This window comes from Mangifera indica, chromosome 18, assembly GCF_011075055.1.
Source record: "Mangifera indica cultivar Alphonso chromosome 18, CATAS_Mindica_2.1, whole genome shotgun sequence".
Classification (NCBI taxonomy): domain Eukaryota; kingdom Viridiplantae; phylum Streptophyta; class Magnoliopsida; order Sapindales; family Anacardiaceae; genus Mangifera; species Mangifera indica.
The window spans coordinates 10545272-10596156 of NC_058154.1; the positions used below are offsets into that span (position 1 = coordinate 10545272).

The window sequence follows — 50885 nt, forward strand, 5'->3', positions numbered from 1 at the left end:
TGAGTCTGAAATGAGTCAACTTTATATGAGCTCGAACTACTTGTCAAATTTTTTAATTAAAGATTTTGATATAAATAACATCGTTTTGATTAATTTGTATTAAAATGACGTCGTTTTAATAATAAAAAATGAGCCGAACTGAATTCAAACTGAGTTTAAACTTGGCTTTTATGAGTTCGACCTCAAACTCGAGTTCAAGTATATGTAAATCAAACCAAACCCGAGCTTAAACTCAACGAGTTCAGTTCAGTTCGAATCCAAACTTACCTAAAACCTTATCTTTTTTTATTCAAATTACTTTTTAGAGCATCTGTGTTTCATTGTTGTTAATATGATAGGTTAGATTCTTATGCTTTTTTATGTATATTTTTTTTTTATTCCTAATTTTATATATAACTATATTTATTTTAGAAATATTTTTTTTTTAATTTCTAAATTTAGTAAAGAGAAACCCGGACCCCACTAAGACAAACGACAACCAAAAACGAAATTCATTGTCGTTTCATCTACTCTTAAGATTCTCTGGTTTTAGCAGCCCGAACCCTAAAACCCTAAACCTCTCAATCATTCCCAATGGATCATGAATCCGAAAACATCCTCTACGAAACCCTAAGCCCTCTTCGTCTCTCTACGCCATCCGACGCCCCCTCACGCCCTCAGTCTCCGCCTTTGGATCAATTGGAACCCTACACTGTGTTTCGTAACGAGATTTCGTTATCTGATCTTCGTGGTTCTTACGAGGAGTCTTCTGCACCCGATTTTTTCTCGCTGGATGTGAATTGTAGTGGAGTTGATGAATTGGAGGAAGCCAAGTGGAAGAGGCAACACGAGCCGAAGACACCAGCTAAGGAAGTGGAGCCGACGTTGGAGAGTGGCTGGTTCAAAGGCAATAGTAGGTTTAAGAGTCCGATGCTTCAGTTACATAAAGGTGAAAACGTAGTTGACAAATAAAATCATGATTTTGTGTTTGATTATTATTGGGTATTGCTTGGATTGTGGATTATTGTTTAAGGTTTTGAACTTTTTATTGTAGAGGTCGATTTCTGGAATGTGGAAGTGGGAACAAGTGAACTTGCTGTTGAATTCTTTTTAGAATGTCGGGATTTTTGTTTTGATTTTGAAATTAAATTAATAAATGTGTTTATCTTTTCTGGACAAAGAGTTCAGAGCTTATGGGAACAGACTTGTTGAATAATATTTGTTTTATTTGTAGTTCATCCTTATGTGTTTTTTAAAACTATTAGCTAATCATTGGTATTACAGAGATTGTGGATTTCTGTGATTTTCTATCTCCAACTCCAGAAGAACAGGCTCTTCGCAACGCTGCAGTAGAATCTGTTTTTGATGTTATTAAATATATATGGCCCAACTGCAAGGTATCATCTGATGCTTCCACTTTCTATCTACGCACACTCTGGTTTTGTAAAAGCTTAACATGCAGCATGGTCATCTCACTGTTTTTGTTTGATAGCCTGAGGTTTTTGGGTCATTCAGGACAGGGCTTTATCTTCCAACAAGTGATATCGATGTAAGTATGATAGTTTTGTTTGTCCTATATATGTTCTTTTTATTATGCATTTCATTATTTTGTATTACCTACTTTGTTATTTTTCTTAGAAGAACATATGTTGTCATATATTAAAATGGGGGAGTTTGATTAGTTTTCAACTAAATTCAGGCCTTTGAATGAATGCTTTATATGTAGGTTGTGATTCTGGGATCTGGTATCAAGAACCCACCAACTGGTTTGCAGGCTCTTTCTAGGGCATTATCTCAACAGGGTATTGCCAAAAAGATACAGGTGTGCTTTTGTTGACTCTTCTTTGTCTGTTTTTATGAAAGATTTTGAAATCTAACTTCTTGTTTTGGGTGTTTTAAGGTGATTGCAAAGGCTCGTGTGCCCATCATTAAATTTGTAGAGAAAAAAAGTGGTGTTTCATTTGATATAAGGTGCTTCTACTAACCTCTGAATAAGTTGGATCCATAGAATGCTTTACATCTCATTATATTTGTGGTTCTTGGAATATTGACCACGTTTTTTCCCTCTGGATGACAGTTTTGATGCACAAAATGGACCGAAAGCTGCTGAGTTCATTAAGGTTTGTTTCTTACTTGTTTATCTGGTTGTAACAGGGATGGTAATTCTTTTCATATCTGTCAGATAAAATAAATTATTTTGGTACTTTTAACAATTTTCTGCATGCCTACACTTTTCTAGTTTCATATCTTGGTTGAAATTGAGAATATTGATATTTATAGTTGTACTAGGTTCTATTTTGTGAATACAAATGGTTTTGCCTTCTCGTTTTTTTAGACTTCATGTCTTTGCCTTAGATTGTAGTTGTAATATGCACCTTCTAGATTGGTTAAATGTGGTTGGTTGAGTGTGCAATTTGTTACTATATTATGAATATTTACTTTTGAATTTGCAGATCTAAAATGCCTCTGATTAATATATATTTTCTCTTGGTGCCAAATGAACTCTGTGTGCTTATGAATTTGTTGGCTTAACGTTATTTTCTGTACATTATGTTGTGTCTTTGTTTCTTTAATGATTACAACATTCTTATCAAATTTCATTAAATTATATGTTTCTCTTTTCAGGATGCATTATCTAAGTGGCCTCAATTACGTCCATTATGTTTGATCTTGAAAGTATTTTTACAGCAGAGACAGTTGAATGAGGTTTAGTTTGTTATTTTTTTCCTTTCTTTCAGTCCAGCTTTTGTCACAGTTTGCTTAATTTGATTTTTTTGAATTATATAGGTATATTCTGGTGGGATTGGCTCATATGCACTCCTTACCATGTTAATGGCTCTATTGAAGGTAATATTCTTATTGGATTGTCTAGTGTGCACCCCTAAATGGTCTTGTAATCTCACTTTTATTGTACTTCTGCAATGTTCTTGTTATGTTAGCAATTAAGCATACAAATACTGAATCTAAGAATTTCAACTAGGCTAAATGAGCCAGTCAAGATTTGGCTATAAATTTTGAAGCTGACTGCAATTAGGAATTGTGAGACAATTATGCCATTTGTTGGTGGTATATCAGGATGGGGTTGGATTAGGGCTTTCATTAGTTATTGCACATTTTTAAATAGAGAGGCGTACCTAGAATGAACCCCTATTATTGGATTTTGAAATGGATTAGGATTTTTTTTTTGAGGAAGTTATGTTGATACGGACTAAAATAAAGTTTTAACTGTAATTATCCACCTACTGCATACACTTTACATAAGAGAAGCATCTTAATTTTATGTCAGTGATAGACTGACATCTTTTAAAATTTTGAGTAATTACTGTACAGTATAGACAGCATTTTGTATTTTAATTGATAGTTGCTTTTATAATTTTGTTTCTGCAGAGTTTTACCAAGTGTCAAACTTCTCCAGAACATAATTTGGGAGTCCTTTTGGTAGGTCTTCTCAGCCTTGTTGATCCAGACCAGTTAACACTTTTCTTGAGTCAACAATGGCAAAATTGCAAGTATTAATGTTGGGCTTTAGTTACTTGCCCTTATTAGCTGAAATGATACGAAATAATTATATTACATAATGAACATGGACTAAAAAATTTTGTTTGTTAGATGTTCACATGATTGTTATAGTACTGATCTAAGAGATTGAGCCTTTTGCTTCAGAGCTAAAATTATCTGACTTTCTTATTAATGTTTTGATTTAAAAAATAGGTGCACTTCTTTGATATGTATGGACGCAAATTAAACACCCAAGATGTTGGTGTATCTTGCAAAGGGTCTGGCACCTTCTTTAAAAAGAGTAGAAAAGGGTACTAAAAATTGAAAAATACCATTACAAAGAAGATATGTTACCTTCTCATTTGGAAATTTAATGTCATTTTTTGTCAACTTATACTTGGTAGTTTCTCTTGGTTCCTCTTTTTTCAGGTTTATGAATCAAAGAAGACCATTTCTCATCTCCATTGAGGACCCACAGGTCGCCTTTCAGATATTAACTTCTTGTATGTGTTTATAGGATTTCTGGCAAATGAAAAAGAAATGAGGATTTGGTAAAATTAGTGTTGTTGCTTTTCTTGATTTGACCTTTATATTTTCTTTTAAAGGTTTAGCTAAAACTTTTAGAACCTAAAATTCTAATAACAGGCATCACCAAAAGTTTGGTCTGCCTCCAGCCTCATTTTACAAGTTGCCTCAAAGAATATTTAGCCTTTGAAATGTAGTATTGAATGGAGTGTTGGAGGTGACTGTAGTTTGCTGCTTTCATGTGTTGGTTATTGATTACATCTGTTATTTTTTACAATGAAATAGGAACCAGATAACGACATTGGGAAGAGCTCTTTTAATTACTTCCAGGTTTGTTCAACAATTCAGTTGTTTACTTTATTTACTTCTGTTTCTAGTTCTTCAGTGAGCATGAAATCAATCGTTTGTTTAACATGGGAGCTACTGAGTATTTGTTACACAACATAGGGTTCACTTTCTAGTCTGTTCAACTATTGCCAGTTCCTCTGCAGTAGAATGTAATTGATGATGATCACTTTCTCTCAGTCACATCTTTAAAAGAATTTCTGTTGCAGATTTTCCTCCTTCTAACTGAGACATTTTTTCTCCTTTTCCTTTTTTGTAAGGTTATTGGATCCTTAGAATTGCATATCAACCTTCCCTTGAACTTCATCTTTTTTTTTTTAATCATGCTAATTGCCAAGCAGTTACTAAGGGCTGGAATTGAAGATGACTGGTGTTTCTTCACTTCACTTACTTCTGTTCATCTAAGTTCCTTATTGTTTAAACTGCAAACTCTAAACGAAGTCATGGTACTCTCTCATGTTATCATCAGATATGTTCTGTCCTTTCCATCTTCCTGCTTTCCATGAATATTCTTTCTCACATTATAAAAAAATACTTATATTCAGTAAAAAAAATACTTATATTCATTTGTCTCCTACTTCCTGGCCTTATAAGATTTTTAAATTGAGAAAGGAGAAAACGCTTTATGAGGTTTAATGTCTGGGCTGATCTTACCCATTTACTTTCTGTAGGGAAAAGTAAAATGAGAAACTAGTTTTTCACCTTTCGGTCTATCAAAAATTTTACTTAGAGGTACACATTTCTCCTCTTTTGCAGATTAAATCAGCTTTTATAATGGCACTTGCAACCTTGACAAATCCAAAGACCATCTTTAGCTTAGGGCCTAACAGAAGCATTCTTGGCACAATTATTAGAGCTGATCCAATTTTGCTGGAGCGTAAAGGAGGATCTAATGGTGAGATGACTTTTAACAACTTGCTTCCTGGAGATGGGGAGCCATTGCAGAAACAATATGTGGATCAGCAACAAGAGATTTTGTGCAATTGGCAGTCAGTTTATGAAGAAGAATCCTTTCCCCGTGGAGATTATAGTGCACAATCTTCCAGAAAGAAGCGAAGAGCTTCTTCCAAAGAGAAGTCTAGGAAGAAGAAGGTTAAAGACTCAGGAGAGATGGAGGGCAATGAAAGGAAAGAGAAGAAGAAGGTTAAAGAATCAGGGGAGATGGAGAGGCATGAAGAAAGTGGCCCAAAGAAAGAGAAGAGTTCAAAAAAGAAACGATGGAGACATAACCATGAGAATGCCAATGGTTTTAGCTGATAATATGTCAGTTATTTCCTAATTGGTTTCATCTATGTTTCCATACGCTGCATGAATCGCAGTTTGCAGACATGATTGCTGATTCCTTGCCATTACATCAGAACTTTCTATGGAAATGAATTATTAGAAGGCCATGCAAGCTCTCAAGTAGGATGTGGGAACTGCCATCCATGCTGCTACTGGCCACTGGTTTTTTCGGCAAGTTGAAAACATGATTTTATGGAGTGCAGAAATTGATTGAGCCATATAAATTTTAGAAATTCATATGAATCTTTGATGTTTCTTGTTCTGGCTATTAAGCGGCTCTTCTACCGGAGGTCACAGGGAGAGGCACCTGAGCAAATTGTTCAATATTGGATGTATTGTTGAACCATTTTTTATCTTATTGATGTATTGGCTTCTCATAAATAATTATCAGTTTTGTCATTGACTCTGGTAGCTCTTTCTTGGATTAAGTTTCTGTTTTGATTATATCTATATATTATGTTTATAATTTTCACTGCCACACACAGCAGGCAATAAAAGGAGAGAAGATGATGTCAAGGCCCTGGTAGGTCCATTAACTTTAATACAATTTCATATATATATATATATATATATATATATATATATATATATATATATATATTTACTAAAAGTCGTTTATATAACCAGATCCGTCTTTAAGTAAAAAAATTAATGAGCACAAGAAACATAATCAAGTCAAATGAAGAAGAGCAGTTAAGCTTATACAAGAAACAAGCATGAATGTAATAAGATTTATGGTATATGTACAATCATTTGAAACAAATAAAACAAATTTATCTATATAAGTTGCGGTGGTGATATCGATGATAATCGAATTGTATATTGGAAATCTAATTTTTTAGAGCAATGTTATGTATATATACTTTTGACGTACAATTTAGATACACAAATAATATGTTATTATGTGATTATATGTTATTTTATCATTAATTCAATATATTTAATAACATAATACCACATTATTTGTATACCTAAATATGTATTAAAAATATTAAAAATATATACACGTTATTTTATTGAATTATTCTATCATGAATAGTATGATAATCTTTTAAAAAAATAAAATATTAATAAAATTATAAAAATTATAATTGACACATTATTTTATAAAATATCATAAACACACCTCAAATTTTAAAATTTTTCATATACAATCCTACTACATTATTATTTTATCTAAAAATATATATTAATCAGTATCGATAGTATATATCGTATCATAAAATATATATTATATCATATGATACGTTTACTGTATCATATTAATTCAATACACCTTATGATATGTATTATTTTTCATTTGTACCATATCATATCGTATGATATATATTATATATCGTAAAATATTGATAACTATGTGGAAGCTCATTCAAGGCCACATTTTAGTAACCTCAGTGAAGGCAATTTCTCAAGGTAAATTCATCCTCACCCAAAAAAACTCCTCAAAACCATTTATGATTGTGGTCCAACCGAAACATGGTGCAGAGAAAGAGCATTCCTCATCTCTCCCAAACTATCAGATTGAATTACAAAACATGAGAAATTGGCCCCATTAACTATTTATGAATGAAGAAAAAGAATGCTCATAAATGCGTATGCAAAATGCACATTTTTACACATGAAAATGTGCCTGCAAACCCTTTTGAAGGTATTATACAGAAGCTTTTACAACTCTCTATTCCATCTTCTTCCCCTGCCTTCAACACAAACCAAACTAGTCCATGAATGGACACTATGGGAAGATGAGCAAACAAGAGAAAACATCATTTATAAAAATCATCAAAGCATGAAAACACAATGCAAAAATGTAATTGAATCATATGCATAATACCACTTACTGCAGACTAAATCAAAACTCAACATTTCCTTCAATATGTAACAGTAATATGGTACGTAATCACAGTACAATTCAACAAAGTGGTTTCCTTTCCTTAAGATCTGATTTTTCTGTCAAAAACTAAGACAAGTTTCTCTCACGCATATATGATTCTATCTTCTCAACATCTTCAGGAGCATCAACACCATGGGCTTCATGGTCAACCTTTATCACCTGCAAATATAAATATGGTTAAACTTCTGCCGTTTTCTTATTCTGACAAATAAATGCTCAAAACACTCATATTTAAAAAAGAGGATAGACTCCAGCCTTTCAATTTCTAATGAACCAGGTTATAGCTTTATTGTTAAATCAAAGAGAATAATTTCAAATACAACAAGATGGCATCAGTGCATATTGCACTCTTAATATTGACCCTAATATATTTGGGCTGAATAACCATATTCAGACTACATTATAACTGATTGCTTATTAAAGATCTGAACCTCTGATGATTGGTCTAAAATAAATATTTACAAACAACTTATAGCTATTCTTGCAATGCAAAATTTTAAGCCGCATGGAATGAAATAATTTTCATTTAAGTTTAAAATATTAATATTACTCCACTTTATGCAATGCAGATGCCAAAAGATTGTAGTATGATTGAAAATAAAATAGTTAACTAGGAATGCTATTAAGGAGACAGCAAAATGATCAAATTTCCACAACAGATCTAAACACTTCTAAGAGTAGATTTAAAAAAGTGATGCAATGCTGAAATTATCTTATGAAGATTAAATATAAAAGAAGTAACTCGAGGCAATCAAAGTTTACTATACCTTCATTTTATACCCATTCTCAAGGACTTTCAGCTGTTCTAGATCCTCTTCTAGTTGAAGTGGGGTAGGTCGAAGCCCAGGATATATCTTCAGAAATTTTGAATCATAGCTCTGGCCCAACAACAAAACACTATAAATTCATTGGAAGATACCATAATAATGACAATAATTGTCATGGTCTACAACAGTAAAGCTATTTTGTCTTTCAGGAAAAGTAAAAGGATGCAATTAATATGACACCTGAATTCCAAGATGAAGCATATATGGAAACTGTGGATTGACCTTTCCTGACCTGTATCAAGTAGTAGGCAAGTTCATCAACCAGCCCAAAAAGTAATTAAAAGTAATAACAGTAACAGAGTACACAGAGAAATATATATTCTCACTTGTTATATGGAATTAGTCCCCTTGAAAAATAAATAGCATAACCACGATTATCCACCACACATTTCACTCTATTTGGATCAAATGCATCTTCAGGTTTTAAAGACGTTACAGCAGTGCTAAAAACTGCATCTGGAGCTAACTGCAGCATGAACTCAAGGCATAACATTTTATGCGATGAATATGATAACATAGTCAGAAGTTAAATAACACTCATAAGCAAGCTCACTCATCATAAATCATGATGTAAAAGTAAGGTCAAAGGACACCTCATGATTTTTAAAGAAACTTTTCTCTGAATTATTTGAAATTAAGATAGGCCATACTAACATTTTATTCTTAATTCAAAGATAAGCATGTTAGGAAAAATAAAACCTGCAGTGCTTTAACAACGCCATCTATTATCTCTGGTTCAATAAGAGGCTCATCCCCTTGAATATTGACAACAATGTCATACTTCTTTTCCAGTTTTTCTAGTGCTTCATTGCATCGTTCAGTACCTACAGTTCAAAAGAATATTTAGCAAATCAAATCATGACATGAAAGTTGTAGTGAATTTATTACCATTTCGGCAAGATTCTGAAGTCATAATCACATCAGCGCCAAATCCTCGGCAGCATTCTGCAATCTTTTCGTCATCCGTAGCCACAACTAGATCATAAGAAACACAAAATGAGACATTATAAGCACAAATTGTAGGCATAGAAGCAAGCACAGACATAAAATAAAAAGTAAAAAATAAAAGTTTGGAATGATTTGATAGAAGTCATGCAAGTTGCCAACATCAACATATGCTCTATCTCTTGAATATCAGCTATGTTCTCCACCATATCCAAATGAACTTTAAACAACATTGTTAACCTTAGCATATTTTGCCTTAAAAATAATCGTAAAAAGGAAAAAAGGGGGGAAGTTTAGTAGCAAAGGCACTATCCAATATGAATGGTAAGTAGATGTGGTACAAACAGAAAGTCAAACTAACAAAAGTTAGCAATTAAAATTAAATCCAGAATCAAATTAGCAATCGAATTCTAAAGCACCTTCTTCACAAGTATACACACTAAATAGCTCAAAGAAAAACTAGCATATCTCAAAGACAAAGTTCATATTACAACTAACCACATATGTTAACATAGTGCATCATTGAATCGACAAAAAAAACATGTAAACTAATATATACATACCCAAGTGATCCAATGTTGTTGCCAATTTGGACCTTTCCCATGTTCTCTGCAGAACACCATCCAAAACAGTGAGTCAAACAACTACAGTTCACTACATCCTGAGACACTATTATCAACAATAATTTCACTCAAACAATAAAAACCACCCCAAGCTGTTTTTAGTACTAAAGTGATGAACTGAAAAAAAAAATGCAAACTTTATTAAGTGATTATCTTTTAACAATTATAACTTTATATAGATGAAATTGAATTCAATTTACATAAACTTTTTCATATTAAATTTAAAAAACTGAAAACAAAAAGCTTTGAATAGAGATCAAAGAGAGAAAGCCAAAAGCTGACCTGGATCATGGGCTTGCCGAGGATATTAACAAGGGGTTTGCCCTGGAACCGAGAGGAAGCGAAACGGGCGGGTATGATACCCACGACCCTACTCCGAAACTTCTTGGATTGACCCAAATATGCGCGTGCACCAATGGCTACAGCAATGGCTGCTCCGGCAACAATACCATGCACGATCCATGATTTAATTGAGGAAGAAGAAGATTCAGATGGAGTACAAATTGACATTGCGCTCAGATTTAGCTCTCACACTCTCTTTGGGCCACTTTCACTTCAGTCAGAGTTATGATTGCTTTTACTTCTTGTTACCTTCCTCTCTAATATTTTCTCCCCAGCAGCAGATGCAGCAAAGAGAAAGACGGGAAGTTCCCTATAGATCATCTGTGCCGCTGGGCCAGTGGGCTTCCAGCCTGGTCCACCAGAAATCAAAGCCCATTCTAATTGGACTCACAGCCCAAACATCATATAAAGAGACAAAAAAAACTGTGTACACAAAATAAATACACAGATGATGATCATTATGTGATTGAATAATTTTTAATTAAGAATTAAATAACACTTAATCACATGATAACACATAATTTATATACCTATTTTGTGCACGTAAAGTGTGTACATGTTACATTATCAATATTATATACTATTAATTTTGATAATGTAACAAACGAATCCTCATAAAAAAATATTGTAGGTGCTCTTTTTTTTGTGTTTTTTAAAATATTAAAAATTAGTCATTTTTAGAAGATATAATTATATTGAAGGTATATATTTTTGGAGAGTAGTGTTTATATGTATAATTTTATACATAAATAATATAATGATATGTTATTATTTATACATAAAATTATGAGTTATGTTATGTGTATATACTTTTGACACATAATTTAGATATATTGATGATGTATCAGATTAAATGTTTTAAAATTATCTAATTATATGATACATCATTTGTGAACACAAATTGAATACTGAAAGTGTGTACACATAGTTTTATTGTAAAAGAGTAATACTATGTGTATCCATTTTTTATATACAAATATGTACACATATAGTTGTATTATCATGTGATTGAATATTATCTTAGACCAAAAGACTATTTTCTATCCAAAGTATTATTTTATCTTAAGTTCTCATCCTTTAATTATGAAAATCCTAAATACCCACCTATTAGGGGTTAGGTCGGTTAGTTTTAAGGGTAAAATTATCATTTTATCTGTAGTATTAAAAATAAATTAAAATTTAATTTTCTTCCCCCCCTTAACCCTAAAAACTAAAAGTTTACCTCCTATGACAAGTTTAAAAAAATGACATTTCCCCCCTTCCCCCCCCCCCCCCCCAAGGTCTAGTTTTTAATTCTCGGTGTCATCATTGGCGGCGAAGATTCCTTGATGTATCACCATGCTCTGACAGTCTTTCTCCCCTCTTTTGGAACGTCGGTCAACGCAATGAAGATTTCGTTTAAAAAGACAAAACTCTTTGTCTTCTCATACGTCTTTTCTAAGAAAATAATCATCTTCTCGATGAAGCTCTTTGTCTCCTTAACTTCATTTAACGTCGATCAGACATCTAGTTGAGAGAAGAGAGATCGCCGGAGGGATAGAAAACTTTGATAGAGAGAGACCGTTGACAATGATGCTGAAGTTTGAAAGCTAAACCCTAAGAGGGGAAATATCATTTTTTAAAACTTGGCCTATAAAGGAAATAATTAGTTTTTAGGGTTTAGGGGAGAAAATCAAATTTTAAAGAGTTAGAGTTTTATTAATTTTAATCGTTTATGAGTGAGTAAATAAAATTTTCAAAGTTATAAGGTGAAAACTTGAAATAAGAAGATGCTTCGGGTGGGAAATAGTCCTTTAATCATTATTTTGTTATTAATTTAAAATTATTTAATTATATTATGATATATTTATATACTAAAAATATATATACATAATTTTATTATAAAGACAATTACATTCTAAGACATAAACAATTTATGACATCAATAATAATATTCTTACAAATAAGGGAATTACTCTCAATAATTAAATATACCGATAAATGTTTATGCAGACGTGGCAGATTTTTACTGGCAACTTGTCCAAACTGTAGAATATCCACCGGAGAAAATCTCATCATCATCCACAACAAACGCATTCCTTAACTAAAATCCAAATACACTCCAAACAAAGTCATATAAACAACATAAAAAAAGGAAAAAGAAATTCTCCTCAAATCTCCTGTTTAACAGACCTTCGATCATCTTCACCGATGGCCGCAGTGCTCGAGTGCGTAAGCGTTCCGCGTGCTTCGGTTTCTCTGGCTTTTTCGCCGGTGAAACTTTCTCCTTCTTCTATTTCTTCGATCTCTGCTCGCCGGAGATTGCCGGAATTCAAAGGCCTCAAGGTCTTTCCGACTCGCTCGTTTGGATCGGTGAGTTATAGTCAGAGTTCGAGCTTGAAATTTGGTCGCGGTGGACGTATCGTTTGCGAGGCTCAAGAAACAGCCGTTGATGGTGAGGATCGTACTTATATTTATCAGATATTTTTTAATTATCAGTTGAGTTATTTATCTTTTCCTGAATATGTTTCTGTTTTCTTAAAATTGAAAAATGGAATAATTTGTCTTTCTGTATGCTTGTTTAGATCTTAATATCTGAAAAAAAAAAAAATCAATTTGAAACCTAACTCGCCTAATAATTGTTTGAGTGAGATGGATGATGAAAGATTAGAGAATTTTGAAAAACACTTGAATTCTTCTTACCTAAAAAGAGCTTCTAAGATCCAAAAAACATTTATCAAATTAGTATTAGCTTACAATCATTGTCATTCGTTTCTTGATTTTATTTATTTATTATTCAGCTAAAGCAACTTTACAACACTGTGCTTTTTCTTGAAATTTACAGTACCTGCGGTGTCTGATTCAACATGGCAATCACTTGTTCTGGAATCTGAACTCCCTGTTTTGGTTGAATTCTGGGCTCCGTGGTGTGGACCCTGCCGGATGATCCACCCAATAATCGATGAGCTTTCAAAACAGTATGCCGGGAAGCTTAAATGCTACAAAGTGAATACTGATGAGAGCCCTTCAATTGCTACTCGATATGGGATACGGAGCATCCCAACTGTTATTATATTCAAGAATGGGGATAAGAAAGATACAGTTATTGGTGCTGTTCCTAAATCCACTTTGACCACCAGCATAGAAAAATTCTTATAGACATGGTAAGTAAAGGACCACTTTGCGGGAGATGCGTGTTTTGTGGCATTTGTTTTTTTCTTGTTGTGGTGTCCAGTGCCCCTAGATGAGATACTTTGCTTTTACAATAAACTCCTATCTGCCGTTGTATAGTCATTAGATGCAACTGTATGTTATGATTACTAGTAAAGTTAGTTGCCCATGCTTTTCTTGTATTATATGCTTTTCTTTTTTAGAAGTTTCTTCACATCTATATGGATGATAGCTATATCTATTTGGCTTATTTATGCTTGCTTCCTGTTGAAGATCTTGTTTAGTGATTTTGAGTTTGGACCTCTGGGTATAGGGTTAATTTTGACTTACTAATTATCATCTCTGCTTATACAGTGAGCAACATTTAGGCAAACTGAAATGAAATTAGTTTGAGGAACTGACTTCTTTTTGCCAAAAGTAGAACTATGCGCTAAGGATTTCTGCTACTTCTGTATTGTGAGAGAGAAATGTGGATGGCTTTGGTTAATTGGAAGATTTTTAATCGATTCTCGATGATATTGTCCTCAGGTATATTTTATGTGGAAATTTGGTTCTAGGGAGGCCTATGGCTATGATTCTAGCTTGGAGTGGCATATGATAATTGAGTTGGAGAAATCTGCCGCAATCTGAGAAAAAAGAAAGAAAAGATAAGAAACATGGTTGAGATTTAGCTTAAGATCTTGCATGGTTTGCCCTAAAGAAACCTTGATGAACTCTAACATTCTTCTGCAGTTTTTGGTGGTGTAAATACGTGCTTCTTTCACCAGTTGAGCATGGGTATTTCACAAGTAGACATATGCCAAAATATTTCTTAAAATTTACGTCCCAAGTGATATGTGATCCTATTTGATTTATCCTAAGCTCTTTTAGTTGTTGGGCGCATGTAGGGTTGGATTCGAGTCAAGCTGAGCTAGATGTTGGCTCGGTTTACATATAGCTGAGCTCGAGTTCGAGCACGAGCTCGTGAAAACCAAGTTTGAATTCGGCTCGAATTTGGTTCGGCTCGTTTTTCGTTATTAAAATGACGTCGTTTTAATACATATTAGTTAAAACGATATTATTTTGTATCAAAATTTTTAATTGAAAAATTTGGCGAGTAGCTCGAGCTTGAGCTTGAGTTCGACCGAGCTAGTATAGGGTTGACTCGTTTCGGGCTCGTTCGAGTCGAGTTTGAGCTCGAGCTCGAACGGGTTCGGTTCGAATCCAGCCCTAGGCGCATGTATGGTTATTGTTTCTATTATAGCACAATCAACAACTTGCCGTTTTAACTTATAGTAAATTATATGTGTATATACTTTTGAGTACATAAATTAGGTGATGAGGTGATTTTGAATTATGAATAAAATAACATTCAATCAAATAATAACATATTATTTTTTTAATTGTGTATTTAAAAATGTGTGCACGAAGCAATTGTTCTTTTACTTAAACATATGTGACTTGTCATGTATAATGTTGGCATCTAAAGACAAAAATTATAAATGAAGAAAAGAAGAGAAGAGAGGACTCCACTTGTTCTTTTTCAAGTTTGGGGTTTACTGTTAGTACATCCATTACTATTTTCAAGCGAAGGGAATGAAATAAAATAGAATATCAAATGGGTAGCATTCTTTGAAAAAACCTATGGGCAATGAAATGTGTAGTAGACGCCCAAGGTATATAAACTTTAATTTATATTTTGGCCAAAAGACTTATTCCCACCTAAGGTTTAGTCTATTCTCAAATTTTCACTTGCAAAGTTTTAAAAACTTAAATATTCATATATGAATTGTTAAAGTTAATAAAATCCGTTAATTTTAAGTGTAAAATTATTATTTAACTAATAATATTAAAAAATATAAAAATTTACATAATTTTTTTCTTTGGTTTGAATAACTGGTAATTTTTCTTTAGGATTATATTTTACAAAATTGTATTTTTCTCATAGGGTTTCAATTTTTTGGCAAAACCTCTCCCTCTCCAGCATTCGACACCCTCTAACCTTCTCTCTCCCTTCTTTCAGACTCATCTTCATTGGAGAAGACAAGTTTTTGTCTGGACGAAGACGAAAAAATTATCTTGGTTGATTCTAGATGAATTATGTCAGAGGAGAGCGACTTTCAAGTTGTCAAAGAGGGAAGGATATTGTTGAAAGGGATAGAAAGTGTTAAAGAAGTTGATTGTTTGTCGAAAAATTATCCTTGAAAATTTGAAACCCTAAAGAGTAAAATATAATTTTTTTAAAGTTTAATCATATAAGAAATTAGTGGTTTTTCTGGATTGAAAGAGAAAAATGAAATTTTTTTTAATATAATTAATTAATTGATAATTTTATTTTTAAAATTAATATATTTTATTAATTTAATAATTTATAAATAAATATTTGAATTTTTAAAATTTTGTAAACCAAAGTTTGGAGAATAAACTAAACGTCCTAGACAAGGGTAACTCTTTTGGGGTTATATTTTTGTACTAGGATGTTGCACTTTTGCTCCATCAACTGTCAACTATTAACAGGTCCTTTTTATACTTTCCACCTCAGCTGAAAAAGTGACCAGCCATGGGAAAGCAAAGTGTCGATAAGTTATCAATGCAAAATAATTGAATCTTAGGTTGAAAAATTGGCGATAGGATAAGGTGGAATCCGTGCCATATCATCCTTATCCTCTTATGGAGACTGACGGAGGACAACTGCGCTGCCTCCACTAAACACACAAGGATTTGATTGTAATTTTCTTTAGTTTTTGGACTATAATTTTCATTCATTTAACTTCTACAAGGGATGACATTGTTGAAACTATGAATTCGTTTATCGACATGTTTGAGTAGATATTGTGGTCTGGTAGTGTTGAATTGATGGCCCTTGTTTGATGAAAGGGATTGGTTTATGACATGGGTTAACTCTGATAGGAGGAATTGGTTTGAGATGGACACAAGCCTTAAGCTTCCAACCCCCACAAATCGTAACCTGCTTCCACACAGCCTACTTGCCTTGACCAACCAAGAACTTCCCTCAAAACCATTGCTACCAAAGTTCCCCTTCTCTTCTCTCTCAGATCTACAACCACCTCGACCTCACCTACTCAAGCTAGCAAGAAGCTCTCCTCCCAAACTGGTTGTTTCCAAGCAAGAATTGGGGAAGTAATCATGCAACCACCATTGAGGAGATTCACACGAGACGGTGAACCTTCATTTGGTGCTTGATACTCAAGGCTGCCAGCCAGTAGCAAATTTGGCCATCATGTCTCATGCGGTTGGCTAGGTCTAGCCTTCACGATAAGAAGGGAAAGGAAATGACAACCAAAGTTTTTGGAATGGAATTTGACGGGAGATCAAGACATTCAACTCGTAAAAAGAATACAAGAATAAATTATGGAAAAAAAAGAGATTCAAAGAAGATTTAAAATAAGAGAGAGGTTAAGTAAAAAAAACGAATGAATACATTAAAAAAACAAGTCAAAAACAAAAGCAAAAGCAAAAAACAAAAGAGAGAATATGTGGATAATGTAGCAATCAACGATGATGTGACAATATATTTGACATGATATGACAAAATAATGTGACATACTTATGTGATGTCAGATGACATGTTTATACGATAAACCATGTAAAATCAAGTTTACTAGTTATAAAGAATAATTTAATGCAAGTTTTTTTGTTATTTTTTAGTAATTTATTTAAAATCAATTTCCTATTATTACTTATTACGGGTTTAATTGGTAATTTTTTATAGAGCCTTATTTTAATTTAAAAAATAAGAGTTATTTAGGACTTTTTTGCTTAAAAAAACTCAATTTTATTGATATTATTTCTTAAAATAATAGTTTTCTAAATTTTAAAATTAATTAAGATTCCTATTTAAGTTAAACTAGTTATCTTTTGTGCTTAAGTTTTTTTAAATCTAATTAAGAAATAAGAAAATAAGTCTGTCTAAAGGTTTAAGTTTTATAATTCGATAATCAATTTATCATATTACCAATAAAATTTAGTTGAATTTTCTTTAAATAACTATGCGCTCTTAAATAAGGTTCTCGTTTATCCTTTCGTCCGTTAACAATATCAATTATTAATCATTTTTATGATAGATATCACAATCCCAGTACACTTGTCCTACGTAAAAAACAGTCATCATCGATAGAGGGAATGATTTGGTCTAACCGATGTTCGGATCATTTAATTAATGATTAAACTATTTAAAACTAATATTTGAATAATTTTGTATAATTTATAATTAACTATATAATTTGATAATAAAATCATTGAATTTGATGGTATACATTCTTAAAATTGATATTTGAATTTTTGGTTTCAAATTTTAAAAATGAGTTATTTTTAAATTTTAGATTTTTTATACTTATCAGAAAAATTCGGGGTTTTATCTAATCCAATCTTTCCAACTATTTGGTTTAATCTTATCCTATCAAGTCTAATTTTAAGGGTGACTTTTCAAATGAATTAAAACCATTTTTACTAACGGGTCACAAGACGACTAGTTGAAATAGTGATTCAATCCATTTTTTAAGCCAAGGATGAGAGCACAAAATAAAAATGAGAAGGGTAATATAGTAATTTAGAAGAGTAACCAAATTTTTTTTTCGAAATCTATCGATCAAATATTTAAATTAGATAAAGTATAAAGTAATTTTGGCTGTGGAATTTAGTTATAAATCATAATAAAACAGTTTAATTTGTTTTTTGAAATTATTTTTAAAATTTTAAGATACCACCCAATAATTTCAAAATTAACAACTACACCCAAAAATACAAAATAAATCAATAAGAAAAGTAACTATTAAGACTATATTATATTTTTAGAATATAGAGACACTTATGAGATTAATTTTTTTAAAAATAATATTGATACCTTTATTATAATATTCAAATAAAATAATATGAATATTTTTTAACCATTAAAATTAACGATTGAATCTTATAATAGTCGAATTATATATTAAAAACCTAATTTTTTATATTAAGTATGGTATTATACTTATAATGGGGATTTTAAAAATAAAAACTAAAAAAATTATATTTCACATGTTATTATTTTTAAAAATATCATAAATACTATTAAAATTTTAAAAATTTATATAATTATTATTTTTTTTTTAAATATGTCATTCTATATCAATAATATATATCTATCATATTATATATTTTTTATATCATATTAATTTGATATATTTTATTATATATATTATTTATTATTTTTATTATTTTTTATCTATATGAAATGACATATTTTGTGCCCATGGTTTTAGTTGATATCATTTTATGGATAAAACTTAATTGCTAAGATAATCCACATTAATTATCATATAATAATCTTTTCCCAAATGCGTTCCCACTTATCTGACTTTTCAATACTATTTTATAAATATCTCATTTTTTTAAAAATATCTTCGCCAGCCATGCCGCAGTTATATATGAAAGGTGGCGACTCTTCAGTCTTCTCTGTGGAAGCCCACAGTTATCTTATCTTCGCTTTTCATTACATGACAACTCGTGTTTACACATTGTTTCGCTTCTCAATCTCCTCAATTGCCTCTGTGCAGCTTCTTTCATGACCCCTTTATGCTACCATTGGTTCGCTTTCTAACTTGAAGATTAAGTTTCTATTTTTGTATTGTTCCGTTGTGGGTTCGGCCTGTTTCTGTCTTTGCTCTATCGGTATGTGATTGCTTTTGTGTTTCTGTTTCTGGGTTTTGTTTTGTTTTTTTCTTGGGTTGTGAAGTTGTTGGCTTTAGTTGTTTCTTGTTGTTGAAGGGTGAGTGAGTTCTGTGCTTTTGTTTTTGGAAATTGTGATTTTGAAGGAGGGTTTTGGGAGCTGTGGGTGAAATTCCTTCTCGTACAAGCTTCTGTGGAGTTTGTTTTTGAAGGGAGCTGGTTGAATGATATGATCTATTTATAATAGAAAGATTGTTTAGGTGATTTTGATGCCCTCTGTTTTGTTCCGAGAAAGCATAAGATGGATTTGAAACTTAGATCTCAATGTTGATGGCTTTCTAAGTTTTTTGCAATTCTTTTGATCAATTGTATTGACGAATGTGGCGCTGTTTTAGCCTTTTTTTTTTGCCAACACATACAAGTTTGTGCAATTTTGGAGAGTTCGTTTTGATTGTGAATTCTTCAATCTCTCTACTCAATTGAGATTGGGATTTATGTTCTATGTGAATGAAACAACCTATATATCGCTTTTTTTGCTTTTGTTTTCCTTGTGTTTGAGGAAAAGTATTAAGAAAAGAATTCTGTTCGCAATTTGTGATAGTTAATGTTCATGTCTGTTGTGAAAATTGGTACTTGAAGAGGCCATGAAAAAGTGGTCCTCTGATGTTACAGGTGATAAATAAAGCTAAATGCAGATGGCTTTAAAGGTCCATCTTGAATCATACTGCTGGCATTTAGTCATCATCTTTTTAAATTTATAATTTTTGGGGGGGATGTTAGATCCTAATCTTTGTCCTTATCATATGTGATATTGCAGTTGATTTATTTTTGCCTGAGGCTAATGTGTAGTCTTTCATACTTTAATGCGATCACTTATTATAATTATTGATTTAATGTAAAAGTTTGAACCTTATCCTCTTTGTGCCCATTCTCTTTTGCTTGTCAAGATGTTTGGGGAATCAAATGACTAGTACTTCCTTTTAGGAGGATGACTACCGGGGCAGACCAAGGTGGGGTCAAAGGGGATCAATTGACCCTCATATCTTTGAAAATTTTTTATTTTGATATATGTAAAATATCGCTAGCCTCCTTTGATTTTGAAACTTTTTCAGTTTTGTATATGTAAAATATAAATATAATCTTAAAATTTTACATTGCCCCTTTAAGTCTCATTATTCTTTATTCACTTTTGAATGTTTTATTTTTATTCAACATTGACTACATGATGGCCGACCTTAAAATTAAAAGGAAGGCATTTCCTAAAGGTCATTATGCATGTGTTGTCTTTATTTGTAGACAGTGAATAATTTGTTCTTGTTGTTTGTTGATCTGCTGAATATAGAACACAAAGCAGGTGCCTTGTCTTTTGGGTATTCTTTATGTGTATTTTCATGTATAATGCTGTGAAAACAATCTTTTGCCTACAGAATACATTGAGCTGGAGACTCTCTATGAAATGGATCAAGATCATTTACTCGAGCAGAAATTGAGTCCCATATCAGCATCTGCAGTAATCCCTGAAAGGGAAAGCAGCTGTTTTGAATGCAATATTTGTTTACACTCGGTAAACGATCCTGTGGTTACCCTCTGTGGTCATCTATACTGTTGGGTTTGCATTTATAAGTGGCTCCATGTCCAAACTTCCTCTCATGATGCCAACAAACAGCAGCAGAAGTGCCCCGTCTGTAATGCTGACATTTCGCTTACTTCATTGGTCCCTCTCTATGGCGGTGGAACGTCCTCTTCAGAATGTGAATCCAAGAAGCATAATTTCGGTCTGGCTGTGCCCCATAGACCATCTCCTTCTATGTTGAACACGTCAAGTTCTAGCCCTACAACATCTATTGCACATCGAACTCCACAACTGCATCAAGATCTCTTTCATCCACAAAGACGGTCATTGCTTAACCCACAGTACTGCCCTCACCATACCTGTGGTTATGCATCCATTGCAACTTCGAGTCTTGTTGGTATGGCAACAATTAGTTTCGTCAACCCGCTGATCAGAATGTTTGGAGGGATGATATTAGAAAGGATTTTTGGAATTTCAGTCTCAAGTTTGTCCTTGAATCGTGTTTCTCATCCTCTAATGAGTAGCAACCATACATTGCGAAGGCAGCAAGTGGAGATTGACAAGTCCCTTAACAGAGTATCGATCTTTCTCATTTGTTGCCTGATTCTGTGTCTTCTTTTGTTCTGATTGGGTGATTTTTTAGCATTAATCCTGTTCATACTACCAATGTTGATAGAAGTTCCTAAGTTGAGTAGAAACTTTTGTGGGACTGCTCTGCTATATCATAAAGTGTAGGTAATGTCTTACTCTTCATTGTAAATAAGTAGAATCCTAGTAGAATTCCAAATTAAATAAGATATCTACCTTATTACATTACTTCTAAATTAAGAAGTTTAAATAGGGGTTGAACCGATTCTTCTTTTCTTTGCTTATCTTGATGTTTACTCTCTGATATATGACTTTCCTATTGAAGGATGTGATTCTGCACTTTGGCAAGAACTAAGTGATAAACTACTTAAAAGTGCAAATTTTGAAGCAATAAAATTACGTACATTCAGTTTTGAGTATGAAAAACAAATATCATAATGTAAACACTGATTTAAATTTAAAGTGTACATTTGTTGTAGCAGTTGAAGAAACAAGTATCTCTTTATGATCTTTGGGGGAATCATACCTCAAAATCTATAGGGATTGAAAGTTCAAAGTCATAACTCCCTGCTTGCCCCAAGTTAACAGTATAATATCAATGGTTCTAATACCAAATAATATTATCGATGGTTTTGATAACAAACGATATGAACTTTGAGAGAATCACATTTTAAAAACTAGTTATTATATTTTTCAATATAAGACCCCAATAATCTTCATTAAGGGATTTGATAATGATTGATTCCATGCTATATTACATGACAATGGCTTTAGCGAAACACCTGGTTAGACTTAAGGGTTAGCAAAATCAGTGGAGCATTTGAATTTTAAAGGAGAAGGTTTGAGTTTCAGCTTCTATCACATTTGTGAGACTTTGATTTATATAGTACAATAATTATAAATCTAATTATTGTGTCATAAGTTTACAGTCTTCCCTTAACCCAAAAAAAAAAACAAAAAAAGACTCACCAGGCTTAAGGAGTCAAATCCTATGGATATTATCCCATTTCTTCAACCATGCCTTGATGCTTGAGAGAGGCTATTGAAAATAGGAAATCCAACCTATCATCTCCACAAATCTCTCCCTTACAACTAGATGATTGAAGCCACTAATAAATTACAACTCGATTACCTTTGTTACATAGTCAAACAAGATCGAAGATTTATTTACTTTTTTATTCATAGACAATTTGTAAAATATATATAGTTTGCATAGTTTAATTCCTAAAAATCATAAACAAATAAGGCTAAACTGGAAAAAAATTAAAAAAACCTACTTTGGGAAGAAAAATTAAAATGAAATCGTAATCCAAGTCAGATTAGTTTACTAATTTTAACAATTGTAGCCCAAAAATGTTAAAAGCTTAAATAAATAAAAATATTGATCCACACTACAAGTTTAAATCGCAAACAATTTCCAATGCCGGTTGAAAACTCAAATGAACTTATGGTCTAGCCAAGAAAAACTAGACTCTGTTTTGAGCTAAGAAGTATTATACTTAAGTTTAGATAAGTTATCCTATAAATTATATGTATGAACAAATTGTTCAAACGTATTTATACAAATTGAGGTGACAATTTATGATGGGGATGATGTAATTGTTTATTTTTTCTCTTACTTCAGAATTACTTAATCAGATATTACCACCTTAGTTTGTATAGATAAATTTGTATGATTTACTTGTATATTCAGTATTACTCTTCATTCTATTTATAGTATATATCAATCAATAACCCACTTCACTTGCACTTAAGGGGAAGTGTTTAGAATATATAAATTTCGTATTGGAAAAAAATTAAAATGAAAAGATATATAATATAATAGCAATACTATATGTATACATTTTTAATATATAATTTGATTGATATGTTATTATGTAATTTAATATTATTTTATCTTTAATTTAAAATTACTCGATTAAATAATGACACATTGTCTGTATACCTATATAGTCACAATTTTTTTTTGGTTAGGTAAAATAGCTGCATCTATTGATATCCCTCTATTTTGACAATTTGCCTTTCCTTTCTTCATTAGCCATTTGTTGACCAAAATTTTCCAAGCTTCCCATTTAGACTTTTGATCCTCAACATGTGCCCAAGTAGTCATTTGTGTACTTTCACACTATAAAATCAACAAAAATGTCTATAACCCTAATAAAAAAATGGACCCTCTTCACACATACATGTATTTAAGAAGCTTCCTGTTTCTAAAATAATTAAAAGCTTGCACTTAAAAAAAAAGGCCAAAAGATGACATCATTTTCATTGGAGTGACCGAGAGAGAACGCATCAGTTTATCGTTTCGGTTAGTTAAAAAACTTTAGAGAAGAAATATCACTTTTTAAATTTTAAGTGGGAAAAATTATTATATTTTTTAACTAAAGAAGAGAAATATGATAAATTTTTAGTTTTTTAAAAATATTTTTAATTAAATAACGTTTTTATCCTTAATTGTATAAATGAATTTTAACAAAAAGAATTAGGTTTTTAAAAATTAACAGATAAAAGTTTGGAATTTCACCAAACCTTGGGCAGGAACAAATCTTTTGGCCTTGAGAAAATGCTTCACATTCTCTTGCTCCCTCCTTAGCATACACAAAATAATTTTATATATTTTTCAACAGCAATTGATGCTTTCTTTGTCTCTGTAATCTTTTCATTAATTAATTGTATGATCTATCTTTAAATGCTGAAAAATGGAAGAGCTTAAAAATATTTTAGAGATACGCAAGTTAATACAGGATTATCAAGAAGAGATTTTAATATTGTACATATAATTATCAGTATTTTATTATATATAATACGCATCATATGAAATAATACAAATAAAATATAGTATATATTATAAAGTATATCAAATTAATATAATATAGTAGATATATCGTACGATATGATACATACTATTATAGGGGTGTATATGAGAAATATCAATGTTTTTAAAATCAGACCAGTAATCGAACTGGTGAGATTACTGAGTCACGGTTCGACCGGTTGAACTGACTGGGTTAACCTACAAAATATAAACAGTTGGAAAGAGAGCAAGCCGGACACTAAGTCTTTTCATTATGCGACACAACTTAAAAATTACCATCCCAACAACAATTAGCACATAGAACAAAATCATAGAAAGTGATTAAACTACAAGAAATGTAATATACAACTTTTCACGACCAATTAAACAACATTCAATCTAACTCACAATTAACCATCTAAACACTGTTTAGAAGATAACATAACCATTTAATTTTAAAACGCAAACACATGTGTAGTAAAATGATATATCACCAATTATTATTGTGATATAAGTTAGACTACTTAATTAAATTCCACTATTCCCAAAACCTAAACATCGCAATCCAACAACCATTAACACTAACAAAAGAAATTAGAAAGGTATTGGATTCACATTACACAATTTTTTACTACTAACCATAGAAACAATATAAAATCTCATTCAATTATCTATAATTCACTCTATATGAATTTAACAACTTAATAACCTACATAAAACACAACACAACCATTTTATAAATACATCAGACCTTATAATCTAATCATTAATCTACTACAACACACAAAAATTGCAATAACACTAAAAATAGTTTGCTAGTCAATAACACTGATGATAACAAAGTATATTTGTTTCTTTGAATCGTAAATTCCAATTCATGGAAACAAAGACAAAAAACTCAAAAAAACCAAAACAACAAAACAATTTTTAATATCTTAATCAAACAATTCGCACTCTACGACGGAAGCTCTAATCAATCTTCATCATTATCATGGGCATCAAATATCACCATTGCATCATCTTCATCACCTATAAAAATATAATAAAGTTATAATCTAATATAAAATTTAAATATACATGAACTTAAAAAACCTATTGATTTTAAACCAACCTTTAGGATCATGAGAACATGACTCTTCAATATCTTTTTGATATTCTTCATCAAGCATATTTTCTAATTCATCATAATCAAGTTCTTCTTCTTCTTCTTCTTCATCCACAACCCAAAACTCAGTTTTATTAATTGATTCATAATCTACATAATCATATGACTTCTTGGAATATTCAATCCTATACATTGATATAAAAATATTATTCCCATTAGTAAACCTAATATAAAATACATACATATATATGAACATGTAAAATCACATGAGAAAAGAAATTTAATTTTTTTTATACCTATCTTTCAATCGTAGATTGTAATGAATATAGACAAGATCATTAAGCCTTTGATGCTCTAGCTTATTTCTTTTCTTCGTGTGTATGCATTCAAATACATTCCAGTTTCGTTCACATCCAGATGAAGAAGTTGTTTGGCTAAGAAACCTTATTGCTAACTTTTGTAGATTTGGAGTATCATAACCAAATAATCTCCACCATTCATCTTTCATTAAAAAACAAGTTAAATGATCAAATTATTAAAATACAGTAAATAAAATTAAAGATAATATTAAACATTAAAGCATGGATAAATTTTGATTCTTATCGGATCGAATATTCTTGCTACTAGTATAAGCTAATGAACAAGAAAAACTTTTTAAACAATTTCGATATAAACCAGTTTCAGCTAACAACTTTGACTTGTCACATATAATCTGTTTTTCAATCACATCCATCAACCCACTCATAATCTCTGGTTTTTTGCAAAAATTGTCTCAATCATATTGAAAAGGTAGGTTTAACCAATATGTTGCAACATGAAGACTTTGACGCAACATTTTATCCCATCTAGCATCTATAATGTTGGTATAGGGCTTGTACAAATGCTTCTTATTTTTGAACAACTTTTTAATACCCAAGTGTGCCCTATATAGCCTTTCATAAACATAACCTAAAGCAGGTTTTTCATTAGAATCACAAATATGCAAAAGATGTATTAGTGGAGTCATAATCCTTACTGTGATCAAGCAATTATTCCAAAAATTTCCATTAAGAACAATTTGTTTAACCTCTTTACCCTTTTGCATCTTTAAGAATTTTTTGTAATTTGCATCAATAACAAGAGCTTGCAAATCATCTTTATGATCATGTAAACTTTTCAAAGCAATAAAATTGGTGGCAAAGCGAGTGGCTCCAAGACGAATAATTTCTCTCCAATTCGGCCTTTTTCTTAACTAATTTAAAGTCCATTTATAATTATAAAAAAAATTGTTACCTTATAAGCAAGATTAACGAAACTCTGCACCTCAGACATTTCTCCTATGTCCTTCATTATTAAATTAATGTAATGAGTAACGCATGGTGACCAACTAATGTAAGGAAATCTCTCACAAAGTAAATATCCTACAACTTTGTAGTTCTCTCCATTATTAGTCACCATATGAACTACATTTTGAAGACCCACCCATTCAGCCAATTCTACAAACAAATTACACAAACTTTTTGCATTTGTAGAGAAACTTGAAGTATCAACTGATTTGACAAATGTAATTCCTCTAGGACAATACACTAAGAAATTTATTAAAGATCTTTGTCTTGTGTCTAACTAACCATCGGCCATAATGGAACAACCTGTTTCATCCCAAGTGCTTCGATAAGAGTCGAAAATCAACTTTACATGTTGCTTAGCATTTTTCAACAAATTTACACGTAAAGCATGTTAAGATGGACCTTTATATCCATGACCCGTATTTGTTATCTTACTTATTGCAGTTTGATAAAAAAGAGAATTCACCGCATTTATAGAAATACATGCATTGTAAAACCATAAGACAATTTCCAAGTCAGTATCATGTCATCTTTCTTGACTTTGCATACATGTCTTGATACTCGATTGAGAAAGATCACAAGACATTTTGAAAAATGTGTCAATAGTAGCACTTGTTTTTCTCTTTCCTTTATAAGAACTTCTAGACTGATACCCAAAAATCTCTTGAATATCATTATGTTCATTATATAATCCCTTTCTTTCTTTGGCTTTATCAATATTTTCTTGTAATGACTCTTTTATTTGAAATTGAACATCTTCAGTAACCTTCTTATATGGATCAACATTACCTCTTTCTCTAGTTAAATGCTGTTTCATTCTATTAATACCTCCACCTGCTTTTTTTTTTTTTTGACAAAATCCACATATTAACACCTTCTTCCCATTAGAATTACTTCCCTCACTAATATACTTTGATGTTATATCTTTTTTTTTGTCATATGGAGTGTTTAGAAGATGCTTGTCGTCTAGATTCTGCCTCAAAAGATAGTATTGACCTTGATGATATGTTTTCCATTTCACTGAAAAAATAAACTATTATTAAAATGACATTATTACAAGCAAACACTTTTTAATAAGGTAAAATGGACACACTAACTTAGACATGTGATTTTTTAATCCTACCAAGAATTGAATGTTCTCATTCATCACTAATCATAGCAAAAAAATAATGGTCAAGGATTATGCAAACTTAACTACAAATAATTTTCAATAATTCACTACTGGGAGATTTCTATGAAATGTCAAAATAGAATTTTTAACTTGCTTGAAAAGGGTAGAATGTTGAAGCTCCAGTGATTATAATTTATAACATGATAAAATTTAAGTAGCAAAGTGGGTTTTATATATAATTAACCGAAAAAACAAATTTAATAGCTTCCAATCTGCACCTTAGGGTAGCAGTTTTTACAGGCAATGGTTTAATTCAGTTGTCTTTAACATGACCTAACATGATTTTTTTGTCTGTTAAACAATTTCAAACACCAATATCAAAGTATTAGCAATGCTATGATTTAATCAACTACCCAGCACCCAAAAACTAAAACTGAAACAATAATAGAATGGATTTCACTAAACAAAAACAAAGATCATGACCCTTTCAAACAAAAAAAAAGCATTGAGACCATAGATTAAAGTAAACCCATTTCAACAAATAAGGAAATAAATAATAAATCAAGAAGAAGAAGACTTACTGGAGGAAAGAAGAAGACGTGGCGCCTGCTGGGAGATATTTTGTTTAAGTGAAATTGTGAATTGGGAATCTTTAGGGTTTTGTTTTATGTTAATAAATTAATAATATAATAATATTTTATTAATTAAGTAATCCAGACTGAGAAGACACAAGCTGCCAAGAGAGCCAAACCCGGTTTGTTAGAATTAATAATAATGTGCAGTGTTTGTTGAAATTTTAAAGTCAAACCCGATTTTTCCAGTTCTAACCGGTTCATCCGGTTCATTGGTTTTGACCGAATTTGACCGAGTTATTTACCAAACCATATTTTCACATCAATCGGACCGGACTTAAAGCCAGTTCCCAGTTGAACCTATCGGTCTGGTCCAATTTTCAAAACATTAAAAAATATTAAATTTTCAATAGTGTTTATAAAATTTTCTAAAATGATGATATATTAATTAGATTTTTTTAATTATTTTATTTTTTAAAAATTGTATCATATGATATGATATGATACTCAATACATGATATAAAAACCCGATTTTTCTAGTTCTAATCGGTTCATCCGGTTAATCGGTTTTAATCGAATTTGATCGAGTTATTTACCAAACCATATTTTCACATCAATCGGACCGGACTTGAAGTCGATTCCCAGTTGAACCTATCGGTCTGGTCCAATTTTTAAAACATTAAAAAATATTAAATTTTCAATAGTATTTGTAAAATTTCTAAAATGATGATATATTAATTAGATTTTTTAAATTATTTTATTTTTTAAAAATTGTATCATATGATATGATATGATACTCAATACATGATATATAAAATTATATTTTTGACATACGATACAATACGCGATTCTGACTACCATAATTGTATAATGTTGTTTATGTTTGCTTGCACCATATTAACATAACTTTATCACAAGTATAATCATTTTGAAAAATATTGTATTAATTATCGTAATTGATTAAGGAAATAAAAACAATAAATTACATATATTATATACACCACCTCTATATATTACATTAGTAATAAAACTATATGCACAGATAATGATATATTATTATATGATTGAGTATTGCTTAATTTCTAACTTTAAATTACCTAATTATATGATGACAAATCATTAAGCTAATTGTGAATAGATCATAATTTAACATACATTATGTTATCTTGTATAGTTTGTGTGGACTTTTTCTTTCATAATACATAGATTTAGTTTGAGCTCAGTTCAAAATAAAATTAGACTTAAATCAAGGTAGGATCTTGAAACCCAACTTGACTCAATTAAGTTTGATTCGAATTCGTTTAGCTCAAAGTTGTACCAAGTTCAAATCAGGAGGTTTGGCTCTTTTTTAAAACTAAGCAGAAGCTAACCTTAGGGAGTTCAACTTGGTTTGGCTCGTGAGTTGGTTAGATTTAGTTCAAATTTGGTTTGTGTCTTGATTCAGATTATGTCATTTAATTATTAAAATGACGTTATTTTATCAATAAACTATGAATTTGAATCATAAATTTTAGTCATAAACTCAAACGAAACCATTTTCATTTAAGTTAAACTTAAACTGCCATTAATTTTGACTTGTCAAACTTGAATTAAGTTATTTTTCATTCAAGTTAAACTTAAACTAAAAAGTGTTTAGTCTCAACTCAATTCGTATCTTCCCTAGTTCGAAATCAGAACAACAAGCTCGAATTTATGCTCAACTCGCTTGAAACAATATCTTTGGAGTAGAGAAGATCTCTGGTGCGACAACACTGGGCAAATCTTCTCCACCCTTAATGTGCATATTGCAGTATATCAGATTTGCCAGTATGCATCAAAATATATTGATGAATGATCATTTTTCACAAATATGCATGATATACATAATAAGTTGCAAAATCTCGGTTGTCTTATAACATAAGGAGCATAGTAATCGAATCGTATATTGTATTGTGTCTTGATAATCTAATTTTTTATATCGAATATCAGGTATCATATCGTATCATATAATATGATTTTTAAAAAACAAAAAATAAAATATTAATAAAATAATACAAAAATTGAATTAACACTTCATCATTTTGAACAATATCATAAACATCCTTAAAAATTTAGAATTTCTTACATACATCTTTACTACATTATTATTTTCTCTAAAAAATATATCGATCAATATCGATAATATGTATTATATCGTAAAATATGTATCGTATCATATGATACATTTATTATATTATATTAATTTGATATATTTTATTATATGTATCTTTTTTTATCTGTGTATTATAAAATACTAATAATTATGGTACAAATTACTAATAATTTCAAACTATTTGTGAAAATAAGATTATTTAAAGTATCCTACTATTGATAACAGAAAGTAAAAGTCGATCCATTCAGGACTGAATCTGAAACACGATGAGTCACCGACAAATTAGACTTAGAAGAAGCATCTGCCAGACTAGCCATCACATGCTGCTGCTCTCTACGGTCACTCTCTCAACTCAACTGCCTGCTGTCCCTCCTGCTCACCGTACTCAGCTTCTGTACTTTACAGGATGCCAAAAAACGCGGTTTCATTTTTTAATTTTCCAAAAGGATAACGTTAATGAGTCTTCATTCGGAAGATAATCACCGACAACCGCGTCCATGAATCTATAAAACTCAAGCTCCCTCTTCAAGAATTTCCATATCTAGCAATCTTCTGTTCCCCAAAAATTCCCAACTTTGGTGTTCGTTTGGTGAGAAAATTAAGCCTGTCGAAATGGGTCTGATTGTTCTTCCTTCTGTATTGCTATGGCAGATTTTCTTCTTCGTTACTGTGATGCTTGAGGGCATTCATTGCCAAGCTGGTCGTTTGCTTTACGCTCATGCAACTTTCTATGGAGCCAACCAGAGCCCCTCCACTCTTGGTAAGTAGTTTTTGAATAAACCTTTTATTTCCAAGCAAGAACTAATGCACTTAGTAATGAGTGGGTGTTAGGATTTTAAATATAAGATATAAGATTTAGATTTCACGTTTAAAATATAGACTTCAGATGTGAGATTTATAGGCTTTGGGCTCTCCATATTAATTGTTGGTTTTTGAAGTGTAATTCTCTCACGGTTTATATACTTTGGTATCAAAGTCAATATCATATCTCTCAATTACAATCATGCAATACAAGTGAGATGTCGACATTGTAGTGTTCACTCATAGCGAACAGTAGCTAGTACACAATCAACCCGCATGGGTGTCAGGGCAATTATATTACGTCAATATTGTAATGTTTGTTTACAGCTAGTAGAAAGTTAGTGCACAATCAACTTGCATAGACATCGAGGTTAAAGAGTGTGATTGTATGTTAAGATCTCAAATGTAATATATAACACTTGGATCCATAGCTAGTGTACAGCCAACTTATACAGGCATCGAGATTGCGGAAAATGAGAGTATGTAAGGATTATATTAACAAGATATAACTCTTGGATCCCACATCATTGAATGGAAAGTATGGGCCTAGTTTTAGGTGCGTTCCCTCAATGGTCCTATTCGTGACAAAAGAGCTTCACTAAAAAAATTTCATTAATTTGGTTCCATTTTTTAATATCATGAATATGTTTATTCCTTGATTCTTCATTTTAGACATTGATGATCATATTTAATGTTTACTTTCGTAAATATTTATTAGGGGGAGCTTGTGGTTATGATAACACCATTCATGCCGGCTTCGGAATCAACACGGCGGCTCTGAGTGGAGCACTATACAGAGGCGGGGAGGCGTGCGGTGCTTGCTACCAGCTGATGTGCGACTTCAAGGCTGATCCAAAGTGGTGTCTCCGCCGTGCCACTGTGACTGTAACAGCCACCAATTTCTGCCCGCCGAATAACAACGGCGGGTGGTGCGATCCCCCTCGCCAACACTTCGACATGTCCATGCCTGCTTTCCTGCGCATTGCTCGACAGGGCAATGAAGGCATCGTTCCTGTCCTCTATCGAAGGTACACCAAATTCAGATCAGCCATATTTACTAATTGACGAAACTTGACAGAGTTTGAATGAAAATGATACTGCATATAAATTCTCAGTACAAATACGTATATTTATACAAATACAATACTAAACTTTAATTCTAATACTAATATTATACCAGAAAGAAAATCCTAACTGATTTGAGAAATAAAGTACAAGAATAATACATCGAGAACTAAAGTACGGGAATAATACGTAGAGAACTTGATTAACAGTAGAATTATGCTCTTATTTATCTGTATTTTGTTTACATGTTGAAGAGTGGCGTGCAAGAGGAGAGGGGGCGTCCATTTCACATTGAGGGGGCAGTCGAATTTCAACCTGGTGATGATTTCGAACGTGGGCGGCAGCGGCGACGTGAGGGCTGCATGGGTGAGAGGGTCAAGGACAAGGACGTGGGTGGCCATGCAGAGAAACTGGGGGGCAAACTGGTCAACCAGCATCGATCTTCGAAACCAGAAACTCTCTTTTAAGATCACCTTGGTCGATCAGAAAACTCTTCTGTTCTTCAATGTCGTGCCTTCGTCCTGGAGATTTGGCCAGACTTATTCTTCCAAGAACCAGTTCTCCACTTAATTAACATTTATTTATACAGTAATTACTAATTAATTAATCAGCAATATGTCCAAGAACTGTGTTTTTATGTGTTCTGTTCTGGACATAATTTAGTACTTCTAAATTATTTGTAATTTTCATAAATAGATGGCTCCTAAAACTGGGAGAAAATTCTATATTTGTTATAAAATTCAAGTTAATTAATAAAATTTTTAATATTTAATAAGAATAATAGTAATAGTTGAAGTCCCGCAAAAATAAGGCCAAACAACTATTTCTATCTAAGTTTTAATGTAAAAACAAATACATATTTACAAAATTTCGAAAATTCAAACACCTATTTATGATCAAATTTCTATTAAAAATCTCAATTAAAGTTAGAGTTAAAATCATCATTTATTAAAAAAATTAAAATTTTATCCCATTTTCCGTCACAGGTTTAAAAACTTACGATTTTTCCACACCCAAAGTTTCCAAATTTTGAAAAATGATCATTTTACTCTTAAATACCTAGGTTTTCTTTCTCCCATCTTTGACAACAACAACCATTTGAAGACGAGACAAAGAGTTGGTGACCATATCTTGCAGACGAATCTTCGTCTCTGTCAACGAAAAGATGTCGTCTCTTCATTTCCGATGAAGAGATCCAATCTTTTCATCAGAAATAGTTTAAGATGCGTCGATCAACGATTTACCATTAAGAGGGGAGGTCATTGATTCCAAAGATTGTGGTCAGAAGGGTGAAGAAAAAAACCCTAGGTTTGGGGGAAAAATTATGATTTTTCAAAGTTAGAAAACTTTCGACAGAGGTGAAATTGTTAGTTTTTAAAACTTAGGAGAAAAATATGATTAATTATATATATATTTTAATATTATTAGCCAAATGAAAATTTTACTATTGCCTCTAATTGAAAATTCTAATGGTAATTGACCTATGAGTGAGATTTTGATTTTTTCTAACCTTACAAATGTGTAATTGCTAGATTGATTTGTCATATCAAAACACACCCAGAAATTTGTCATATGAAAACATACTCAGAATGGCTAACCAAATGATTGAAATGCTCTAGGGCGGAACCACCTTGTAAAAGATCACAATTCTACAAATTTTTCTTTTTCGTTCCTTTTAAACTTTAGAAAACAAAAATAACTAGTTCACCTTTTTATTGCACAATTTACATTTACTTTGTTAGATTTTAGGTGAAAAAAGTGTAATGCATATGCTATCAACCCCACAAATCAAGTTCATGGCTCACCCCTCCCCAAACGAAGAAGAGATACTCAGCTAAGAACGAGAACAAAAATAATTAAAATCTTCGTAATTAGGGAAGAAAATAAATATGTCACTAGGCCATCCATTCCCCAATTCATCCCCTCCCATACATTATATCAAAATCTTAAAAAATTTAATCATCTTTAAAAATTTTCAATTATTATAATTATATACTGACACATAATAAATATTCTATTAATTTTCTAGTAGGGATGACACATAATAAATATTCTATTAATTTTCTAGTAGAGATGACACATAATAAATATTCTATTAATTTTCTAGTAGAGATGAGAAGAGGAAGAACAATAGAATTTTTCCCATGAGAACAAGGCAGGGAAGGAGAGAAAAGTTCGTTTTTTTTTTTTAGGAAGAGGATGAAGGTTCTCTATTATCTCTATATTAAATATTAGATAGGGAAAAAGAAAGAATTCTCTTATAAAAATGAGATTAGGATTATCGTATTTGTTCCTTACCCAATCTGTTGCCACTCCAAGTCATCATGGGGTGGAAAAATGTTTTTAGGTCAAACTTTAGGTGGGAAAATGTAATTCACTCTTAAACCGAATGGTGGTTCAATGGCCAAGGATACATGTGAGAAGTGGCAAAACAATTGTCAGGGGCATTTTAGTCTTTCAAAGATAATTGGTGTAAAAATGTTATATTGTGTAACTTCTATTCGTTTCAAGGATCAATTTAAAAGGCAAAAATTGTACTATTTTTTGGTTTTGCTAAAAAGCAATATTACCCGTGTATATTTTAAGTACAAAATTATATATATATTTATATATATTATCATATGATTGAACATTAATTTATCTATATAAAAATAATTAAACAATTTGAAAAAGAAGGCAAATTGATTCAGTAGCACTATGTATATAAATAATGATAACAAACTTATATATAAACGATGATGTATTGTCATGTGATTAGAGTGTCGTTTTATCTTTGATTCAAAATCATCAAATTATATGTTAACATGTTATTATTTGTCTTTATTGTTTGTGCGTATAGTTTTATTGAAATTGATTTATTTATTTTCTTAAGAAATTTTCTTCAAAATTAAAGTTTTTTGGTGGGTCAGTTTTGGGCCTAAATTGGGCCTCTTATTGGGTCTACGGGCTTACCGACTCATTTTCTCTGCAACCAAACAAACAAGTAACGGAAGCGTCAGTGCCTCACCATAAGCAATCATCGTTTTTCACTCTCCTTTTCTCTCTTTGGTCTCAACGAACCAAAATGGCTAGAGATCGAAACGGCACTCATCATGAAGAAGACGACGAAGTTCCTCCATCGAAGATCAAATCGAAACACAGGTCGCCAGAAAGTTCTGATTCAGACTCCGAAGATGACCGAAAACGCGTAAAAAGCGATAAACGAAAGCGGAAATCAGGAAAACGACGCCGTAGTCGAAGCGACGAAGATTCAGAGTCTGAATATTCTTCTTCCGCGTCCGAGTACTCGGATTCGGAGTCGGAATCCGAGTCGGAGAGCGAAGAGGAGAGGAGGGCGAGGAAGAGAAAGGAGAGGAAGAGAAGAAGAGAGAAGGAAGAGGAGAGAGAAAGGAAACGAAGGAAGAGAGAGAAAGAGAGGAGAAAAAGAGAGAAAGAAAAGAAAGAGAAGAGAAAGAAGAAGAAAAAGGAGAAGCTGGAAAGAGGTAAGAGAGGAGCCGTAACGAATTCCTGGGGCAAATATGGGATTATCAGAGAAACTGATATGTGGTATAGCCTTTTAACTCTCCAATACTTTTTCTTTAAATTTTAGACTTTTTGGCTATGTTTTCGTGTAGAGGTACTTGAAACAGGACTATTTTTGTGTTGATTTCAGCTTGGATGAGTTTATGTTTAGAGTTTGTAATGGAAATAGCGTTGAAATCATTGCCTGATTTATGTTTGGACTGAAGTTTTCTATTGTTAATTTCATGTGAAAGTTTTTGTTTTTACAGTAATGCGGGTTTTATGAGAAATTTATGTGTTATGTAGGAATAAGAGGCCTGAGTTCACAGCATGGCTAGCAGAAGTGAAGCAGGTATTTCATTCTTTACTCATTTAATACGCGTGCAAACTTTTGGATACATTATCACTTATTGTTTTGTTTATCATTCGGGGTTAGGCAAACAATTGCAGATAGAGATGTTAGTTATAGAAAGTTTCAAAAGAAAAAATAAAAATGCATGGTTGCTGGATAATGGAGATCTGTCATTCCTTTTTGTTTTTATAGCTATTCTAATTGTATTTGTCATTTTTTTCCTTCTTGTTCCTGAAACAGGTAGAAAACTAGGTTTAATCTGTTGTGTCGGTCAATCAGTTTCCATGTTTAGGTACTAGTTAAAAGAGCTGACTATATCATAATTGTTTGGATAATTTTCTGCTGCAGGTTAACCTGGAAAGCTTGCCTAATTGGGAAGAGAAACAAATGTTCAAGCAGTAAGTATGAAAACTATTTGTTGATTGTTTTCAGTTGAGTTCTTAAAAATGATACTGAAATTAAGTTTAGCACTTTTCAATTAATTAATTTTACAGATTCATGGAGGATCACAACACAGCTACCTTTCCTTCGAAAAAGTGAGGCTCTTTGCTGTTCTGTTTCTTTTACTTTGTTCATTTCATTTTACTAGATAAGAAACATTACTGCATTCTGGTGTTTTCTTGTGCTTTTATATGGATTTATATTCTAGCTTCTCAACACTGATGGAAAATTTAATTAAAAAAGTTTCTGTATATGATAAATCCATTACCTTGTTGGTCTTGATTTATTGTTAGATTTAAGTTACACATTCTCTTTTTTGGGATTGGTTAATAGTTGGAGTTCAGTATGTTGTTTACATATTATTTCCTCATAATGTGCTATCAAGAAGATGAATAAATGAGCATATTGGTAATTTGGAAATAATCTTGTCATGTTTGGTTGTGTTTGCATGGTGGAAGGTATTATAACCTTGATGCTTATCACAAACGCCAAATGGAAAAAGAATTGAAGAGGGGTTCCAACAAGGTCTCACTAGAGGAACGTACCATATTCAATGATGAAGAACAGCGCCGGTATGTTTTACCGCTTGCCACACTTTAGATTTATTCCTGAAGTTTAAATCATCTTCTATACTAGCTTTGTCATAATCCATGGACTCCTAGTTTGTCATTCTATTAAAGAGCAGTTTTAACTGTATGAATAGTTGCTTCAACTTGATGTATTATTTTCTTGAATATATCTCTCATCTGAACTGAACTCTTGCATTGAACTTTCCATATGCATACATTTTGGAAGCAATCATGAATCGTCACTCCTATGCTGAAGTAATCATTTTGGCAAATTCACTTAAGATCTTTGAAATGCCAGTTTGGTTATCTGTTTTCATTCTGCTGCAATTTGTCATTAAATTGGGCCAAATTTCAAAAATGCTTTTAGGTTTTGCATTGTGCTAATCAATATTGGATTTGATTATGAAACTTTGTGCAGATGATTTTTTGGAGCATTTTTTGTTTTCCTCCTATTTGTCTCCATGAGAAAGTACTTATCTGATCAGCATTGAGCAGAAAAATGTTCCATTTAATCATAATCATGGTTGCTGTGAAATAAAGTTTTAAATTCAACTTTAGGAGCCTTTTATTCAAGGTTTTGTTTCTGTTACTAAAAATATGGTGTTCAGATAGTTATGATTTTCTTGTTTGGGTTCTTAACCCACATGGTTATAACATGCCAAAACTCCTTTTTTTTCATGGATCTTTGCAAATTGAGGACAACCCACACTCAGTAAAACTGTTGCATCATCTCATTAATGATTTTCTTCTCTTTCAGATTGGAACTGCAACAAGCACGGGAAAAGCAAAAGGAAGAGGAGGTGGAAGCTTTAAAGCGCTCTATGCAGAGTGGAATGGTCAGCATTTTTTATCTCATTCTAATTTATTTTTCATTTTTAAAACCTTTAAATTCTGTGAAAATTTTGTTTTCTTATCTATTCAATGTTGGAATGTTTAGGCACAAGCAATGAAAGAGCAAGCACAACTCCGGGAAGAGATGGCCTATCAATACAAACTTGGCAACTTTGAGGTGAGGGAGTGAAATTTGATTTCTCTTTACACTTATTTTGTTAATCATCTCTTGCTAGTTGTTGATCTGTTACCAATATGTTCATGCAGGCTGCAGCAGCTATTCAGAGAAGATTGGACCCAGATGTTGCTATGTAAGATGGTTAGCTATATTGTTATGAATTGACTGTTTACGGTTTGTTTAACTTTAAATACAGAGTCCTAAGCTGGCAAGATTTTTAATGAAATCTGTTTTTGCTCAGATCCTCTGTTTAATAGGGCAGCAGATTGGTGCTGTGTTCTAGGTTTGAACCATCTTGTGACTTCAGTTTCTCTATAGCATTTTTTAAGATCCATAGGCATAGGCATATTTCAACTGCTTGTCCTATACTATCATCTTAGTATCAAAATATTGTTTTCAGGTTAGTTTGTTAGGACTCAATCCATAAGGTAGCTTTTATTATAAAAATGACACTTGGGTTTCAAATGTGGGGAAGGAAAAAAAAAAATAGGGTTTTGCTATTTGGATAATCAACTGTGACTGATTGTGAAAGGTCTCTGACGTCTCGAATAATCAGAAAATGGAAGGCTCTGGACCCCTCAAATTGTAACCTTACAATTAATGAAACAATTTTATTTTACTGTATTTAAATTTTCTGTTTTAGTTAAATAAGGGTTACAAGCCTAACATGGTTCAATTTATAGATACCAAACTTAGGCCTAGGCAGTAAGCCCTACAAATTTATTAGGGAAGTGACGATTATCTCCATTATTTTCCTTTATTAAGGAAATTTTCAAGTTTAAATAATGATATAATTATAATTAACAAAATAATTAATCTTCTCACATATTTTTACTTTAAAAACTCTATATCGTCATTTTTTCAAAATTTTAACCAAGAAATAATCTGGGTGAGGCCTGAAGTGAGGAGCCCACAGACAATGTCTTTGAATAGGACAGTAATAAAGGCATGAAAAGAAAATTTTGGAAACATAGATATTGATTATGGTGTCTAAAATAAGGCCAAATGACTATTTTCCACCTGCACTATGATGAAATGAGAACATTTTTATCATTTAAGTTTGAAAAGTTAATTTATCTATCCATTATTTCTTTATTTTATTAAATCTTATTTGGTTTTACTGGAATTTATTATTTTGTTCTTTATTGGTGTAACGGTGGAAATTTTCTCATCATTCAATTGCTAATATATTATTAATTTTATTGAAATTATGGAAATCATCTATCACTGTCATTTTCTCTACAAATTTCACCAGCATCTTTACCATTAACACCATTAGCTTTTTCTTTGGCGAAAATTTCACTTTTATACTTAGTCATCTCCACCACCAATCATCTGTGTCACCAGTATCATTAGACATCTCTCCTGCAAAAATTTTATTTTTACTCTCATCAACCATCTTCAGCACCAATTCTCACCATGTAATGGTGAAAACGCCCTCTTATTGTTGTCTTCACTACTAGCATCACCATGCTTCTCTCCGATTAAAAAAAAAATCCACGTTTACATTCACTAGCCATCTTCACCACCAGCCAATTATGTATTCCAAGTACTTCGCATGGATGGTTCTTATATGGTAGACGATATTTTTTATCAAGCTCCCTCAAACTCTTGGTGATCCAACCAACCACATGGAGTTTGATCTCGACAATAACCAATCGCGAGCTCTCTACAATAAAAGAGTTAAGATTGTCAAGAATCATAATTATCAGTATTTTATAATATATGATACGACACAAATAGAAAATTATATGTGTTTTGAGGTATATCATAATTAATATGATACAGAAAATATATTGTACGATATGATATGTATTATACAATATGGTATATATTACCAATATGAATCGATACATTTTTTAGATAAAACGATAATGTAATAAGAGCGTATGTGATAAATTATAAATTTTTAAAGGTACTTGTAATATTTTCTAAAATAAAAATATGTTAATTATAGTATTTTATTATTGAATTTTTTTTTTAAATTGTATCATATGATACGATACAATACTCGATATATAATATATAAAATTAGATTTTTGACACCAAATATAATATATGATTTAACTACCATGTCAAAAATTTTATGGCAAAGAAGGGGTTTGATGTTTTACCCTATGCACACTAGACAACACGCTTGAAGCAAACAAACAACAAGAAGATCTATAGTTATAATTGCAATTTCCTTATTTATTTTTATGTTTTCGCAATTAACGATATTTTAGTAGACATTAAACAAAATTGTTGAGATAAATATTTTTAAAGGTACATTTATTTTTAGTAGAAAAACATATTTGTCCTGATGCGATTTCGAAAGAATGACATCCAAAATGACAATTTAACATATTTTTAGATGCGATTTAACCAAATATAATAAGATTGTACTTTTGATAATACAGTTCAACCAAAATTATAGATGTAATATGACTATAATATTCAACTAATTATCCAAGATTAGGGTTAGATTCGAGTCAAACTTAAGCTTGACTCGATTCATATATAGTTGAGTTTGAGCTTATCGAACTCGTGAAAGTCAAATTTGAATTCGGTTTGAATTTAATTTAATTTATTTTTTGTTATTAAAATGACATCATTTTAATATATATTGATCAAAACGATGTCGTTTTATATCAAAAATTTTAATTAAAAAATCTAACAAATAGTTCAAGCTCGTTCGAACTCAATTATAATTGATTTGTTTCAAACTCGTTCGAACTAAGCTTAAACTGATTCGGTTTGAGTTTAATTTTATCCAAGATTGTTGTAAAAAGGAGTAAGGAGTTACTGAAAATATAAACATTAATTTGATATAAAAATTAATAAAATTGTTAAAAAATTAGAAAGTGGAAGAAAAACCCTCGTTCATTCGAATCTCATTAACTTGAATTATTTAGATTAAAAAGAAAAAAGAAAAGGGCATTAATTCTTCTGACGTTGTATAAGACACTTTTCCATTTGCTCTTAATAAAATATTCCAAATCTAAACCCCTCCAATTTGCACTTGCTTTCTTTTTCTCTGTTCACACATCAAGCTCCTTCTAGCTGCCACTCCACACTGTATGGTCTACTCTACTCTCAACAAGCTCTCTCGTTTCCTATTCTAGTTGCAGAAAGATCACATTTTTACTGTGAAAGCTTAGTCTATACTCTATAGAGAGCTTGTTCGGTGAAGAAGCCATGAGACCTTTGGCAGCAGTTATAGGAAGGTACCCATCAAGTGATGGAACGGTTCCAATTGATGGTGGAATCATAAGGCACCACAGGAAATGTAGAGATGTTGTATTTCTTGTTATTTTATAGCATTTTGGGTGGCCATGATCGTTAACTCCAGCTTTGGATTTAACCAAGGAAACCCACAAAGGCAAGCTTTTGATAATACCCTCTTCATCTACTTGATAATTCTCCATATGGGTTGCCTTTTGTTTTGGTAAAGTTAGATTTTATTTCCTTTGCTTTTGACGGTATGTTTGATGTCGTCTCAATGGGGTTCGTTTTCTTGCGTTCATATATCAGATAGGTCTCTTATTATTTCCATTTCAATACCTTTTTCATATATGTGCTTTCTTCCCCTTTCTTAAGTGTATGTATCTTGTTGTACTACTAATGGTTAGGCTTTAGGTGGCTATTAGGTTCTTATCTTTGTTCAAGTATCCTTTTCATCAGTTTGGTTGATGAAGAATTCGATGTGAAGAAACGAAAAGACAAATGTATTAACATACAGAATTGTGAGGCTGGCGAAATTTGGATTTATACTAGCAATTGCACCAATAAATTAAGGCCGAAGGACCTATTCGATTCTGTTATTTTTTAAAACCTCAAATATGCACTTATATATTGTTAAAATTAATTAAATTCATTAATTTTAAAGTTTTATTTTTTGGCGTCGTTTATTTGTTTGGACGACAAACTAGATGAATCATTTGTTTGCAAATGAATTATCTTTATTTAAACGATTCATTGTCATTCAAACAAAGATGAAATTGATTATGATTTCATCTTATGTCAAAAGAAAATGGTTAATTTTTTGAATTTAAAAGAGAAAATAAAATAAATATTTTTATTAATATCACAGATCAAATAATAATTTTAAACCTAAAATTAATTAATTTAATTGATTTTAATCATCCATTGATAGATGAGTATTTGGGTGGAGGGATGATTCTTTCCCGGTTCTTCTAAAAGAAGTGATGGCTTGGGATCATATTCTTTTGAAGGCGAACTGGAATGTCGACTTTGTTACGTGTCAGTTTCTTTTCGATCCAACACAACTGGTTGCTAGACTCTCCAATAGCATAATTGTGCGCCTGCCTTAAAAGCATGGCATCAGTATGTGCACACGTTTCAGTCTGCTCCCCAGAATTTGATTATTTTGTGTATACGAAACGGCCAAAGCACTTTTCCCCAACCAAAGTTTAACGCTTTTCTCAAGTTTTCACATATTACTTTCGGAAAACTCAAATACCTATCTATACACAATTATAGTGAATTAAATTTATTAATTTTAAAATATTATCTCATTTTCTCTCATAAATCCTTAAAATTAATAGTTTTTCTCAAAATTTATTTTCTCATAGGGAAAAACCCCTTTTTCGACACTATCTTAATATATCAAACCCAAAAGAATCTATGTATTTTGCCACCCAAGCAATGGAAGGACATTTTATTTGGTGGTTCCTATTTGCTTTAGTTCATTTTACACCTGTTTATTTCAGTATGTCCTTGGAAAGAACAAAAGAAAAAAAAAAACCAAATTTTTAAAAGAAGCCAAAATGATGCGATGCTGAACAGATCAAGCCTAAAGTGGGGAATTATCCTTGTATTTTCAGTTAATTAGCATGATACCAAAAACCCAATATTTTTCTTAGAGTTGATCTCCCGAGCTCCTTGGCGGCATTCCACAACAGTGAAATTTCTCAGACTTTCAGTTATTGGAGATAATTGGTCCATTAGGATTCTATGGGCATGTGCAATTGGAAGTGCAATCAGTATGTCTTGCTAAACTCTTTTATCAGATTTTTGCTTACCAAATTTTGTTTGATTGACAGATCATTAGATTTGCCCTTTTTTAACCTCTTCCACAAGCTATTGAGGATAGTTACATAATGTTATTTTGTATAGGCCTGTATATGGTTGCTGTAGAGGGACAAATGCGGAACAGAGACCGAATGTTGGCTGAAAGTCTTAAGGCAGCAGAAGCAGAAGGCGTTGGAGATGAAGTTTGAATGTCCATGTACCTGAATGTAATGAACTTTCTTTTTAACAACGTTTTAAAGAACTAAACCAATATTTCAAAGTAGGGTGTTTTCTGTTAGCAAAAATTGACGCAATATAGAGAGCAAGAAGTGAAGGCTTTGAAGCGTGATAAACACTTTCATTAAAGTAATATTTGCCTTCACTTAAAATAAATTTCATAATCTGAAACGCAGGTTCTTGCAGAAACAGTTGGCATCATCACTTTCTCACCATGAACGTAAAAGAAGCTCATAAATCAGTCTTCACAGAAGCTCCATGATTCCGGATTCCAACCAAAAACCATAACGACGACTTTTGTGCTTTACTCTGTTTCTCCTCCTCTCTGGCACATCCTCAAATCTATATACACCCCCCTAAAACTTACATTCAGAACCATTCAAAGGAGCCAGCTTAGCCAAAAATGGCTCCACCGCAAAAATTTGCCTCCACATGTTTATTTTTCTTACTATGCTTAAGCTTCAGTTTTGCTCACAGACTTCTCTTGAATGGTAAACTGAAAGTTGATAGTGTTGTTGTCATCAATAGCGAGAAAGAAAAGTTGGATAACGACAAGGCCGTCGGAGTTGGGTACGGAGCTGGAACTGGGTCCGGTTCTGGTGGTACTGGATTTGGTTCAGGAACCGCCACCGGTACAGGTATGGGTTTTGGAAGTAGGACTGGTTTCGGTACTGCAACAGGGTTCGGATCAGGAACTGGCACTGGTAGTGGAAATGGTTGGGGAAGTGGCATTGGGATGGGTACAGATACTGGTTGGGTGAGTGGAAATGGAGTCGGCGCAGGCTTTCGCGCACGCGCCGGTTATGGTACTGTTACAGGGTTCGGAACAAATTTTGGGTTAGGGACTGGTACTGGGACTTTAACTGGTTGGGCAAGTGGAGCTGGAGCCGGTGCAGGTTTCCGAGCATATGCCAGTTATAGTACTGGTACTGGTATTAGTACTGACTGCCCACGTCAAAATAATTGTACCCCTAACCAAGCCCCTTGCTCTCGGGGCTCCCGTTGCATTCCTTGCCAAATTGAGCGAGTTGAGGACTCAGCAGTCCAACCAGGTGGTGAGTCCAAGCCTCCTTACTCGGTTGATGACTCAATACCCATCCCATGTTTAGGACTAACCCAATTCAGTTCAAGAATAATTTCTATTAAACAAGTTGAAAAAAATAATAAAGCCCCTCATTAATTAGAGGATTAATTCAATATTGAAATTAAAACTTCCCATTTTTACCAAGGATTCTAAAGTAATGTGATATAAAATGTTTTTCCGAAGATCGAATTCAATTAGATATTCGAAACTAAATACACATAATTAAAACAATAATATTAAAAAAGGAAAATGATAATAATAATTAAAGTTACAAATATTCCCAACGGTTTCATAATGTAACAAAATATGATATCTTTAGACAAATTCCTCATTAGCAAAATACAAAATAGATACTGAATATGTTTATATATCTCATATTACTTAGAGATGAAAAGAAGAAACTAGTTAAATAGTTTATAAACTCTTTAAATTGTCAAAATAGTTTTAAACTGTTAAACCCAAAAATAAAATTATGATAAACTATGTATCCAAAATAAATAATATTGTAATAGTGGGTCGGACAGTTAAATCAAAGATGTTACACAAAACGCTTATAATTAAGAAAATGTTATGAATCGTACTTTTCAATACAAGATTTATCATACGTGTGATATATAAAATAAAATTGTGTATACTTATAATTAGTATTAATTTAAATACTAATAATAATTTGTCATTATGTGAATCGGTAATTTTGAATAAAGAAAAAATAACACTTACTCATATAATGATATATTATTATCGGTACTTAAATTAATATTTATTATAAATGTACATAACATTACTCATGACATTTATATTACTAAAATAATATATATTATAAAAAACTATAATTTAATAATAAAATTATAAAAATTAACAATTATTGTGAATAAAGAGGAAGGAATTATAAAATAATAAAAAAAATTTATTATATTTTGTTATGTCTTTTAGATTTTTTATACCGATCTTTTGATTTTGTCAATAATATTAATAATAAATAATTAATAATTTTAGATTTGCAGCATTAAACTTTTGGTTTTCTCATAACATCAATAATAATTTATTATTACTTTTTATTTTTTTATATCATTAAAAATTACTTTTGAATTTTCTATGTTAATTTTTTGGATTTCTCATATAATAATAAATAACTAATAATTTTTTTAAAAAAAATTATGAACAATGTCGTGTCAGGCTGTATTTCTCGGCTCCAAGCACGACCCGCACCCATGTCACGACCCAGAATTATTGTATTTTGGGATTATACCATATCTAATGTCAAAACACAATAAAACCCCGAAAGCATACACAACACTTGGACGTCTCTTCTAAATTAATGAGAGGTAGATTGCAAGAAAAATTTAATTCAATCATACTAAGTAGGATTATATTCGAAACGAGTTTATTCGAACTTGAAACGAATTTAATTTGAACGAGTTCGAACATAAGTCTGAGACAACGAATACGAACCCAAGTATAAGCTAAAAAGTAAAACCAGAAACGAACTCAAACTAAGGTCGTGCTCGGCTTGCTTGACTCACACGCCAAGTACAGCTTACTTGAACCCTTAGTAAATGACATCATTTCCAACCCTAACTAAAGATAAGGTTGAATTCAAAGTGAACATGTTCGAGTTCAAAACGAGCTTAGCTTGGACTATACTCTGGAAGATAGGGTTCGACTCATTTCCAACCACTAAGTAAAACATAAATTAACACTCTTCAACTAAGGATTTTACATCGTATTTTCTTTTAATACAAATACAACCAACTAATTATGGAGGGTTTAAAGTTTCAAGTTATAATTAGTTTGTAAAAACGTAAATTATTAGCATTTAATTCGTGTTTTAAATACATCGATCTAAATTTTTAAATTCAAAATGTATTAAACACGTATTTTATATGTTTTCGTATTAAACACGTATTTTTGTCATTTTTTATATTTTTCATTTTTTAAAATTTTTTAAAGTATAAAAATATACCTTGTATATTCAAATAATTACCATAATGACATAACTATATAAAATAAAAAACCCAATTTTTTGTTATCCAAATCCCTAACCTCTCTCTATAATTTTTTGTGATGATTGAATCTTAATTATATATTATATTATATTAAGTTTAATCATCAATTAGACATTTTATATTTGAATTATTAATCAAAAAATCTATAAAAAGTATTAAAATTATAATTGATATTATTATATTTTTAAAAACATATTATTAATGATATGTCGTATTAAACCCATGTATACACGTTTTGTATCAGAATTTTATAACCGTTTTTTTTATAAACATACTTTTTATCATTTATCGTATTATATTCTTATAATTTTTGTACCATTTTTTTCTATTTTTGTATTTACTAGTTAGGGTTATAATTGCAACTAAAACCCTAACATGGAGGGATCACTTTTTACAAAATAAATTTCGTAATCTGAAAACGAAGTTCCAGCATGCAAAAACAGTTGGCATCATCACTCTCTCTCCATGAACGTAAAAGAAGCTCATAAATCACTCTTCACAGAAGCTCCATGCTTCCAGATTCTAACCAAAAGTCATGGCCAGGAGTTTTGCGTTTTACTCCATTTCTCCTTCTCTCCGGCACATCCTCAAATCTATATACAGCCTTCTAAAACCTACATTCAGAACCATGCGAAGAAGCCAGCTTCGCCAAAAATGGCTCCACCGCAACAATTTGCCTCCACGTTTTCATTCTTCTTACTATGCTTAAGCTTCAGTTTCGCTCATAGACTTCTCTTGAATGATAAACTGAAAGTTGATAGCGTTGGTGTCGTAATCGAGAAGGCGGTTGGAGTTGGGTACGGATCTGGAACTGGGTTCGGTTCTGGTGCTGCGGGATTTGGTTCAGGAATGGGCACTGGTACAGGTACAGGTACGGGTTTTGGTACTGGGACTGGTATTGGTACCGGTACAGGTTTCGGATCAGGGACTGGTACTGGTACTTTCACTGGGTTTGGCAGTGGCACAGGTACTGGTTATGCTACTGGTACTGGTTGGGGAAGTGGAACGGGAATGGGCACAGGCACGGGTTTTGGTACTGGGACTGGTGTTGGTACAGGAACAGGTTTCGGATCTGGGACTGGTGTTGGTACCGGAACAGGTTTCGGATCAGGGACTGGTATTGGTACTTTCACTGGGTTCGGAAGTGGCACAGGTACTGGTTATGCTACTGGTACTGGTTGGGGAAGTGGAACGGGAACTGGCACAGGTACCGGTTATGGTACTGGTACAGGGTATGCAAGTGGTAGTGGTGCAGGTGCTGGTGCCGGTATTAAGACTGGCTGCCCACGTCAAAATAAAACTGTATCCCAGGCCAAACCCCCTGCTCTCATGGCTCCCATTGCATTCCTTTCCAAATTGAGCGAGTGGATGAGTCAGCAGCCCAACCAGCCGGTGAGCCCAATCGGTAGATGACTCAGTGATGCTACTCAACTCGACCCATTTCCATTAGTATAGAGATCCGATCCATCCCATGTTTAAGACTGACCCAATTCAGTTCAAGAATAATTTCTGTTGATAAAAATCAATAAAGCCGTTCATTAATTATAATCTTAGTTTCAATCTTGAAATTAAGGTAACATAATTAAAACCAATGTTTTTTAAATCGGGACGGCAGTTCAAATGACATATAATTCAATTCGAATTTGTCAAGCCAAAATTTAAAGGGGTATAAGTTTAGTTCGAATAAAAATGATTTAGTTTGAATTAGGTTTGAGTTTGACTTAAATTTATGGTTCAAATCAAAGACTTATGTTCATAATTTAAATTCGTGACTCATTGACAAAATTATATTATTTTATTTAATAATAAATAAAATAATATTGTTTTAATAATTGATTAGTATAGTTTGAATTCAACTATAAATCAAGTTCGAACTCCTTTTTAGTTTGAGTTCTCAGTTTCAAAAATAAATCAAATTTGGTTTAAATTTAAGTTAAACTAATTTAATTCAAACCAAACTAGCTTTCGAACTATAATTAGTTTGATTTGAATCCAAAGTGATATATATATTAATTAAATAATATATATCATAAAAAAAATATAAATTTAATTGTAAAAATGAGCAATAACTTTGAATATTGAGGAATAAAAAAATATACAGCAATTACTTGTCATTTTCAAATTCATATCATTTTCATTTAATCATAAAAGAATAAGTGGTATTTGCTCAGATAGTTTTGGGGCCAAAGGACTATGTCCCACCCAAGTTTAGATGCGATTGCAAAGTTATACCCATAGGGTTTGAAAAATTTGAAATCCCATCTATTGATCAACTAGAGTTAAAATTTTCAGTTAAATACAGAGATAAAATCATTAATTTACTAATAATATTTAAAAAAATATAAAATTTATTACATTTTTCTTTCTTAAGTTTTAAAAACTAACATTTCATCCCTCCAAAAATTTTTAAACTTTGAAAAATCATATCCCCCCTCCCCAAAACCTTTGAATTTTTTCTTTCCCTCCGACGATCTGGAATGGACGATGACGAAGCTTGTTCACCAATGAAAAGATCTAGATCTCTTTGTTGGCAAAGAACGAAGTGATCTCGGGGAAGAGATTCTATATCTCTTCATATCTGAGGGAAGAGATTCTAGATCTCTTCGTTTTGTCCATAAAGAGATTCTCTTCGTTTTGTCGATGAAGAAATTCTCTTCGTCGACGAGAAGATCTGGACGACGAAGAGATTTAGATCTCTTCGTTGACGAAGAGTCCGAATCTCTTCATCTTCAACAATCTTTTCAGATTTGTCTATGTGCATTGACCAAAGGTTTAGGGTGGAGAGTAGAGGTTGTTAGGGTCAGAGATGGTGGCCGAAAAGGTGAAGAAAAATTTTGGAGGGAAAATGTGACTTTTTAAAATCAGAAAACTTTAGTTATGAGTAAAGTTGTTAGTTTTTAAAACTTAGAGGGAAAAATATAATAAATTTATATTTTTTTTATTATTAATAAAATAATGATTTTACTCATATTTCTAACTAAAAATTTTAACAGTAATTACATTATGGGTAAGACTTCGGGTTTTTCAAACCTTATGAGTGTGAATTTGAGAACTCACTTATACTTGGGTGGGAAATAGTCCTTTGGCCATAATTTTGTGTTAGAAATTATTTCTCATTTATTATATTGAAAATTGAGGGAGTTTTGTTACTTTTCAAAATCTGTGGGTGCTTTTAACTTTCGGCAAATCTGAAGGAGTTTTGTTATTTGCATGTATTGGAAACATGACAATAATTATCCTAACATACAAAATACGTATTTTATAATTCGATACGATATATGTAAAAAACGATACGTATCTTAATATATATTAAATTAATATAATACAGTGAATATATCATATGATATGATACGATATATATCTTACGATATGAATTGATACTTTTTTTTTTTAAGAAAATGATAATGTAGTGAGAGTATATATGAGAAAATTTAAAATTTTAAAAATATTTATGATATTTTCCAAATTGATAACCTGTTAGTTATATATTTTTATTATTTTATTTAAAAAAATCTTTTGATATACAATGCAAAAAATTTAGATATTTAATATATGATACAATATACGATTTGACTAGCATGATTGCAAAACTTAATTGCAACTAAAACCTTAACTTATATGTTTCAGAAGTTGAACCAAAGTTCCCATAAATATCATCACTCACTCAATCACATATAATAGGATATTCAGAGATAGACACGTCAATTGGGCCGGGTTGAATGGAGGCCCGACACGAAGCATAGAAAAAAAGCATAACACGAGAAAGCTCGGCCTGGTACTATAGCATATCGGGTTAAGCCCATGAGCCTATTGGGTCGGGTCTCGGGCTTTAATATTAAGCGCATGGGTTGGCCCGACCCGATCTGATACTGTTTAGATATATATGTATTTTTAAATTTTTGCTGGCAGAGGCAAAGCTTCTGCCTTGTTTTTCTGCCTTCTGTCGCTGTTTCTGCCTTGTGTTTCTGCCTTCTGCCGCAAGGCAGAAGCCTTGTTAGGCAGAGGGAAACAAGGCTTCTGCCTTGTAGTAGAAGCCTTGGCCTTTATTTTTTTTTTAATTTTTTAATTAATTTATTTTTTTTATATAAACCTATTTAATTTTTCTTCATTTTCACTTTCATTTACGAATCTCTAATCTCAATTATTTTATTATATTTTTAATCTTATTTTTTTTATTAATTATCTTTCAGAAGATATTTGAATTCATAAATAATAATTCTTTGTGTTTATAATTTTATTTTTATTTTAATTTTATCATTACAAAATATTACAAATAGATCAAGTATCAAATGAATTCAATCCATTTGAATATTCTCATAGTATATATTTATTTATGTTTTATAATTTGAAAAATAATTCATGTTTAAAAATTTTAAATAATTTTTTAAAAAAAATTTAAAGCTCGGCCCCGCCCGGCCTATTTAAGGCCCATTTTTATATGGGTCGGGCATTAGGCCTTTATATATTAATGGGTCGGGCCGGCCCAAAAGCCCATCACTGTTTGGGTTTTAGGCCCAACCCAACCCATTAGCCCGATGGGCCAAGCCTGAGCC

At 31.8% G+C, this 50885-nt stretch overlaps 7 protein-coding genes across 10 annotated transcripts; 6 read left to right on the plus strand and 1 right to left on the minus strand.

The window, feature by feature from the left end:
• The first annotated feature begins 501 nt into the window (after positions 1 to 501).
• On the plus strand, positions 502 to 6075 carry LOC123202098 (terminal nucleotidyltransferase 4B). The gene is made up of 13 exons (XM_044617842.1): positions 502 to 928; positions 1264 to 1376; positions 1472 to 1528; positions 1706 to 1801; positions 1880 to 1950; positions 2057 to 2099; positions 2605 to 2685; positions 2767 to 2826; positions 3367 to 3417; positions 3691 to 3788; positions 3907 to 3955; positions 4288 to 4332; positions 5104 to 6075. The coding sequence occupies exons 1-13, from the start codon at positions 574 to 576 to the stop codon at positions 5602 to 5604; spliced, it is 1620 nt and encodes a 539-aa protein (XP_044473777.1). The 5' UTR covers positions 502 to 573; the 3' UTR covers positions 5605 to 6075.
• Positions 6076 to 7469: 1394 nt separating this feature from the next.
• On the minus strand, positions 7470 to 10545 carry LOC123202099 (3-deoxy-manno-octulosonate cytidylyltransferase, mitochondrial). The gene is made up of 8 exons (XM_044617843.1): positions 10200 to 10545; positions 9858 to 9903; positions 9238 to 9324; positions 9049 to 9173; positions 8676 to 8815; positions 8530 to 8581; positions 8290 to 8400; positions 7470 to 7681 (listed from the first exon to the last, which is right to left on the minus strand). The coding sequence occupies exons 1-8, from the start codon at positions 10425 to 10427 to the stop codon at positions 7589 to 7591; spliced, it is 882 nt and encodes a 293-aa protein (XP_044473778.1). The 5' UTR covers positions 10428 to 10545; the 3' UTR covers positions 7470 to 7588.
• Positions 10546 to 12339: 1794 nt separating this feature from the next.
• LOC123202100 (thioredoxin-like) lies at positions 12340 to 14263 on the plus strand. Of its 2 annotated transcripts, none has more exons than XM_044617844.1 (3): positions 12340 to 12693; positions 13084 to 13402; positions 13938 to 14263. In XM_044617844.1, exons 1-2 carry the CDS (start codon positions 12450 to 12452, stop codon positions 13395 to 13397), a joined length of 558 nt encoding a protein of 185 aa, XP_044473779.1. In that variant the 5' UTR covers positions 12340 to 12449; the 3' UTR covers positions 13398 to 13402; positions 13938 to 14263. The 2 variants fall into 2 exon arrangements, with proteins under 2 accessions (XP_044473779.1, XP_044473780.1); XM_044617845.1 differs by lacking the exon at positions 13938 to 14263 and adding an exon at positions 13764 to 13920.
• Positions 14264 to 18782: 4519 nt separating this feature from the next.
• Positions 18783 to 21481, plus strand: LOC123202102 (E3 ubiquitin-protein ligase RMA3-like). 3 transcript variants are annotated; one of them, XM_044617846.1, is made up of 3 exons: positions 18783 to 18974; positions 19018 to 19058; positions 20483 to 21481. In XM_044617846.1, exons 1-3 carry the CDS (start codon positions 18952 to 18954, stop codon positions 21253 to 21255), a joined length of 837 nt encoding a protein of 278 aa, XP_044473781.1. In that variant the 5' UTR covers positions 18783 to 18951; the 3' UTR covers positions 21256 to 21481. The 3 variants fall into 3 exon arrangements, with proteins under 3 accessions (XP_044473781.1, XP_044473782.1, XP_044473783.1); XM_044617847.1 differs by having other exon boundaries at positions 18783 to 19315; XM_044617848.1 differs by lacking the exon at positions 19018 to 19058.
• A 9214-nt stretch (positions 21482 to 30695) lies between these two features.
• On the plus strand, positions 30696 to 32847 carry LOC123202451 (expansin-A12). Its single transcript, XM_044618407.1, has 3 exons — positions 30696 to 31014; positions 31774 to 32083; positions 32375 to 32847. The coding sequence occupies exons 1-3, from the start codon at positions 30867 to 30869 to the stop codon at positions 32688 to 32690; spliced, it is 774 nt and encodes a 257-aa protein (XP_044474342.1). The 5' UTR covers positions 30696 to 30866; the 3' UTR covers positions 32691 to 32847.
• A 2258-nt stretch (positions 32848 to 35105) lies between these two features.
• Positions 35106 to 38232, plus strand: LOC123201341 (vicilin-like seed storage protein At2g18540). Its single transcript, XM_044616796.1, has 8 exons — positions 35106 to 35666; positions 35928 to 35973; positions 36322 to 36371; positions 36468 to 36509; positions 36873 to 36986; positions 37741 to 37819; positions 37921 to 37992; positions 38082 to 38232. Exons 1-8 carry the CDS (start codon positions 35185 to 35187, stop codon positions 38127 to 38129), a joined length of 933 nt encoding a protein of 310 aa, XP_044472731.1. The 5' UTR covers positions 35106 to 35184; the 3' UTR covers positions 38130 to 38232.
• A 5413-nt stretch (positions 38233 to 43645) lies between these two features.
• Positions 43646 to 47745, plus strand: LOC123201711 (putative per-hexamer repeat protein 5). The gene is made up of 2 exons (XM_044617275.1): positions 43646 to 44320; positions 46957 to 47745. Exons 1-2 carry the CDS (start codon positions 43646 to 43648, stop codon positions 47743 to 47745), a joined length of 1464 nt encoding a protein of 487 aa, XP_044473210.1.
• The last annotated feature ends 3140 nt before the right edge of the window (positions 47746 to 50885 follow it).

Excerpts from the sequence above, each read along its gene's own strand:
- LOC123202098 (XM_044617842.1), top strand. The coding sequence starts at position 574 with ATGGATCATGAATCCGAAAACATCCTCTACGAAACCCTAAGCCCTCTT. Across the intron at positions 1,529-1,705 it reads TTCCAACAAGTGATATCGAT|GTTGTGATTCTGGGATCTGG; the intron begins GTAAGTATGATA and ends CTTTATATGTAG. Across the intron at positions 1,951-2,056 it reads GGTGTTTCATTTGATATAAG|TTTTGATGCACAAAATGGAC; the intron begins GTGCTTCTACTA and ends TCTGGATGACAG.
- LOC123202099 (XM_044617843.1), bottom strand. The coding sequence starts at position 10,427 with ATGTCAATTTGTACTCCATCTGAATCTTCTTCTTCCTCAATTAAATCA. Across the intron at positions 8,401-8,529 it reads TGCTTCATCTTGGAATTCAG|AGCTATGATTCAAAATTTCT; the intron begins GTGTCATATTAA and ends TTGTTGGGCCAG. Across the intron at positions 7,682-8,289 it reads AGAATGGGTATAAAATGAAG|GTGATAAAGGTTGACCATGA; the intron begins GTATAGTAAACT and ends TTATATTTGCAG.
- LOC123202100 (XM_044617844.1), top strand. The coding sequence starts at position 12,450 with ATGGCCGCAGTGCTCGAGTGCGTAAGCGTTCCGCGTGCTTCGGTTTCT. Across the intron at positions 12,694-13,083 it reads TCAAGAAACAGCCGTTGATG|TACCTGCGGTGTCTGATTCA; the intron begins GTGAGGATCGTA and ends TGAAATTTACAG.
- LOC123202102 (XM_044617846.1), top strand. The coding sequence starts at position 18,952 with ATGACCCCTTTATGCTACCATTG. Across the intron at positions 18,975-19,017 it reads ACCCCTTTATGCTACCATTG|TTCCGTTGTGGGTTCGGCCT; the intron begins GTTCGCTTTCTA and ends ATTTTTGTATTG. Across the intron at positions 19,059-20,482 it reads TTTCTGTCTTTGCTCTATCG|AATACATTGAGCTGGAGACT; the intron begins GTATGTGATTGC and ends TTTTGCCTACAG.
- LOC123202451 (XM_044618407.1), top strand. The coding sequence starts at position 30,867 with ATGGGTCTGATTGTTCTTCCTTCTGTATTGCTATGGCAGATTTTCTTC. Across the intron at positions 31,015-31,773 it reads CCAGAGCCCCTCCACTCTTG|GGGGAGCTTGTGGTTATGAT; the intron begins GTAAGTAGTTTT and ends AATATTTATTAG. Across the intron at positions 32,084-32,374 it reads GTTCCTGTCCTCTATCGAAG|AGTGGCGTGCAAGAGGAGAG; the intron begins GTACACCAAATT and ends TACATGTTGAAG.
- LOC123201341 (XM_044616796.1), top strand. The coding sequence starts at position 35,185 with ATGGCTAGAGATCGAAACGGCACTCATCATGAAGAAGACGACGAAGTT. Across the intron at positions 36,510-36,872 it reads GCTACCTTTCCTTCGAAAAA|GTATTATAACCTTGATGCTT; the intron begins GTGAGGCTCTTT and ends GCATGGTGGAAG. Across the intron at positions 37,820-37,920 it reads GCTCTATGCAGAGTGGAATG|GCACAAGCAATGAAAGAGCA; the intron begins GTCAGCATTTTT and ends TGGAATGTTTAG.
- LOC123201711 (XM_044617275.1), top strand. The coding sequence starts at position 43,646 with ATGGCTCCACCGCAAAAATTTGCCTCCACATGTTTATTTTTCTTACTA. Across the intron at positions 44,321-46,956 it reads AGTCCAAGCCTCCTTACTCG|AACCATGCGAAGAAGCCAGC; the intron begins GTTGATGACTCA and ends ACCTACATTCAG.